General features: G+C 42.6%; 1 protein-coding gene across 1 annotated transcript; it reads left to right on the forward strand.

Annotated features, from left to right (window-relative positions):
* The first annotated feature begins 282 nt into the window (after positions 1 to 282).
* On the forward strand, positions 283 to 58,338 carry PPARG (peroxisome proliferator activated receptor gamma). The gene is made up of 7 exons (XM_071440060.1): positions 283 to 390; positions 34,640 to 34,867; positions 37,311 to 37,480; positions 40,765 to 40,903; positions 45,511 to 45,710; positions 49,756 to 50,206; positions 57,751 to 58,338. The coding sequence occupies exons 2-7, from the start codon at positions 34,648 to 34,650 to the stop codon at positions 57,996 to 57,998; spliced, it is 1,428 nt and encodes a 475-aa protein (XP_071296161.1). The 5' UTR covers positions 283 to 390; positions 34,640 to 34,647; the 3' UTR covers positions 57,999 to 58,338.
* The last annotated feature ends 13,327 nt before the right edge of the window (positions 58,339 to 71,665 follow it).

Below are 71,665 nucleotides of genomic sequence, written 5' to 3' on the forward strand. Positions count from 1 at the left end.
CCGGGCCGGGCCGGGCCGGGCTGCAGGACGGCCCGAGGGGACAGCGAGGAAGGGCAGCGCCTCCTCCTCCTCCTCATCCTCCTCGTCCTCCTCACTGCCCGCTGCTTCTCCCGTCCCGCTCTTCTTCGCCATCCCCGTGGCTGCCCCCGGTCCCCATCCCTATGCCCATCCCTGTCCGCGTTCCCGTCCCCAGCCCGGCCCGTCCCCGGCCCGGCCCCGCTCGCTGCCAGCCCCGCTCGCCGTGGGCTGGCGGAGGCGGCGCCGGGGGGAGGCGGGCCCTGCCCGGGAGGCCGGGCCGAGCGGGGGAGTTTATCCCGCTGGAAGGGAACGGCTTCTCCCGCTGAGAACTGACAGCGCCAGCTCCGTGCGGCTGCGGGGACCGGCCCCGAGGTGAGGGGCGGCGCGGGCAGCGCGGGGCTGAGGGCACCGCGGCTGTGAGGGCACCGCGGTCTATGAGGGCACCGCGGGCTGTGCGGGCAGGGCCGCCGGGGCTGCGGGGCTGCGGGGGCTCGGGGCGGGCAGGGCACGGAGCCCGGGGCCGCCGGGGATGCTCGGTGTGCCGGCCGGCCGGGCGGGCCGGGCCCCTTGGAGCGGGCAGAGCGGAGCGCTGGCGGAGCCCGGGCGGGATGCGGTGCCCGGAGCGCCCCGGCCGCGCTCCAGGCGCTCTCCCGGCGCTCCGGCCGGGGCAGCCCGGGCGCTGTGTCCATGGTGCTGCAGCGGATGGTCGGGGCCGCCCCGCTGAGGTGAGGCTGTGATGGGCAGGATGGATGGATGGATGCATGGATGGATGGATGGATGGAGTGATGGATGGATGGACCCGCTGCGCGCCCTCCATCCCTGCTGCCCGTGGGGGAAGCACCGCCAGGGCACTGCTGGGCTCACCTGGCTGCTCTCGTAATGAATGAACAGCTCGTTTCTCTTTTTTTTTTTTTTTTTCTTTCCTTCAATTTCCCAATCGCAGAAAGTCGGGGAGCCTCTCACAGCCTGCAACAACTGAGATGCTATGTTGAAATATATTGTGTCTTGATGGCATGCCTCAGGTTCGCAGGAGCGTTTTGTAATCTTCCTGGTGTCATTTCTCCCCAGGGTATTCTGCAGCTAGAGAGTGCAAGTTCCTGTGGTGTTGTAACTTTGTGGCCCTGTGTACGCACGACAATACTATGCTGACTTCACAGGGATGCCTTATTAATATCAGTGATGTAAGGCTGCTATTTACTGTGATCAAAAGCTGGGGGAATTATCAATTTCTGGATGTCCTGTGGAGTTTAGGTTCCTTTAAATCAGATGGATCAGTTTTAATTCTCCTTGAAATAACCAGGGGTTTGAGTTGGATTTGTGGCTTGCTGCCCCATCTGTGAACAAGCTTTTGCTGTAGAACACTGTTACAATGTTCCATTTTAAAATATCTATTTTCTGGTAGCAATTAGCCTATCATTTAATAAGTAATTTACCTTTTAAAAGGTTACTATGATTTGTTACTAGTTAACCAAAAATTCCCAGTGTACACCAAGCAATTGTGACATATGATACTGAGTGCTCTGCTTTGAAAAGAAGTTTCACATGGTGTGCTCCCGTTAATATCAGAATTTGGTGCTTCAAGTGATGTGTTTGACATCATTATTCACTTTGGCTGTCACAAAAAAAAAAAAAAAAATTGCTGCAAAAATTGCTCAGAGATTTAATTATGAGATTACAAGAAATCACTCCTAGCAGTGTGTTAAGGCATGTGGCACAATATAAGCATGGGCTTGTCAAGGGGAGAGAAAGCTGAAAAAAATAGTTGGCACTGACTTTGAATGATAACCAATCAGAAATATAATATAAAGGTATTTTTACACAGACAGCTTTTGAATTTGCATGTTTTTAGGCATCAGTTTTGTAAAATATCTCACTGACTTGTAGTGGTTCAGAGATTCTGTGCTTCTAAACAGCCTTCAGATGGTCTGTGTTTCTTAGAAATGCCAAATTCCTGGATAATACAATGTATTTAACATCAGCATTCAACGAAACATCCATTATAATACAGAATATACAACTAATATTTTTCCAGATATGAATTTGAGTTTCACGTAACGGATCTGAAGCGAAGGCGGTGAAATATTAGAATTTAATTGAAGGATATCGAAGCTATGCCTTTTAACCTTCCTTGTGGCACTGATAAATGCACCCCTTATCAACAGTGCTTCTGAATCTGACTCTTTTGTGGACTTTTTTAAATAACCAGAAGTCCATTTCTAAGTCAATAAAAGAAGTTTAGGCACTGTTTCAATCACTTTTAGTGTAATTTCCTCCTTATAGCAATGGCTAATAAAATGAATTTTGAAAACGATTTTATTGTAAGAACAAGAAAAGTTTAAAAGTGGAATGAAAACTCTGTCTTGTACAAAGCCGGACCAAATAATGCAAAGTGAAATTAATACTTTTTTTCAACTTGATTGGTGAGGCCCTCTTCAGGTATTTTTTAAATATAATCTGCTCAGAGTGGAGTTGAAGATCTTTCCTTGCCCTTTTTAGTAGCCTAATTGTGAATCACTGATTGTGTGTGTTTGATATTCAGAATCTGAGTTTCTTTTACAAGCTTCTTCACGAGGATTGTTCCCATGTCCTTCTCTGTCACGCAGTAAAAGTTTCCAGTGCAGTTACTCAAGAGGAATCATCCTACAATTACAAATTCTCCATGAGACTTTTAAGTCATGGCTCCAACACTTTCCATTAGTTATTGCTACTGGTTTCATTTTTTAATCACTAATAGGTTTGTTAAATCCAGCATGATATTAGGTGCTAAGTGCTAATTATTTCACTCTGTATTTCCATAATGGTGTCTAGTTTGTAACAGCATTTAACAGCAGGATCTGGTTTTCAGGTACTTTATGCCAGATGCTCTTTGTGTGTCAGGTCACTTTTTGTGAACTAAAAGAGGAAGAGTTAGAAACAATCCAAAGCAAGAGAGCATTGATGCACTCAGTCCTACTCCTCGCACCTCAGACAGAACTTGGGGGTTCCCAATAGCAGGACAAGTTAAAGGAGCTAATTTACAATTTAAAGGACTCCATTTACTCGGGGAAAAATCTCCTCCTTCCCCCTGTCTTTTTCCCTCTGGAGGCTTTTCCAAGGCAGAATGAAAAATGGAAAAGCTGTAAGATTTGTCTTTGGATTCTCAGGAATATGAAACATCAGTTGATTCCTACATTAAATAATAAACTTTTTCTATTTCTTTTGTCTCTTCCCCCTTCCACTTTTTATTTTCCACAAAGGGAAGAGCCCAGGGAGTTTTTTCCAGCTGTGCTTTGTTTTAAATGTAGGGTAGTCCACCTTTTTCCAGTGGTGCTGCTCTCAGGTACCAGGGACAATGTAGAAAATGCAGATGCTAAGCAAATTATCACCCTGGTACTCAACCCTGTGGTGAGTGGGCTTGGGATACTCCCAGGTCTTGCAGGTAAAAGGAAATAGGAAGGAGAAAATCAATGTGGCAGCCATAGGAAACATTAAGTTTCTACTTCAGCATCAGCTCCTCTGCTGCAGCCTGCGCTTCCCTCTTCCTCCTGCTACAAAGTTGTCAGCTCCTCTCACACCGCAGGGCAAATGATAATAAATCTGTCGTGGAGTTTTGCTCTTGAAATTTAGAGGGGGAAAAAAAAAAAATGAAGCAAGGCCTATTCTGCAGTCTTCCTATCCAGAAACTTTCGCAGAACTGAAGTCAATTTGATGATGTTCACATTTTTCTCCCACTCCACCCACACCTTCCATTATATTATTTGGCCTGTTTGCCCTCTCATAAACCACTCTATAGAACTGAACTAAACAATGACATCATTCCCCAATTAAAATTCGTGATACATGAACTATATAGATATTTTTAATTACCTGTGTTGCAGTAGTACCGAGCAGCCTAGTCAAGACTGGGGCCATCTTCTTACTCAAATGAAATAATTGAATAATTGCCCCTGTCCTCAATACTGTGTGATCTGGGACGTGAGAATGCAAAGAATTCCCCATTTGCAATGGAGAAACAATGCAGGAGTGAGACTGAGGCAAAAAATGAAATTTAAAATTTCAGTGTGTACATTTATACTCGCAAGAGTAAATGATGCTGACAATGGTAGGAGATTCTAATCAGCATTATGACAGAAAAAGTTAAGGGTTTGTGGAATAAATCTCCAAATTTGCAGCAAAAAAACCACCTCAACTTGTAAGCAGTATCCTCTTTTCTTTACTTGGCAGTTTTTAAGCTTTCCTTGGAGACAGGGGAATATCCCCCTTTGACAGGGAGGAGAAGGAAGCAGCTCCAGAGGCAGGCTGTGAATTTCTGGAATGGACTAGCAGGAGATGCTCTGTGGACTTGCATCAGCCACCCCCTTTCCTCATGACTAAGCAGATCTCCTCCATGCCATGCAGGCTGCACATTCAGGACAAAGTCTATGAATTCAAGTCTCTGAATCCCAAAGTCTACTCTGCTGGTTGATAATTAGCAATTTACAAAACACAAAACTGCCGCAGCTCTGGGGATGTACATCCAGCACTGCCTGGGGTGAACATCCCTGTGGGGTTCTGGACATGCTTAGAGGGGATGTGTGTGTGTAGGGAAGGGATTAACCCTGTGTTAGCAATGGCTTCCTGCTAATCTCAGCAGTGCTGAAAGGCTCTGTGTAATTTCTGATAACCCAGGATAATAAATATTAGGTAATATCCCAACAGAAAATACACAGAACACTCCACGCCAGCAAAGAAACTTCTTGGTTTCGTGGGAGATGCATAGAATCTAAAAAATGGATCAAAATCCCAGCTTCCTTGAGGCCAGTGGTGGATGTGCTGTCTCAGAAGGATCAGGTTTGCAGTGATAAAAGTTCAGTCCTCAGTTCAGTTTGCTCCCTTGCAATTACTGCTGGATTCCTGCGTGGCTGTGGGTTTAGCATGCTCAAAATTGAGGCTCCGGCTCTAAAGGAATTACTGCTTGCCCTGTGAGACTAAATGCCTGAAATTAAATAACCATGAGTATGTATTATAGCCTAAGTCCTACATATTTTTCTTTAAAACTTGTGAGAAATGCCAGTGGAACAGGAGGAGTAGATTCATCTGCCTTTTATGTGATCCATTTCTTAACATATTTCAGCTCCAAATGAAACACCAACATTTTGGTGCAGACTTTGCAGTTGGTGTTAGTTTATTCTAGGCTTCAAATTAGGCATGGATTCTCCTTTTGGTCTTCTCACAGCTATTATTATGCCATTGTAAAAGAGTCTGCTTCGTACTGCTTTACGGGCTGCTGGAATTTCATGGGCTCCATGGGGATTGATGTCTTTCCTCTTTATCACAGATCAGATTGGGACATATTTTAGATTCCCTTTTGCCAGAATCCCAGAATTTTTTATAGACCTCCAGTTCCAACTCCTCTAACTCACCTGTGTGTATAAAATCCAAAATACGTGATTTGCATCAGTCGTTATTTCAGCTGTATGGAGTATTTATAGGATAAGGCAGAGCAGTAGAAGTTTTCTTCTCGCATCTTGTGTTTCCCTCTGAGTTTCAGCATTTACAGATCAGATTGGGACATGTTTTAGATTCCCTTTTGCCAGAATCCCAGAATTTTTTAGACCTCCTGCTCCAACTCCTCTAACTCACCTGTGTGTATAAAATCTGAAATATGTGATTTGCATCAGTCATACTTTCAGCTGTATGGAGTATTTATAGGATAGGGCAGAGCAGTGGAAGTTTTCTTCTTGCATCTCGTGTTTCCCTCCGAGTTTCAGCATTTACAGATCAGATTGGGACATATTTTAGATTCCCTTTTGCCAGAATCCCAGAATTTTTTAGACCTCCTGCTCCAACTCCTCTAACTCACCTGTGTGTATAAAATCCAAAATATGTGATTTGCATCAGTCATACTTTCAGCTGTATGGAGTATTTATAGGATTAGGCAGAGCAGTGAAGTTTTCTTCTTGCATCTCGTGTTTCCCTCCGAGTTTCAGCATTTACAGATCAGATTGGGACATATTTTAGATTCCCTCCTACCAGAATCCCAGAATTTTTACAGACCTCCTGCTCCAATTCCTCTAACTCACCTGTGTGTATAAAATCTGAAATATGTGATTTGCATCAGTCATACTTTCAGCTGTATGGAATATTTAGAGGATAAAAGGCAGAGCAGTGGAAGTTTTCCTCTTGCATCTCGTGTTTCCCTCTGAGTTTCAGCATTTACTCTGCAGAGAATTTCATATTTGCACAGAGCAGTCCTGCCCAGAGTTATGATCTCGTCTTAAACTTTTTACACAATACGTGATTACAGCGCGTTGCATAAAATGGGATTTTTTTATGTTATAATATTGCATGAGAAGTCCATAGTACTTGTGTGTTTGTTTAGATTTATTGAACAGAGAGTTGTGTAACTGCTGTTAGTATTTGTGGCCGTGTAGCAGCAATTCTGAAGTTTGAGAGGCTTTGAACTCAGGTGCCATCTGTGTACAAACAGACTGAGGAACATTTTCACTCCCTGTGCTGGGGGAGTGTTTGAATATTGCTGTGAGCTCACCCATGGTGCTGTGAGAGAGATGTCAGCCTACCAAAAGACTCAGATTGTTCCACCAAAAAAAAGAACTATGGAAAGAAAAATGTTAATTACAGGCTTTAACACTCACACCAAGATCTTCTAGAAGGGGTGGTCAGAAAAACAGGTTTTACTACCTGGACCTGGTGCTTTGTGGTGCTATCTAATACGGGGGCTTGTGGAAAAATGCAGCCACTTCTATTTACTGCCTTTCATAATGTACATATTTCCTCCTGATAGGTTTAGGTCCTGACTTTTTATGTCTACAGTAAATAAAACTGAGAGTTTATCCTGCCATCTCGAATGTGTTTTCCTTGGAGTTGCTGTTCCCTACAGTGGTATTTCAGTATTTCAGCTACAGTATTTTATGCTGAATCTCAGTTTTTAAGCTTCATGGAAGCATGTTATTATGTGGGACATTGCTAGATTGATTTTGAATCCTACCTATGAATGTAAAAAAAACCAAGAAACCCAAATTTTATTTTCAGTTACACCCAGAGAAATCTATAGATAAGCAAGTACAGAAGTACATGAGGGCAAAAGGTTGCTTTATTAACTCAGAGTTTATCTGTATTCTCTCAACTTATTCAGGATCATATTCAGGGAGAAATTTTGAAGAGGATGCAGCAGAGGGTCTCATTCCCTTCAGGATTAGGAAAAAATATAATATTTATTTGCTTTCTAGCAGTCATTATGTCTAAAACAAAATTCTTACACTGAATTAACGATGAATGCTCCCCTGAAGTTAACCAGTGCTAGGGGATGGATTTATTTCATGGAGTCACTAAAGTTCTGCAAGGCTTTCACTGTTTTTCTTTCCTGTTGTCACTCCCAGATGCCAACATTTGCACTTAAACTGCATTTCTGAGATGCCTTGTTTGTACATCAGGGCATGATAGCGTGTTTGAGGTTTGAAATTATTGGGAATACGAAGAAAAACAGGCAAGTGTTTTATTTCTTTTAAATACCCCATGGTATTGGCAATATAAATGAAGTTTTACAAATGGGTGGATATTTGGGGGGTACTCATATGGAGGTGCAGACTTTTTGATTTTGTCCTAGAACAGGATTAGAGAATGTGGAAACAAAAGTTCTGCAAATGTGCTTTCACTTTCAGAATTTCCAGCTGTTGCTGAAGCTGGTTTGAGATGATAAACAAGATGAAACTTTAAGCCTTATTTCAAACAAAAGGATTTCACATTAAATCAGCTCTCTGAATGAAATAAGCACCGTTTAAAAGGTTTCTTTTCCTGCATTTGGTTTAGATGGTTTTGCATTTACATTACAGCTATTGCCAGAATTGCTGAATTGGCCTGGAGTGGATTCTTTAGTAAAGATCTCATCTAAATAGGAGTTGTTCATTTGACTACAGAAAACAATTCTCCAAATTGCTGCTACAAAAGTTTCAGGTCTTGAATTTACAATAGGCAAAAAGCAAATATTCAAGGATTCCATTGAAAGGCTCAGGGTTTTTTACCGATGGTTTCAATGTATTTTTCATTAGTAAGGCAAGGCAAAATAATTTTTTAAAATCTGATGGAAGCTCAATAAGTCGTTCCTACCTTGCTTCTTTGGGTTATTATTGTTGCTGCTGTTATTAGTATTATTGCTATATTTAATAAATGCTACTGGAAGCAAATGCCAGCCCTGCTTTGCCAGCTTTTGGAGCATAATTTGTGAGGTGAGCTTGCCAGTTGTCTCAAACTGGAATTGTTTTTGTCACACAGAACATTAGGCCATGATGAACAGGAAACTCAAGAGGGTTCCTTGCACAGCTTCCTTTGGGCACTGCCCAGATTTTGTTCCCTGACCCTCGTGTGGCCAACTTCAGCAGGATATTTGTGTCCCCAAAATCTGCTTCAGTGTCAGGCTTTTAGCAGGGATCCCAGCCCTTGGGTAAAACCCACACTTGAAATCCTTGCACTGCTCCAGCTTTTCAGACAGGGTAACACATCAGGTTATGCAAGCTGCATTCTGACACAGGTAATGACATTTGAGGAATTATTTTCTTAGATCAGGATTACTGATTTATTAAGAAATAGTGATTACAGCACAGCTGGCGTGGGCAGGAACTCTTGACAGTGCTTGAAGTACTGGGAAACCCTTCAGCACCAAGAACCCACTTTTCCTACAGCAGAGATATTTTCTCCTAGACATCTTCTCGAAAAAATTTTGGCAATGAAAATCATAATCCAAAAATAGAATATTCAAGATCCACATGCTTCATTTATATAAAAAACCCACTTAGCAGGGGAATGTCAGAGTGCACAGCAGCAGGTCCCATGATGAAATGAGCCTATCACTGTTTTCATTGGTATCTGTCAATTTTTTCATGAGTCACAGTTTTCTTGAGAAGGGCATTTTTTATGCAAGGCAAGAGTTGCACACAGCACAGCAGCTGTGCTGTACACTGTGAGCTGTACACAACCTGCTGTTTCATCCTTCATGATGTAACACTGAGGATGTGGAAGTCATGTGCACTTCTTGCCATTCTTCATTTTGGTGCCAATTTCGAGTGGGTGAGAGATCAGACAAAAGCCCAGAAAACTGCTCTGTATTTTCTCCATTCTGCTTCTAAAAGATGACAATATCACCAGTGCCCTCTTCTTTTCTAATATTCATAAAACAGAATTCATGCAGAATAGGTGGAGTAATGGGTGATGTTAAGATTGGCTCTGGCTTTTTTAATCTTGTGAAATAGCAAGATTATCTTTAATCTTAATGGAGGCTACTGGTGTGCAGTGTGATTAGATTAATTGCAGTGGTGGATTAGGGCAGGGATTGAAGGCCAGTGTGGGACTTTGGAGGCCCAGCAGAACAGGGAGTTGGGAAAATGGGAAGAAGCTGTCCACAGTGAATATCAGGAAAGGAAGTTAATTAATTAATTAATTAAAGGAAATTTCAAAGGAAGGCAGTGGGCAGATTAGCTATGCCTGCTGGATTTCTGTATTTATTTAGCCCTTTTTTATTTTTGCCAATGAAAAGTATTTAAAAATGGGGCAATTCTTTAAAAAAATACAGATGTTTGAATTTCTTTCTCAAAGCCTAAAGTTTATTGTTGGAACCTTCTTGATTTTGAATTCTTCTCTCTGGTCTCTTATGAGATTTTCAGCTTTTCTTGGTTTAAGATATGCTGACAATGCCATAACGTGGTCTTTCACTGTATTTTGGCATCCTTGCTCATTGTTCTTTTTCTGCCCAAGTTTGCTCTGTTTTTTAAATCTAGCCTCACTTACGACTCCTCTGAGAACAGGAACTGTCTGATCTGCTAACAACAAGTGACAGCTTTCCTGTCACTGGGGACAGCAGGGCAGGCAGGGAGCGGTGCTGCACTCGAGGTGAGTTCAGAATAACAATAACTCGTCCCTAGCCCCGATTTTCTGTGCTGAGCCTCTGCTGTGCCTCTGACGCAGGCTGGGCAGCAGATTCCTGTCTCCTCCCCAGCAACAGGAAGGCACAGCATACAAACCATGTGGCAATTTGGAGTTTCTGCTCCAGCTTGACCCTTAGACACGAGGGTGACTCTTGTGCTGGCGCTGGTGAAAGAGCTGGACTGGGCATCTCCACGGAACGGCAGAGTTTTCATCTGAATTTTTTTTAAAAAATTTAAACATTTTAAATTTTTGTTTTAATTTAAAAAAAAATCATTTGAATTTAAAAAAAAACACAAACCCACAACAAATTGCTAGGTGTGAAAACAGCAGGATTGTCTCTCTCTTTTCTCCCCAAAGTTTTGAAGGGAGGAATAAAGGGAGGAACAGGGCTGAGGTGAACAAAGGAAGAGAAAGTAGAGAGGGCCTTTAATTGTCCTGGAAGGCAAGCAGGAAAAAGCAAGGAGGAAGAAGGACTTGATGCAGGCATGGTTGCCACTTTCCTGACAATTACTCCAGGAAAGGCTGATGAATGTAGTAATTATACCTGGCAGTGACTCTGTGAAATGAAGGGATTCTCTGGAGTTCAAAACAGCCAGAGTGATAGAGCACTCATTTAGCTATGAATATGGAAATGAAATAAATGAAATAAAGACAATGTAGGCTAAGTGCTAAATAGCACTGCTGTCTACTTCCAGGGTGTCATTTAAACAGAGAAAAACATCCTCTGAGTAAGAATTCCTGAAATTAAATCAGAGAAAAAAAATGGGAAATATGCTGCAGAAGGGAGGGCGGCAGTGGGAAGAGATACTGACAGAACCCACAGGATTTTCCTCCCTTCATCTTCTAAAAGCCATTCTTCAGAACAGGTTCCCTTGTTGCCTTTGGTGCTGAGCAGCAAATCTGGTGAAAAGAGAGTTTTCCTCTACATCCATGGAGAATGTGGATTATCCTAAAAGCTGGGGGTGATTTTGAGGTGCCAGTATGTAATAATAATGTGATTATTAGGAATGATATGAATAATTATAAATATGAATACTTAAAACTGATTTCCAGTTTGCAGCAGTATTACCATTCTTGTGTTGTGGAGTCTTGAAGCAGCAAAATATCTCCTGTGCTTTTATGAGACACAAAGATGGATGGGTAAATGCCTCTGTTGGATGGCAGCTACAGGAATTTGATCATTATCAAGAATGGAACTTGTATTTTAGAGTTTTCCATCTGTACAGGGGTTTCTGCACAGATATTTCACTGAAATGAACTGCAGATTTTGGAAAAAGAGGTCAGTGCCTTTCTTAGCGCTCAGTGAAGTGGTGTACAAGAGAAAAGCACCTCAGGTGAGATTGAGGAGAGCCCTGTTCATGTTCAGCTGGGGCTGAGGCTCCAGAGTGCTGAGAACCCCCCAGGTACTCCCAGCAGAGCTGGGGGCACAGGTAGGAGCAAAGCTGCTCCACAGTTAAATCAATAACTGAGTGCATTTGAGGGGAACCAAACAAAACCCAAAGCAATGACGTTCCCCAGTCCCACTGGACACAGAGCCTTGGAAATCAGAGAGTGCTGGATTTGGGCACAGCTGCAGGAGTGAGGGTTCAAGGGATGCATTCTGGAACTGTCCCTGCTCCAGTTCTAGCCCAGCTAATTAAGAACCCCTCAATCACTGCCCTGACATCATTAGGAGCCAGCAGGGGCCGTGGACCATTTGCATGAGGCCATTTACAAATTACCAAGTTTGCTAAAGGGACAAGCATGGCCAGAGGGAGAGCCCTGGTGCCCTCCAGTTTATGGACAGGGAATCAGCTGAAACCTCCCAGAGCTGACAGCATTTCTTTTTAAGATTCTTCCTGCCCTCAGAGCAAGATGAGCTGGGCCTAAAATCTACTCCTAGATTTTTAGCTCTAAAAGAAGAGTGATTTTTATTGTGGAGATCTTCCTAAGAGAGCTTGTGGCACCCAAGACACAAATTTCATGTTTGGTAAACTAGAGGTCAGAGTTTCATTAAAAGAAAAATCTCTGCAGAGATTTTAGTCTGTGTTGCCCATTTATTTGGCTGCCATGTAAATAAATCAAAGAAATAAAGCCCAGAATCTTTTCAATTACTCCAATTTTTTTCTCACCCCTGGCGAAACAAATTACAGGAGTTTGTGGTGTGAATAAAGAGCAATAATTTGAGCTCGACTTGTAAAAAAATATAAATCAAAAAATCCAAATGAAGAATTAAAAAAAAATACACATAGGCAACTAAAAAATACACATAGGCTCAATAATTTGAGCTCGACTTGTAAAAAAATATAAATCAAAACATCCAAATGAAGAATTCAAAAAAATACACATAGGCAACTAAGGGAATTTACTTTACTGCTGAAAGAACTCTTTGGATATGGGCAGAGCCACACTTTTTAACAGCCACAATAATTCCCACATTATTCCTTTTATGTCTCCTTCTGTGTTACTCTTAGTCCTATTACAAACCATTGAAGTTGGAAAATTTTGATATTAACACCCCAGATATCCATTTTTATGTTTTATTTTCCATTTGAGCTTAAGTTAATACAAAAATTTCTTCTATTTATTCATCTGTCCTGAGCAGATCTTAGTGCAATACTTGTATATGACACAGTCACTGCTCTGAAAAAATAATTTGAGTTTTTTATTGTCCTCCTGTCTGTTCCAAGAGCCAGAGACAACATTGTAACTCACCTGTAAAGAATATATTACAAACTGTTTGCTCTGAAAATTCCTCCTGGCTCCAGTGAAAGCGCAGAGGGCAAACAAAGTTCTGAAATGTGTGCACAAGGTGTGAGACAAGGGGGTTAGGCCTGGCTTTAACTCCTGGTTCTGGTCCTCCAGGGCAGCCTAAGCTCTGCTCACCATCTCCTGCCCTCAGTGGGATTGCAAAGGACCACGTTGGCTGATTTGCCCCAAATAAACCATGGAACTTTAATTTTGTGGTAATTCAATAGACAGCATTTCACACAGAAGTGTAAAATCTAAAAGATTAATGTGTATTTTAACACCTGGAAATTTGAGAGCTAAAATATTTGACAGTGTTGGCACTGTTTTAAATGTCATTTTTGCCTTAAAAGTTTATAAATATTTTAAGTGTTAAATTCTTTCAGCTCTGTGATCATTGATTGAATTAAAGGAGGTGAAATTATCATGTTTTGTTGAGACTTAAAAAGAAATGTCAAGAACCTTGTATGGGTAATTAAACAGTGAAGCATTCAAGAAGAAATACAAAATAAGGTATAAGATTTTTCAAAAGAATGAGACATTTACTTCATAATAAAAATTGGGCAATTCAGAGACTCAAAGCACAATTTCAGAACAAAATTTTAATATTTTACCTTCAAATAATTGACTGGCAACCTCAGAAACAGCACAGAGAGGAGGAAGCTGTTTCCCTTTGTGAGGGCATTGTCTTGAATGGGGAAAGCATTTATTTCTATATAAAAAGCATTTATTTCTATAGGAAAAACACCCCAGCACTCCTCAAGCCCTTTAGTTATTCTTAACTAAAGAGGAATTTTGAAAGGAATTTTTTAGATACAAAACTTGTCATTTTTTACCTCACTAAACTGAAAGAGGGGGGATTCTGGTTGGGTGTTAGAGGGAAATTCAGAATTAGGAGAGTGGGGAGGCCCTGGCACAGGGAAGCTCCATCCCTGGCAGTGCCCAAGGCCAGGCTGGGCAGGAATTGGATCCTCCTGGGACAGAAGAAGGTCCCTGCCCATGGCTGGGGTGGGGCTGGGGATTTTTGAGGTCCCTGATGCCACCCCAAACCCCCCTGGGATGCTGTGAGGCCATCACCCCCTCCTTACTGTGCCGAGGCAGCAGCACAACCACGGCCACTCCCAACCACAGGAGCAATCCAGAAATGCGGAGTTCTGGCAGATATTTTCCTCTTTTCTCAACCTTTAAGGCACATATTTCAACTTCTCTCCATCCACCTTGGAAAACCTGAGCTGAAATGGGAATTAAACCATAGGAATGGATATCTGGTGTGTTAATATCAAATCAAAATGTTCACATTTACTTAAGCTAAAATGGGAAATAAACCATAAAAATGGATATCTGGTGTGTTAATAGCAAATCGAAATTTTCATATTTACTTAAGCTAAAATGGGAAATAAACCATTAAAATGGATAGCTGGTATGTTAATAGCAAATCAAAAGTTTCATATTTACTTAAGCTAAAATGGGAAATAAACCATAAAAATGGATATCTGGTGTGTTAATAGCAAATCAAAATTTTTGTATTTACCTGAGCTGAAGTGGAAATGAAACCAGAAAAATGGGTTTAATCAATAATATCTGGTGTGGTAATATCAAATCAAAATTTTCATATTTACTTAAACTAAAATGGGAAATGAAACCATAAAAATGGGTTTAATCAATAATATCTGGGGTGTTAATATCAAATCAAAATTTTCCAACTTCGATGGTTTGTAATAGGACTAAGAGCAACACAGAAAGAGAAATAAAGGGAATAATGTGGGAATTATTAAAAATTATGTTAAAAAGTGTGGCTCTGCCTATATCCAAAGAGTTCTTTCAGCAGTAGAACCAATTCCATTAGTTTCCTATGGTTATTTTTTTTTTTTTAATTCTTCATTTGGATTCTTGGAATTCTTCATTTTGGAATTCTTCATTTGGATTTTTGAAATTCTTCATTTTGGAATTCTTCATTTGGATTTTTATTTTTTTATTTCTTTTTTAACTGGTTGAGCTCAAATGGTTACTCTTCCAGTGGTGACACCAACAATGATTTCAGCCCTTTTTGTTCAAACTCCTCTACATTTTTAGTCAGTTCTGGCTGAAAAAAGCCAAGAGTTTCTAAAAGCCTCGGGATGAAGAGAAAGAGCCCAACAAAGACATGATAGAAGTGAATATTTTTAGCTTATTTTCTTTACAATGACATTGTCAACTGAAATGTTATTTTTTAATGGGCATTATATGAATCAATCTGTTAAACAAATATTGGTGTTTTAGGATGCATTCCAAAATTTGAAGTATTCTGCATACGTTTGGGATCTGCTGGCAGCTTCTGGAGCCACTGAAATCTGGGACTTCCTACAAGTTCCTCACTTCAGAATGTGGCTGGATCTGAGTATTCACTACAGGGAACTGGAAGCACCAGAAATCCCACAGGGAAACATTTCCCTTTTGGTAAATCAATCATGGCTCCCAGAGCAGAAGGCCCAGAAAGGCATCTAAACATTTCCACTTTAGTCTCAACTACTTTGTCCATCTTTTGAATTTCCTTCCTCTGTGTCTGAACCACGAGCTGTTATTGAAAAATTGTGTCAAATCATCAATTCATAGAGCCTGAAACTTTTCCAAGAGAATAAAAAAGCAGTTTGTGGCCTCTGGGAGAGTAAATTCCAGGGTTAATTTATAACTAAAGCAAATGTATCTATAAAAAGAAGAAAAGCTCCATAAGAAATATGTTAACAAATGACAAGAAAAAAGAGGCTTGATAAAAGATATCAGGACTTGTTTGGCACCAGTGATTTTATGACTGAGGAATTCAATTATAGGTGTGTTGGGAGTAGCAAATCACAATCCTTTAAATTACTAATGGGAGACAAAGCTCTTTATCATGGCCTGAATGTGCTCACATGAAATGTTCAGTCCTGCCCTCTGTAAATAAACTTTTAGTGCCTGCACTGTGCATCTGCACCAGCCCTGTGTCACCACCGTAAAACAGATACCCCAGTCTGTTGAGTCACTCCTCAAACACTGCTGGAGCAGGAATGATGTTATCCATGGCATTCCTTCCTGTAACATGGGCTGTTCAGCTGGCCCTTTTTCCTGCTGTATTATAGTTATTATAATTATTATTATTATTTTTCTGGAGTGCTGCTGGGTTTGTTGGCAGCAGAGCTCGGGCTGTGTGACCCCAGGGCTCCCAGCGATAGGCAGTGAATGCTATCGGCGGGGATTTGTTTGCTCTCTTGTTGGACACATGAGTGTCACAGAGCTCTTGGGCTGCTGATGCAGATAATGACTTTGGACTTGCCCAGGAGAGGCAGATTAGGCCGGGATCAATTGCAGATTAAGCCCTGCCTAGAGCCTGACACCATGGGAAGGCCGTCTGCTGCCTGCTGTGGGAGCAGTGAACCCGTATCAGCCCTGCAAGGAGGAAGGGCTGCTGCTGGAAATGCAAATTTCCCTGCTGGGGAGATCCCCCTGCTCCCAGCTGGGGCAGGGAGGTGCAGAGAGCTCCTCCTGAGCCTTCCAGGGCTGCAGACTCGGAAACTCGTAAAGGTGGCGGGGCTGGTTTGAGGCTCCTTTGAGTCTTTGTGGGGCTTTGTTGGTTTTGTCATTGCCATGACCTCCTAACCCTCCCTTTCTGCTGGGCCATCCTTGCACGAATGTTTTATGCTCACCCCAACCTATGAAGCCAGCCAGTTATACAAGAAGTAATAGTAACAAAAATAGGAAAAGTAACAAAAAGTAATTCACTTTATTTCATCATCGCTTTCTTTTCTTCTTTTGGCATCTCTATAGCTGACAAAAAAATGTTGTTTGCCTAGCAAAGGTTCAATGCATAAAGCTTCACCCTGAATATCCAAAAAGCAAAACATGTACTTCTTTTTGTGTTGACACTTCTTTTTGGTTGTCTCTTTATTGGCCAATGGATTTTAATTTTAGGGAGAAAATTATTCTCTCCTAAATAAGAACTTATTAACAGTTGTTGGTTTTTACCATCTTGAGCGTTTGAAAAATTTTAAAATATAAGCAACATCATTCAACTTCTAGTTATTTAACTAATTGTATTTGTTGGTTCCATTGACATAGAGGCAGAAAGACTAAGAAGTGTTGAAGTACCCCCATCTTAAACTATTAAAAATGTTTATTATACATAATATATAATAAGTTTGTAACCACTGTGATTGCTAGCTGGTAATCAGCCCATAGCACTAAGGATTAATTTTACAACCTCCTGCTTTTAGATCAGGTTCATGAAATCCCATGGAAGTGTGTGGATTTCTGACACAGAATCTCTGTTGTGAAGAGGAAAAAGCAGTTCTGTAGAGGTAGATATTCCACACAGGAACAGCAATGTGTTCCACAAAGCCAGTGCTGCCCTGGTGCTCTGCATGCAAGCTCACAGACCTTAAAACTCCTCACAGTTTACTCTCAGATGACACTTAAAAAAAGAAAAAAAGAAAAAAAAATTAAAAAAGGTGAAAGATTCAGGGAAATACCTTTGTTAAAATGCTGGGGGTTTTTTGGTTAACTCCCTCTCAGCCTCTAGGAATGCACTGGATGTCTGTCAAGCCCACAGGGTTGTCCTTGCTGCAGAAGTGTACGAATTTGTCTCCATGCAGAGCTGCCATTGCTCTTTTCCTTATCTGTGAAGGAAACACAGCAACTCCCACTGGGGAAATTTCATCTTAACTTGATCTTAAAATAAAAAAAATCAAGGGAAAGGTCATATCCTAATAAGCTGTGCAAATCTAAATTCCCAGGGAGCTTCAAAATGACATTGTGTGACTAGGGCATTAACAATTTTCCAGCATGTATTTTTGAACTGCTTACAATAGTGGTTTTAACATCCCAGAACAAATAGTAAAAGCAAGACACAACTGGCAGGATCCAAGATGTGATTCACAGCACGTGGCCCATTGATAATCCAGGGGAGCTGACAAACACAGTGGGATTGGCAACTTTCTCAGCTTCCATTGAGATGGAGATCTTGGGAGGAAGCTTTTTATTGCTCACTCCATGTGTTGTTGTGATGGCAGGATCAATAGTTTGCACTTTTCCCCCAGTCTCAGATTTTGGAGCAGTGATTCCCTCAGGTTGGCTGAGGAAGGAGGAGCTCGGTGGTACCTGCATGCTCTGGATGGAGATTTTGGGTTGTTCTGGTCAGGTATTGAGCAGGAGGCCCAGCACTCCTGTTCAAAACAGAGGCTGCCATTGCTGCCCTGCAAAAGGTAAATTAAGTGCACTGGTGGAAATTTTACAGCCAGGTTCAAAGGAGCCAGTGTTTGTCTGCAAACTATCTCGTCTGACTCAGTGGCCATATACAGAGAAAGCTGTAAAAAATAATCCATAGTTCTGAAGTGAACCAAGCCCAGTAGCAGATTACACCAGAATCACTTCAGAAATCAGAATGAGACCAATTTCTGGTTGTGTTAGTCCTGCACACCACACCACAGAGGTTTCAGCAGCCCAGCCCCTGTTTTGGGAAGGTGTGCCATGAGCCCTACACTGCTCGGAGCCAGTGAACACCTGTCTGCTTCACAAAAACTCTGCTGTTCAGCCTAATTTGTGATGCTGGATTGACAGCAGAAAGGGAAGGTGAGAGATCAACCAGGCTCTACACCCACCCTGGCAGTTTGGGTGGTGGAGTGGAATTAGATGATGGTTGTGCTTATTTCCATGCTGGTCATGTCCCTCTACAGCAGGCACGTCCCTGCTGGTGAAGAGTCCCAGAGCTGCTGCAGAATCCCTGCTCAGCTGGTACAGAGTGCAGGGTAAGGTTAAAGCTGGTGTTCTCACTCTGTTAGCAAGGGCAGGAAGGGTGTGGGGAGCACTGCAGACCCCTTCTGATCTCATGGACTGATCCCAAAGTTCCAGGGGCAGTTCTGCATCTTACCCTGACATCCAGTGCTCTGTTACACTCCCCCTCACTGGCTGGGATCCAGGTGTCCCTTCACAAATTGCTTCTTGCTGATATCCTAAACAGTATTTGAACAGAATTCTTTTTAAACACAGCTGGATCATTAAGGAGACAACCATTGGGATAGAGAAATTTGTAACTACTGAGCTTGGTTTGGCAACTAAAGAAAACTGAGAGCAGTAAATGGAGCTCACCCTCAGTCCACATCAGAGCCACATGTTTGGCTGTTCACACGCCTGCTCCAGGGTTACAGAAAGTCACAGAAATCACTTTTAGTTCCTCACACCAAACTTGCTTGCCTAGAAAAGGAATCTTCTAAAAAGGAAAATGGGGTTATGACAGTAATCATTTATTGCAAAGTTAACTGTTGGTATTCTGGCCCAATTGAAGATAAATTACTGATTTGAAAATAAACCAATCCAGTTATCAAATATCCAAGAGTCTGTGGGCAAAATTGCACTGTGTGATTTGTGGTTTGTGTGTGAGAATGGCACATGTATTTAGATTAAAGCGATATACCTACACATAATTATTCAAAACAGCACTTCTCAGGAAGTTAATTAATATTTTTCCAGTAGAAATTAGCCATCAATGTTATCAATCATAGTAAATTGTAACTCTAGTTTTTAGTTTTCTAGTTTCTAGAAACTCTACATTTTTGGCTTGCATTGTGGTATATCCTTATATTTAACACAATATGAAACTGAAGGATTTGCTGTTGGTTGCCCTCTTAGGTTCCTTGCAGAAGAAATTCCTACAGCAATTTAAATATAGCAAAAACCAAGACGATGACAAGAACACATGACAGAGAAGGGAACTGAAATTTTCTCAATCTCTTTCTTCCCCTCTTTTTAATGCTGTTAAATTTTAACACAGCTGCTTTGCTGGTACCACTATTGTTAATGTTGCATAAGCCTATAATTATTAATCTTTTTGAAACACTGTTCAAACTTGATTATACACTTTTCTCCTCAAGTGAAAGCAGCAAATGCTGTCAAAGACAGGATGGCAGCTGAGGTTTTTAATGACAGCAGGTGAGTTTCCATGGGCTGGGATCTCTGGGAGTTGTCATCTCAAATTCAGAGGTTCAGAGGATTCGAAATCCATGGGAGCAGAGGTGCCTGGGGCACCCTGAGATTGCCACTCTCCCCGCAAGACCTGTGTGTAAAACACAAACTGCAGGGCCTTTACTGCTCCTCTCAAGCACTGGTAGATTCTTTCCAGCTGCAAACACATCTCCAAAAATGACTAGTTAGGAGCAGCTGGTAAAAATAGCAGAATTGTGAAATTGGCCAGAAATAGCTTTCTCCTGAGCTGCTCCCAGCTGCGGATCCTCCGCTTTCCGTCGGTGTCCTCGAGTGATGTCACTTGAGCTCTTGGACATCTCAAAAATAGCAAGGCCAGTTCCCATCTCCTTGAACAGGGACTGGGACAGTGGCAGGGACCCTGGGGGTGGCACTTGCCACCTGCTGACTCTGTGGGTCAAAGATCAGCACTATGAAGAAGAATCACGTCACACACGGTTTTTAAAATGTTTGGTTTAGTGCAGAGACAAAGAACAGTAGCAAAAGCCGTGGAACTCTGTTAGAATTCCACAGATATTTAACTTGTTTCTTTATTATAGACAAAGAACAGTAGCAAAAGCTGTGGAACTCTGTTTATTGGCAGACACAGATAGTTAACTTGTTTCTTTATTATAGATATTATTTTATATTTATTTCTTTTAAAAAGAAAGAAATTTATTCCTAGATATTTATTTTATTTCTTTAAACACTTATTTAACATATATTTAAACAAATATGAATACAAACAGCCCCTGCTTTGGGGATGAGGGACACTCACAGGAGTGACAAGCAGCTCACGAGTGTGGAATCATCTTCCACACCTTGGCAGGTGAAAATGTTTCTCCTTCCTTCCTTCCTTCCTTCCTTCCTTCCTTCCTTCCTTCCTTCCTTCCTTCCTTCCTTCCTTCCTTCCTTCCTTCCTTCCTTCCTTCCCTTTCTTCCAATTCCAACAGGGATATTGGAAAAATTTTACTTCCAAATAGGTTGACAAAAGTAGGAACAAATCACATCAGACATATTCTTGGGATATTAATAACACAGAGGAAGAATAACCCAACAGAAAATAAGATCAAAGAAATGCCTTCCTTTTAGTTTTCAGACACATTATAAAATCTAAACCATGCCAGATACTTTATTAGAAAATACAGCAGGTTTTTGAAACTGTAACCAAGTCAGGGCTTTGTAGAATTTCCCATTAATGTATCATTATGCAGGTTATATTTAAGTTCTTTTTGAAGTGCATTAACGATTTTGAAATTAAATATAAGATGAAATCGTGTTCTTTCCCCACAAATATTTTGTCTTTTTTATTGTTATAAAAGGGCTGCAGGGGGAATATTCATCTCTTAGTTCAGGTTCAGACAGCACTTCCCCACTGTGTTTTCAGTAAGTTCCTCCTGTGTTCTGAAGGGAATGGTGTCTTGAGGATTTTTCCCTTAAAAAGTACATTTTGAAAAAAATTCAGTATTTCCATCAATTCTGGGCTGTGTTGCAGGGGAGCTTTTATCAGAAAACTGTGAGGGGGGTGGCAGGAGAATTCAGGTCCCCTTCTTCAATTATCACCTAAAGTGAGCTGATAATCCCCTGTCTGAGCCATGGATTGTGGTATTTTGATTTTGAGTGCTAAAGGGGGCTGAGTTTATTAATTTCAAATGGGAGGAAGGAAAATTACATCACTGAGAATAATTTGATTTGCCCAATGTATAAAGTGACATCCAGAACTACTTGGAGTTTGGTAGGGAAGCTGTTGGCTATAAACTTACAATATTAACCAATATTATAAATTATAAAATTACAGTATTAATATTATAATATTAATGATAATTATTTAGTTTAGAGCTCCAGATGAAGCAGTTCTGTTCTGGGGCTTTCTGGTATCATTATTTCAGAGTAACTCAGATCCTGGGTGCTGGATCTAAGGGTATTTGGGATTTTTTTCCCTCTGCTCAGCAGTTGCTGTAGTTTCAGCTACCAGTTTGCACAAAGCTTTTCTGAAGTATGTAAAACAGAAAAATCCTAATGAAATTCCTCTCTTTTTTGCTGAAAGTTAGAAATACAAAAGGAGGTTGTTTTGTGCTAACTTAATTCCCAGGTTTTATAGTAGATGCTTTAGCATTCTTTCTCTCAGTTTGCTATTATTTAGTCAAACACAGGCTTTAAAATTAATATTTCTTATACCAATTCTCAATGCTTAATTTCCTTCAGAAATTCCCCAGCTATTTTTTTTTCTGGAATAAAAACTGAGCACAACATTACTTAATATTGTATTTTATACTGACCACCCCCCAAAAAAAAGAACGGAGAAGATTCTCTTGAAGCTTGTAGTCCAGCAGAAGAGTCACAAGTGAAAACTGTTCAAGGTAACCTAAATCTGGAGCAGAAGTGCAGATTAATTTCCTGCTGCTCATGAAATGCTCCTGAGAGTGTTGCAATTGCAGTTACAGCAGCTCAGCCTCCCCGTGCCCCAAGCCCACACTCCCAGCCTGAAGCCACCTTGACTTCGGGAGAGCCTGAAAGCTGCCCGGAAAAATTACAATTCAGAAAGAGGGAGCACATGGGAGGCCAAGAACATTGATCCCAACCTGTGATAAGCATCCAGCACTATTGAGAGCAATCACTCTTGAATCACATGTGAAAACATGTCAACATGCTTCAGCTGGGAAATTTTTGGAGGGTCAAAAGTACAGGAGTCAGGTGACAAGGGATTGCTCTGCTGCTGGAAAGTGGCTGAGCAGGTTGGATGCTTTGCAGTCTGTACAGTTGAGAAGGTTAATTTTATTTTTATTTTTTTTCTCATTTAAAAGATGAAAGGGATCCATTTGTGCAACAGATGATAGGCGTGCAAAAGTTCACGTGTGTTTATTATGACATTATTTAATTGTAATGAATTATTACATTATTTATCATGTGTATTTATTAATACATTATTTAACCCTACTCAGGGTAGGGTAGAGAGCCTGCTGTTGGATATAGTCAATTTTGGGGGTCCTTTTTAGTTTATCTTGTCAGAATAATCTTGGGATGTCACCTCTGCTTCCCTTCCAAGCTTAGGAAAATGTGCTTGAAGCATTTGAGCCCCTAATGAAAATACCCTTCAATAACTCTGTGTAAAAAACAAAATCTGATTATCCCAAATAAATTAAAAACAAACCAATCCAGTTATCAAATCTCCCAGAGTCTGTGGACAAAATTGTAGTGTATGATTTGTGATTTGTGTGTGAGATGGGGAATTTGGGGACAGCTAAAAGAGGAGAGTGGTGACTGCTCAGCCCTCTTTGCTGCTATTTATCTGCTTTCTCAGGGTTTGGTGGGTTGGAATTATCCTGCCATGCCAGTGGCTGCAGAGGCACACAGAGCAATATTATTTTACACTGGATGTACAGAAATTCTACAGAATTCTAGAGAGGAAAGTGTGTTTGCTGTTTCTCTGAGCTCCCTGTGTTTAATGCAGAAATGCTCAGCATGTTTACGTTCATGAATGAGTTTTGCAACATGGTGCTTTTTCACTTTTACAACTTGGTGATTGTCCAACAGATTAAATATTTTGCCAAAACTCAGTCAAATCACGTGGGCCCTCCCTCCAGTCTTGCTGTATTCAAATAATTTTTGCATTTTTAGTGCTGGGAAGATGAGAATGTGATGGAAATGACTCATCCCAATGAGAGAAATGCTTTTTTATGGATTATTTGCAGTGTGTTTAACTTCCAGGAAAAACTTTAAAAGTGGGATTTAATTCAAGGAATGAGTTTAAATTCATGTGGCATTTTTTTCCTCCTCCTCCTCCTCCTCCTCTTCCTGTGGGAGTATTCAGTATTCTGCCATGGCAGGGAACTGCATTTAGGATATTAATGAGTGTATTTCACCCCAGTCCAGTTGTGTGCCTTATTAGCTCATCTCTTGGAAACAATACTGAAGTTTACTGTCTTGTGAACATTAAAAAGCACTGACATGACAGAGTCTGAGGAGAGAAAATAATCCCAGGCTTCTTCCCAACAGAATTCTGCATCCCTAAATTCCCTATTACTACAACATGGACTGAGAAAACTTGATGTGGTTAGTTCAGTATTAAAATTACAAAAATTCTTCAGGGTGAGTATCAAATTCATCACATCTACAGTGTTTTAAAAGGAGAAGATGAACTGGATATGGTGCACGTAACATTTACTATGAAAGTTATTAACATTTCAAAAACAAGTGCAAACTTTGTGTTCTGAATTCCAGAAGGGACTACAACCATTGAAGATTCCATCCTCAATTGATACCTCAGCTGTTAATTATTGGCCAAGCACCATTTCCAGAGAATGGAGTCTATTATTAATAAATAAACTGCATTAAGACACATGTTGATAATGCCCTGATGAGAGCAGATAAGCTCTGGAGCAGCAGATTGTCCTGTCAATAACTGTGGTGCCCACACAGGTTTGTGCTCTGCCACACCACCTGAAATCCTGGAAAATCACATTTTCATACAGCACACCATGTGTGAGCACAGCATAAATTCAATGAATGTTTTTGTGCTGCTTTTGAAGCTTCAGACAGAGCTGTTCCCTGTTGAACCATCAGCAGGCTGCTGGCTGACAGCGCCACTGGGACTTGGTGGTGCTGGGAGTTTGTGTTATTAACTCTGGGCACAGCCTTGCCACTGCAGCAGTCGTTTCACACAGGAAATAGAGCATTTTATGAGCCCCTCATTTCTGATGGATGTGTGTTACGACACACATGGATTTATCTGTGTGTAGGAGATGGAATTTAATCATGTATCTTGGCCAAAGGAGTCCTTTCTTAGCCAAAAACTGTGGTTTTAAAAGAGTTGAACTCTAGGCAGGTGTTTGGATGCCATTAGCACCAATGCAAGATTCAAAATGAGCGTTTTGCTCCATTTTGAGCCAAACACTGAATTTCTGTCAAAACTGGGAAACTTTCTGTTGAGTTCAAAGCACATTTGACTCCTGAAAGCACAGTCACAACTCATACAGATGAACCTTCTGGATGGGTCACTTGCTCTAAAATACTTTTAACATCAAATATGATCTTTTGGAATTCTATTAATTCCTTGTAGTTGGTCAAACTTTTCTTAGAGCCAGCAATACGAAGCCTGCCCAGTCGAAAGAAATGCCAAATTATTAAAATATGTTGAGCCTTGGAGCCAAGCACAGGCCTGAGAATGTTAACACTCTTATCAATTGAATGGTGTGCTGCTGTTCCAGCTGACAAAGCCCTGCTATCTTGTGTCCCACACGGCGTTTTTGGGGATATTTTAGAATCAATGACTTCCTTCAGCCCGGCGAGGCACCTCCAGGCCTGGAGCAGACCTTCCCTCAGCTGCTTGCCAAAGGGGGCAAAGGGCTCTCCCAAGAAGTCAGCCCTTGCTGATTACAAAATCCAAAGTGATTCATTGCCTGTCTATCAGGATCCTATTTTAAATCACAATGATTCATAGAGAGCAACGCCCACATTTTATATAATGAGGCACTTTTACAATACTGCCAGCGCAAGGCAGGGACGTGCTGCTTGTTCCTGCTCTCCTCCAATCCCTCAAAACCAACAGGAGCCACATTTCACTTCTGCTCAGGCACGTTGTAAATGCCAATTTATGGTCTTGCCCCTCGGAGTCCTACAGAGGTTTATTCTGATTTTATATTACCAACCAGATGATACCTTATTTTTCACATTTTTATGCTCCTGGAGGTGTTATTTCCCTCCCCCCCCCCAAAAAAAAAAATAAATAATCATCTCTATTTTGAAGAGTGGGAGAGGTTTTGAAGACATTTTCAAACAGCAGGCATTGGAAGAGAAGTCTTTCTTCAGAATCACTCACAAAGCATGACTGGAACTAGGAAAGTGAAATTTCTCTGCTCAGGGATTTCTAAGAACAGTTTGAGGACATTTCCCACAAACTTTGAATCTGATTTAACAGAAATCATCTCCTCATCTCCCTGTTCTGCCAGTGCTGTGACTGCAGTAGAACATTTTATTTCTCTTGTAGTCAGATTTTACCATCAGGAGCCCAACTCTGTCACTTCCAGGAATTTGTAGTTAAGTTCTCCATGACTTTGAAGTGTTTTTCCTGTTAAATCTGACCTGCCTGCCCGTTTTTCAGATTCATAAATCAGTATTTCTTATACAGAAATTTCCAATATTCTCAATTTCTATTGAAGCTCCTTGAGCACAGCCTTGCAATCAGTTTCTTTCATACCCTGGAATAACCTGAAGTTTCGTGGCTCTCTATCCAGTATCAGAATGCAACAAAGCCTACATTAACAAATTAAAATAGGATGGGAGAATTTGTAGCATATCTGAGTAGCCTGTGGCATTGTTGAACTTGTTTCTCATTTGCAATTATATTTACAAGGGTTTATGTTGCTGCAAGGGTATAAAATGCTGCTATTCCAAGTAACCCAGGCTGTTTTGTGTGAATTCCATGGAATAGAAAATTTATTTAACACTAAACAGCTCTATTATTCCCTGAATGGGCTTTTCTTCCTTGTTTCTATTAACAACTGCCTCTTAAACGTTGTGGTAAATTTTATGGACTGTGCTTTTAGTGAGCACAGCTTGTAGTTATAATTCAGCTATAGGAATAAAATACATTTCCCACTGATTTATGAGTTGCTTTCTTTTGGCCTTTCCAAGTGTTTGGATTTATACAGTTTCTCCTGGTGTTTTACTGTGCAGCCTTGCTGAGAGGATGAATGGATTACCTCCCCTTTTAGTTGGCTTTTTGAAGGATGTGGCTGCACGGGGCTCTGCAGCCCTTGAGCCACTGGGATTTCTGAGGCACCCAGCACTGGTCAGATGGGAGATGGGGCAGAACTGAGCATCCCCAGCAGTGTTTGATTTCTGAGGCACCCAGCACTGGTCAGACTGGGAGATGGGGCAGAATTGAACATCCCCAGCAGTGTTTGATTTCTGAGGCACCCAGCACTGATCAGACTGGGAGATGGGGCAGAACTGAGCATCCCCAGCAGTGTTTGATTTCTGGACCATCCAGCACTGGTCAGACTGGGAGATGGGGCAGAACTGAGCACCCCCAGCAATGTTTGATTTCTGAGGCACCCAGCACTGGTCAGAGAGGAGATGGGGCAGAATTGAACATCCCCAGCAGTGTTTGATTTCTGAGGCACCCAGCACTGATCAGACTGGGAGATGGGGCAGAACTGAACATCCCCAGCAGTGTTTTTGTTTTCTGAGGCACCCAGCACTGGTCAGAGAGGAGATGGGGCAGAACTGAGCATCCCCAGCAATGTTTGATTTCTGGACCATCCAACACTGGTCAGACTGGGAGATGGGGCAGAACTGAGCATCCCCAGCAGTGTTTGATTTCTGGACCATCTAGCACTGGTCAAACTGAGAGGAGATGGGGCAGAATTGAACATCCCCAGCAGTGTTTTTGTTTTCTGAGGCACCCAGCACTGATCAGACAGGGAAATGGGGCACAATGAGCATTCCCAGCAGTGTTTGTTTGTTTGTTTGTTTATTTTCTGGACACAGTCTCAAGCTGTGCCAAGGGAGATACAGGCTAGAATTAAGGAGGAAGTTTTTCACAGAAAGAGTGGTCAAATACTGGAATCATGGAATCATCTACCCAGGGAGGTGGTGGAGTCACCATCACTTGATGTGTTTAAAAAAAGACTGGATGTGGCACTTGGTGCCATGATCTAGTTGAGGTGTTAGAACATGGGTTGGACTAGATGATCTTGAAGGTCTCTTCCAACCTAGAAATTCTGTGATTCTGTGATTCTGTGACCATCCAGCACTGGGAGATGGGGCAGCAATGAGCATCCCCAGCAATGTTTGATTTCTGGACCATCCAGCACTGGTCAAACTGGGAGATGGGGCAGAATTGAACATCCTCAGCAGTGTTTGATTTCTGAGGCACCCAGCACTGATCAGACAGGGAAATGGGGCACAATGAGCATTCCCAGCAGAGTTTGTTTGTTTGTTTTCTGGACCATCCAGCACTGATCAGACTGGGAGATGGGACCCAATGAGCATCCCCAGCAGTGTTTGATTTGTTTGTTCTCTGAGCCTCCCAGCACTGGTCAGATGGGAGATGGGGCAGAACTGAGCATCCCCAGCAATGTTTGATTTCTGGACCATCCAGCACTGGTCAGATGGGAGATGGGGCAGCAATGAGCATCCCCAGCAGTGTTTTTTGTTTTCTGAGGCACCCAGCACTGGTCAAACTGGGAGATGGGGCAGAACTGAGCATCCCCAGCAGTGTTTGATTTCTGGACCATCCAGCACTGATCAGACTGGGAGATGGGGCAGCAATGAGCATCCCCAGCAGTGTTTGCAGGTGTTTCTGGGTTTGCTGGCACACCTTGAACATTCCTCTCAGCCCTGGTTGCTGCTTTTCCTTTTGCTCCCAGAGTCTGGGCCCTGTGCTGGTTCTGCAGGTTGGACAGTGGGTGGGAGAGGAGCCTTTCTTTCCTCAGCTCTGCCCCTCCTACTCAGTGATTAACCCTTGAGGTGTGGCCTGGGCTGACAAAGCCATTTGCTCCAGAACCCTCCTCTGCTTTTATTGATTACAGAGTGTTTATTCCCTCCTTTCCTAAGTGTATTCTCTGTGTGGTTTCTTTTGGGGATTTTCTGGTGGATGTGTTCAATTTTTTAGGGCCATTTTTAGATGGCTTCAGAGCTGGATCTGAGGAAAGAAGAGGAAAATGTCATCTCTTGTGCTTGGAGTCAGCAGTGCTTTTAAAGTCATCTATGTCAAAAAAATGCCATTGTTGGTCATTTGTGAACTCATTTTTTCACTAAGTTACTTTTTATTATGGAGCTGTTTTGACACCCAACATTTGCTAGAGACACTGGGTATTTTCTTTGTTTTCACAGCTAAAATTAAGGTGCAGGGAACTTTCATTTGCAGTTCTTTATTTGAAACAAACCCAAAAAAAATTTGCTTCTTCTGTCCCATAGTGAGGTCAGTTTTCATTCCTGTGAGTGTTTTTGACAAATCCATGCTTGAAAAGGAAATTCCCAGGTCTGGTGAGGCAGTGCTGCCCCAGGAGTGTGCCTGGCTCCAGGCTGGGTGCAGGGGAGCAAAACTGTGGCTTCAAAAACCTTTGAATTTCCAATCAAAAATTTAACTGCACTTATCCTCTCAGTAGCCTGGACCCTTTTCCCACATCCATAGTGGTTTCTAATGTGTGATTTCTTAGGGAAATTACTGCTTTGAATAACTATTTCAATCCTATCAATATTGCTGTTCAGTGTGTTTGTTCATCATCACATCATTGAAACATTTTTTGTTTTATTCTAACAGTATTTTGAGTGTGCGTGTGGATAAAAACAAACAAACAAAAAAAAAAAACCTTTCTATCTCTCCTTTTAAATAGTAAAATATTCTGTAATGGGTTTTTTTAAAGCAAGGCTTTATAGGTTTTTGGTTGTTGTTCCTTTGCTTTTCCTGCTGCAGTTGGCAAAGCGCTGATTTTGTCAAACTCAGAATTGGGGGCATCAGCCACCGAGGCTCTTTCTCCACCCTCTTTGTGCTTGTTTGTTTGTTTAGGAGCATCACTGGCTGTGCCAGCGGAGTTCTTGGAAAGAGGTTTTTTTTTTTAGTTACGTTGTGCTCCCTCTGCTGACTCTGCAGCAACAGGACACGGAGAGGTTCGGGTCCTGTGCCGGGAAATGGGGGAAAATCGGGAATCTGCCGGCCGGGAATGGGGGAAATAGCAATGGACAACAGCTTTGAGTCATTGTTTGGGACACAAAAAAAAAAAAAATACACAGAGTTTGGTAAATCCAAACCACAATTATCTCTGCTTGATACGAATATTGTCTATTAGATAAAGTCCATTTTAGTGGCAGTTGCTATTAGTGAAAAATATACAATTTTCATCATTGAGGAAGATATCTCCTAAAGATTGAAAGCTTAGAGCTCCACTATACTCTGGCATAAACAGGAATATTCAAAATCTGTGGAGTAACCCACACCTGCTGAGAAGAGAGGTGTTCTGTGGACAGCCCAGGGAATGGAGGGGAGGGAGGGAAGGTAATGTTCTCTCACTGGAAAAACACAGAACTGAGGCAAAAATCTGAGGGGGTTTGGCCAGCAAAAATCAAATGCAGTAAGATGGTGTTTTCTCTCAATAACCTGAAGTTCACAGCCCCTCACTGGGAGCTGAGGGCAGCACTGATAAAAGGCAGAATTGAGCTGCTCCAGCATTGCCACACAGAATTTCTGTGTCAGAGGCAACAAGAGACTCAGTTATTGGGAGGGGAATGCAGAGGGGTATCACAAGACTGTCTGCTCCCTTTCCAGAGCCCTTCTCCTCTGAGACATCAGGGCAGGTCTTCAGCTCAGTGCATGTGGTGCCATTACTTAGGGCAGATGTGGTTTTGCAAGGCACACATAAAATGTGATGTTATTCTTCCAAATGGATCAATAAATTGGATCTATGAGGTACCAAGCTGCCCCTTCACCATCTCGAAATCTTTCCTAAAAGCTGAGGATGATTGTGGGATCTTAACCAACTTTTGTAGGTATTATTTCACAGAGAGTCTGAGCTGCCTTAATGAAATTAATTGGGAAAAGTCCCATTAGGTTCTGCTGGACTTGTGTATGAGTTTACTTGACAAACTCTGACAAATTTATACATGAGAGGAAATCCAATCTGTTCCACGAAATTTGTCTTCATTAAGAAAAACCCACGGATTTTGAAAACCCATGATTTTGAAGTGTTTTTCCTTTTAAATCTGACCTACCAGCCCGTGAGTATTTCATATCCATAAATCAGTATTTCTTATCTAGAAATAGCATTATTTAGTTCAGATATCAATTTCTCCATATTTATTCCTGCCCATATTATTCCATTATACCTTCCTTGATTTTAATAATGCTTCAAAGCTGACAGACTTTACCTATTTATTTTTGGCTTCTTCTTTTCTGTAACTCCCGTCAGTTGGGATGTTCTGGTTGCTTCATTAAATACCTGTAGGGTGATATTTTGGTAGTTTTGTCTGGAAAGAGCGTGTCTAGAATGCAGCACAACAGGCCCTTCAGGTTACCTGAGCACAGGTAGTGTTTATGGTAAGGAGCAGCTCGTGATCCAGGATGTTTTTCATACCATGGCCATCTCCTCTGTTAGATTTTATGTTCTCCTAGCAGGGAATAACTGTCTGAGGAGCTGGAGAGCAGATCAGGCAGGAGATGAGGTGATGATGGGATGAGATTTGTGCCTATCAGCAGCACAGTGACCAGGGCTGGCTGTGCCAGGTGAGCTCAGGGGTTCCCTGCACATGGCCCTGAGCAGCTCCACAGGAATTCAACAGGGTGAAGGCCCTCAGCAAGCTCCATATCTCAGAATTAAATGTTATCTCAGCAGCATTATCTCTTTCACTCCTGCTCTTTTGGAGGATTTCATGTCCAAGCTCCTCAATCTGACTTCCCAAATAACGTCTCTGCTGCTGTTCTGCACAGCCTCTTGCTGGCTGAGAAGGGTTTTTGCACTTGAGAGTCTTCTAAATCAGAGAAATATTTACAGATCTATTACCTGGATGTCACCCAGGCAGCTGTGAGTTATAAAAGAATTCTCCAGTCTGTTCATTGGACTTGTCCATTGGATTTTTTAATCTTGGTTTTTGGGTGTTTTAAAACCATGAGCAGACTACAATTAGCTGATTTTCTCTTTTTCAGAGGGAAATGTTGTCATTCCTCTTTCCTGGGGAGGAAAAAAGACAAAGTACACAGCAAAAATCAAGTAAAGCTACATGCAAAATAGAAGTATTTGTAAAATAACCATTAAACATAGGAACAGTCTTCACATTTGGGTTTTCAATAATGCAAGAATAAAAATAGCACAGAAGATGTTTCCTTCATTTGAGTATCTCTAACACAAATTCATCTGAAAATAAAAATTCATTGTTTCTCTTGTCATAGACAATTTTGTTAAATTGAACAAGATACCCATAATTTGTTTAAATCATATGTGAAGATTGGATCTTTAAAACTGCAACAAGATGCTTTGTGTTTTATACCCAAAACCTGAGCAAACCTGGAAGTTCTCACCATTCAGAACTGCTTGTGAACAAAATTACTGTGGGATCTTGAGAGTCCTGGGATGTTAACCTCTGCAAGGGGTGGAGTTTATGGGCTTTTGACTGAAGATTTGTAAATGGCTGCTGGCTCCAGATTTTATTACCTTGCAGCAGAAAGAGGAGTAGGATAAAGCAGAATTACTCAGTGACCTGCAGTGGCTGATAGGTGCAGCCACAATTCCCTGGTTCTCTCTTCAGGGTGATCTTGGCATTTGTGTTTCCTCTGCTCTCAGCATACAGAGCATGTGTGTGATTTGGACAGACACAGAGATAAAAACAACTGGCAGGGGAAGAACATGAACCCAAATCCCTTCTATGCAGTGATGCTTAAACAACAGGTTACTTTAATTATTTAATTTTATTTTGTCCCTTCTAAAACATCACAAAAATCTAACCCATCACACTTCTAGGCTGGAGATACTTTTACCACAAAACCACTCTGGCATTTTTTGGTCGACTTTGCTGAAATGATTTGGCTGTGCTGACTGGGAAATGAGATTTCTGATAAGGAATTACTACAAGCTCTTAGATTTTGCAGCTTGTGAGTGCCAAGCCAGCCCTCTGGACTCACCTGCTTATCTGAGTTTGTCTAAGCTGTGAGATATCTGTAGCCAGGGAAATCCCTGCACTCTCTGGGTGGGAATGATGCAGGAGTGTCACAGAATTACTCATGTTACACATCATGGCCTTCTCCAGAGCATCCCAGCCACGGGCTGAGTGAAGTGAAACCCAGCTCAGCTCTAAACTGTGTTCAGCCCACAGGGGTTTGAAACTGGAGCTTTTTCACTTGAAAACACAAAGTGCTGAGGTCTCCAGGTTGTCAGGATGTTTTTCAGAGCTTTGATGGAGAGTGCAGTCAAACTGTTCACTTTGCAGTGGCATCAGGGGCAGGTGATGGAGGCCACTTCTCCTCATGGAGTGGCCCCAGCTTGTCCTTGCCTTTCAGCAGGTGCTGAAGCTCTCCAGGAGCTGCCTCAGAGCAGGGAGGTGGCTGTGCAGGGGCAGCTGTGCCTGTGGGTCCTCCTGCCTCGTGAGGATTTGGTTTCCTGCAGTTATTCCTTGGCCACACAGCAACCTGGGAGTTCCTGGGATGAACCTGGGCTGTGCCTGTAGCATCCTCCACCCACGAGGCAGAGCAATAACCCTTGATGTCTCTTGTCTAAAGGAATACAAACCAATTTAAAATGTCTCTTGGTTTCTGTATTTTTTAAAGATGAGTCTGGCCATTTCAAGAAATGGGCTCTTAAGAAGGAGTCTGTCCTGGTTTATTGTTTTGTTGGGAAATGTGTTTTAGGAAGACATTTCCCAGTGCTCATGGCCGGGGATTTCACTTTGTGCTGACAGAAAATGTCATCAAATCAGAGAATCTCCTGAGCTGAAGGGACCCCCAAGGATCATCCAGTGCAGCTCCTGGTCCTGCCCAGCCACCCCAACACTCTGGGCAGCCTTGGGAGCTCCTGGAGCTCGGGCAGCCCTGGGAATGTCACCATTCCCTGGGCAGAGCTCATGGTTTGAGCCCTGCACTTGAAACTTGACATTTGGGAGCTAACACACAACACCAAGGTACCCTGCCAAGCTGCCATGGATCTTCCCCAGGGATTTGTGGCAATTTGACATCCTGTTGTTTCCCTCCTTTCATTAAGGAGAACATCCCTGACATCCCATCCAGTGGGACTGGGCATGGCTGGGGTGCAGCAGCACCTCTGTGTTCCCACTGCAGTGAGAATCTCCCTTCTCACATTTAAGAATTTAGAAGCTCCCTTGTCAAGGTCAAGGCAGAACAACTGCAGGGCTGTGCTGGGAGCCCTGAAAGTGGGAGGAGTGCTGGTGCCATTCCTGAGGGAAGGCAAAGTGCCACCATTTCTGGGCACTGGCATTCAGCAGAGCTGGTGGGGAGGGCAGGCACGGCTCCATCACCTGTCAAGAACAGGAGAGCTCCAAACTCTGGAGCACCCCTGCTCCAATATCTTCATTTTGCAACAGCACTTCTGGCTGTGGGACAGAGTAGTTTTGATTCAAAGCAGATCAAATCAGAGTTTCTGTTATCTAGAGGTTAAAGGCCACTCACTTGATTGGGTTTAAAGTCCAAATTAAACAGCCAAAGTGACCAAGCTATTTTAGTTCTGAAACATCTCTTCTATTTTTAGGGTAGAATGTTCTTTTTATAAATAGTGGAAAATTAAACACAGACACTGGTTATAAAATAGCCTTTGCACTTGCTGTAACTCACAGACTTCTTCATGGTTGAAATCTGTCTAAATCAAGGATTTTGGTTCACTTGCTGGAACTTACAAACTTTTTTATAGTTGAAATATATCTAAATCAAGGATTTCAGTTCACTTGCTGTAACTTCCAAACTTTTTTATAGTTGAAATATATCTAAATCAAGGATTTCAGTTCACTTGCTGGAACTTACAAACTTTTTCATAGTTGAAGTATATCTAAATAAAGGATTTTGGTTCAGCTATTTGTCAAAAGAGGACTTGGAAAAATATTTCATATCTCAATCTAAATTCACTCAACTTGCAGGAGATTTTTGGAAATAGAAGTTTCTTATTTGTTTTCTGCTTTCAAGGTTTGCATAAATATATATGGAATTTGAAAAGCCATAACTTACATTTCCTCGATCCTTGGGTTCAAGACTGGGATTAAACTTTTTGGCAAACTCAAATGAGCACAGTTTTCAAATATTTCTCATGATTTGGAGGAAAACCACCACTATTTTATGCCAGCTACTTTGGGGTTTTTTTCTTAATATAAAAACCCTTGAGATTTTCAGGCACTTGGGAAGAATGGTGCTGAGAATTTGCAAAAATGAGAATTATTTGTGGAAGACTTCTAATTTTGTTGACATGAATGCTATGGAGAGATGTAGTTAAAGTTTTAATTTTGAGCCTGTGAACGTGGGACACTTGGAGATCAGCTTGGGGCTGAACAGAATGGAGATAAACATCCTAAAATGTCCTTTTCTTGTTGGTGTTTGCAGGGATTACAATGGTTGACACAGAAATGCCGTTTTGGCCCCTGAATTTTGGAATCAGCCCCATGGATCTGTCAGCCATGGATGATCACACACATTCCTTTGACATCAAGCCCTTCACCACCGTCGACTTCTCCAGCATTTCCTCCCCTCACTATGAAGATCTCCCCCTTGCCAGAGCTGACCAGTCAGGCCTGGATTATAAATATGATATCAAGCTCCAGGATTGCCAAAGTAAGCTCTGCCTTGTTTTGAAGTGTTCCCCTCGTGTCAGTGTTTCCTTCATTCCCTGGAACGTGTGCTAGCAGCAGAGGGATTTAGAACTCAGATCTCCTGTGTCAGCAGAGATGCTCTTGAGGGCAGATGGAAAAGGGAAAATGCTCCAGCAGACCTTCAAGAAAAGGGAAAATGCTCCAGCAGACCTTCACCCTGCCAGAGCAGCAGCTGGGGCTTAGGGGAGGTACCAAAAAGTGTCCAAAATGACATTTTAGTAGACACATGAACCCCTCTGTTGTCTCCTACTCCTGCACCTCGTGTGAGCTTTTCCTTTGAACTCAGTGCACACAGTGCAGAACAAACTCCCTGAATGTTGAAGAATGCCCAGCATGAAGAGCATAATCTGAATTATTAATATGTGCAGCTTTTCAATTCCAAACAGCCTCAGAAAGGGATGGAGTAGAAATTTTGGCTAGATCTGAGGCACAGCATTGTTCCAGCTCCATCACAGCTCCTGGATTATTTACCTGCTGTGAAACATGCTGGTCTTCCACAATATCCACTGAAAAATTACACCTAACTTCCTTTTAAGAAAGGAAGTGACCTATTCCTAAATAAATTGTCACTGCATTCCTGCTCAGAGTAGGATTGTGCTGTGCCTGGAACTCTTTTGAGGATGCACTTCTGCTTAGATGTGACCTCATTTTTTTTTGTAGTCATCTGTACAAGAACTCTTTCAGGGGAAATTGTGGTGTTTAATTTATGTGGTACAGTGAAGCAGGACCTGTGTGTCTGCACTACTGCTGTAATAAATGAATGGACATTTTTCCACCAGTCATTTATTTTTCTTTTGTTTAACTAGAAATATTCTTTACACTTTAATGCCAAGTACTTTTAAGAAGTGCAGGAGAGTTTAGATGGCATAAATTCTCCTCATCTTTACTTAGATAATTTCTTCCCAGTTTATATAGGAATAAATCTTTCTAGTTTGTATAGTATAGCCAATCAGGAAAAATAAAAATATTTGCCTTCTTTAATACTCTGTTACATCACCCCTGATGTAATGTAACTTTCAGATGTCACAGCTCTCTTCTATTACCAGTGATGATTGATTTAAAGACATCATACTTACTTGTTTGAGACCATTCAATATTAAAATTGCTCTCTTTATTAGAAACTTTCAGAAGAGAAAATTTATCTCTAAACTGCACCCAAAGTTGAACAATTTTCCCCAGGAGAGAGCTAAATTTCTGGAAATATCTGATATTATTTTATTTTATTACATATATATATATATATATATATATATATATATATATATATATGAATGATATATTATTGGATATTTATTGAATAATATAATAATATACTATATAGTATATATACTAGATAGTATATTATTATTATTATTATAGTATTATATAATACACAGTATTATCTTATAATACAAGATTATATATTATATAATAATATATAGTATATGTTATATAATAATATTATATAATATGCATTATATTATTATATATAGTATATATTATTATATATACTGTATATTATATATTATTATATGATATTATTATATACAATAATATATTATTATTGAATAATGTATTGTTGAATATACAGCTCTATTAGACACTTGAATATGTTTTAAACTAGATTAGACACTCCAGCCCATCTCCCTGTAGGAGTTTCCAACACCTTGAAGGAATAAACCAGGTGGAGACTGAGTAAAGCCTGAGTTCTCCATACATTAATTTTTAGCATCCATCTTGAACCCTTGCACAGTCCAGAGCTGAGAGCTGGATCTGTAACACCTTTGTCCAGCAGCACCTGCCCCTTCCAGCTTCTGCAGCCACTGCAATGCAGCTGCAGCTCCTTCTGCAGCCCTGGTCTGCTGTGGCTTTGCTGTGGGGCAGACCTGGCCATCCCAGCCCAGCATCCCTGGCATGCCTTGTGCTTATTCCTCACTGCTTCTGCTGCCTCAGGTTTTGGCTTTTGTATTTTCACATTCTGTTCTGCTTTAGTGTGTGGGTCTGGGCTTCATATGAGGGGATGGTGAGCTCTGTGCACAGAGCAGGGAGACAAAACAATTCCTGCTCCAGCTGGGCACCAAGGACAAAGGATCCAAATCTCAGCCACAAAAGCATAAAAAATGTGGGCTGGAGAGAGAAAAACAAGGATGGGACCACAGGGGCTAAAGCTGGAATTGGGCAATTAACTGCAAGATGCAAATGGAGCAGAACTGATCCAAGTGAGAGACCCCATGCCTGGTTGTGCATTTTGGGGCCATTTTGGTTCATCTTGGGTGCAAAGGTGGATCCATGGAGGAGATGCTTTGAATAAATCCCTGCTTTATTCTGTAACTCTGCCCAGCCTCTGTTGTAGATCAGCCTTCCCAAGACATCCCCTCCCCATGAATTCAGCTGGAGTTTACCACTCACCTCTCCCCTGTGCACAGGTGCCATCAAGCTGGAGCCTCCTTCCCCCCCCTATTTCTCAGAGAAGGTGCAGCTGTACAGCAAAGCTCACGAGGAGGCGTCCAACTCGCTGATGGCCATCGAGTGCCGCGTGTGCGGCGACAAAGCCTCGGGCTTCCACTACGGCGTGCACGCCTGCGAGGGCTGCAAGGTGAGCTCCAAAATCACTTGGATTAACATCTGCTACTGTGTTCATCTCAAGAATCACTTGGGACAATCACACCTTTGTGCTTTTTAAAAAAAAAAAAAGTTTTAGGTCTTTGCGTCAATTTTTCTGCATATAATTTATGGGTTAATAAGCAGATGTTTCTTTAAACCTTGCTTTTTTTTTAAAACCTTGCTTTTTCCAAAACCTTGTTTTTTAAAACCTTGCTTGTTTTTTAAAAGCTTAGGGTTTTTTCTTGTTGATTGTATTGATCTATTCAAATTTTTCGTGTGTTTTTTCCCCTTCTTTCAATCATGCAAGTGTATTTCATTCCCTTCTTTGGGTGTCATGTGCACAAAGTCTGAATTCTTAGAATGCACCAAATTCATGCCCAACTCCAAAACTTTGAGCAATTAAAATTCAGGCTCTGTTATTCTGATTAATTCGAGGTTTTTACCCATTTTACACATTTTAGGTGACTACAGAGAAGTCTGATGGTATTGAGGAATGTGCTTGCTGCTTTAAAACCCCACTGATTTTTTATGTCAGTGATATTTAGTGTTTATAATATGTAAAGGACAAATGAATGGTGTAAAAATTGCAGTCCTCAAGAATGAGGGAAGAAATGCCAGAGAATTAAATTATTAATATTTCATTGAATTCAAAGAAAAACATTAGAGTTTAATGTGAAATTCCTATCTTCTCCATTTTCAGTATCTTGAGGAAAATAACTAAAAGGAAAGAACCAATCCAGAGCTTAAATAAAATTCTTAGCAGTGAATTAGGAGCACATATAAAGCAATAAGTACAAAGTACATTACTTAAATTACAGTTAATTATATACATAAAAGTTGGCATCATGCTTGTACTGTTATTATTCCCTGTGAGGAAAAAATAATTTTTACAAGGAAAAAAGGGAGATAACTCTGGATAAACTGTATTAATTAATTATGACTGATCCAAAAAAACATATTTAAACTGTAGAAAGAGAAATAAGAAGCATTTTAATTTACCAGAAATTGACCTGCTGTTGGCAGAATTTTTGGTTTGTCATTGTTTTCAACGAATTTTTTACACTGGTAGTGAACTTTATATTTTGAAAATGTCCCATTTGGTTTGTAATCATTTCCCACAAGCAGTGGGACAAACAGAGCTTTGCTTCCTTTGGAGTTGTGCCCTTAAATGCCATCCCTAATGTCCTTTAAACCCCACTGATTCCCTAAAGCTTCTCCAGCTTTTGGGGAATTTTATCCTTCCATTGCATGGGGTTGGAAACACTAGATCAGAGGATGAACAGGAGCAGAGAGGATGGTGACAGGAGCTGTGCTTCCTTTGCAAATCCATCTCTCACGTGTCCTGGGTGGGTGGAGCAGGGCCAGGATGCCCTGGCAGCTCCCTGCTTCCATCCCTTTCCCTGGTTCCATCCTTTTCCCTGTTTTCCTGGTTCCATCCTTTTCCCTGTTTTCCTCGTTCCATCCTTTTCCCTGTTTTCCTGGTTCCATCCCTTTCCCTGGTTCCATCCTTTTCCCTGTTTTCCTGGTTCCATCCCTTTCCCTGGTTCCATCCCTTTCCCTATTTCCCTGGTTCCATCCTTTTCCCTGTTTTCCTGGTTCCATCCTTTTCCCTGTTTTCCTCGTTCCATCCTTTTCCCTGTTTTCCTGGTTCCATCCCTTTCCCTGGTTCCATCCCTTTCCCTATTTCCCTGGTTCCATCCTTTTCCCTGTTTTCCTCGTTCCATCCTTTTCCCTGTTTCCTGGTCCCATCCTTTTCCCTGTTTCCTGGTCCCATTCTTTTCCCTGTTTCCTGGTTCCATCCCTTTCCCTGGTTCCAGCCCTTTCCCTGGTCCCATCCTTTTCCTTGTTTCCCTGGTCCCATCCTTTTCCCCGTTTCCCTGGTCCCATCCTTTTCCCTGTTTCCTGATTCCATCCTTTTCTCTGTTCCCTGTCCCATCCTTTTCCCTGTTCCTGTCCCTGCAGGGTTTTTCCCTGTTCCCTGTCCCATCCTTTTCCCTTTCCCTGTCCCTGCAGGGTTTTTCCCTGTTCCCAGTCCCATCCTTTTCCCTTTTCCTTTCCCTGCAGGGTTTTTCCCTGTTTCCTGTCCCTGCAGGGTTTTTCCCTGTTCCCTGTCCCATCCTTTCCTTGTTCCCTGTCCCTGCAGGGTTTTTCCCTGTTCCCTGTCCCATCCCTTTCCCTGTTCCCTGTCCCTGCAGGGTTTTTCCCTGTTCCCTGTCCCTGCAGGGTTTTTTCCCTGTTTCCCTGTCCCTGCAGGGTTTTTCCCTGTTCCCTGTTCCATCCTTTCTTTGTTTCCCTGTCCCTGCAGGGTTTTTCCCTGTTCCCTGTTCCATCCTTTCTTTGTTTCCCTGTCCCTGCAGGGTTTTTCCCTGTTCCCTGTCCCATCCTTTTCCCTGTTCCTCTCCCTGCAGGGTTTTTCCCTGTTCCCTGTCCCATCCTTTCCCCTGTTTTCCTGGTCCCATCCTTTCCTTGTTTCCCTGTCCCTGCAGGGTTTTTCCCTGTTCCCTGTCCCATCCTTTTCCCTGTTCCCTGTCCCTGCAGGGTTTTTCCCTGTTCCCTGTCCCATCCCTTTCCTTGTTTCCCTGTCCCTGCAGGGTTTTTTCCCTGTTTCCCTGTCCCTGCAGGGTTTTTCCCTGTTCCTTGTCCCATCCTTTCCTTGTTTCCCTGTCCCTGCAGGGTTTTTCCCTGTTCCCTGTCCCATCCTTTTCCCTGTTCCTCTCCCTGCAGGGTTTTTCCCTGTTCCCTGTCCCATCCTTTTCCCTGTTCCCTGTCCCTGCAGGGTTTTTCCCTGTTCCCTGTCCCATCCTTTTCCCTGTTCCCTGTCCCTGCAGGGTTTTTTCCCTGTTCCCTGTCCCATCCTTTTCCCTGTTTCCTGTCCCTGCAGGGTTTTTTCCCCTGTTCCCTGTCCCATCCTTTTCCCTGTTTCCTGTCCCTGCAGGGTTTTTTCCCTGTTCCCCATCCCGTCCTTTTCCCTGTTTCCTGGTCCCATCCTTTCCTTGTTTCCCTGTCCCTGCAGGGTTTTTCCCTGTTCCCTGTCCCATCCTTTCCTTGTTTCCCTGTCCCTGCAGGGTTTTTTCCCGGGTCCCTGTCCCATCCCTTTCCCTGTTCCCTGTCCCTGCAGGGTTTTTCCCTGTTCCCTGTTCCATCCCTTTCCTTGTTTCCCTGTCCCTGCAGGGTTTTTCCCTGTTCCCTGTTCCATCCCTTTCCTTGTTTCCCTGTCCCTGCAGGGTTTTTCCCTGTTCCCTGTCCCATCCTTTCCTTGTTTCCCTGTCCCTGCAGGGTTTTTTCCGGAGGACCATCCGGTTGAAGCTGATTTACGACCGCTGTGACCTGAACTGCCGCATCCACAAGAAGAGCAGGAACAAATGCCAGTACTGCAGGTTCCAGAAGTGCCTGGCCGTTGGGATGTCACACAATGGTGAGTGCTGGGGACTCTGAGCCAGCAGTGCTTCATCTGGTAAAGAGCATGGGGCATCAGCACAGCTCCTGAGAGTGCTGCTGGAATGCCCACATCTTCAGTTTAGAGAGATTGCCCTGGTTTGGGAGCCTCTCCATGTTTTAAAATTGCTTTCACATCAAAATCAGACAGGTGGAGATTTGCTTTTCTTGCTTTAATACATAGTATAACATGAGTTGGTTTTACTCTCCATCATTCCTGCTCATTAGGAGTTCCTCCTGAATATATCCTTTGTGTAATTGCTATTTTTCACTTCACTGTTTCATTTTCTGACCAGACCCTTTTTCCTCCTGGGGTTCAAGATGCCTTTCCTGGAAGCCAAAGACTTTATTAGGAAATATGGATTAGAGAATCTGAAGTTTTGTGAATAACAGCAACTTGAATTTGCTGTACAGGTCACTTACCAAGGGCTGTTGGCATCACTGAATTAGCACTAAAACACAACAAATTGAAATGAAAATATTCATTTTCATGAACTGTACAGTTTTAAAAATCCCCATCCTCCTCCTTTCTAGGGCACCCCTATCTGTGGTTGCCTCCTTTACCTTAAGTAATGGCAGGAAGAATATCACAATCCTGCTCAAGGAGAAAATCCCTCTGAACTTTAAAATTACCAGAGCAATTCATGTGGAAATACTTATGAATGTTTGGGCAGAAGGACATAATGAAGATTCTTTGTTGCCTTGCTTTGGCAAAGCTGAGTAAAAACAGGAATTAAATGTCATAACATAGAGACTTATGTAATTCTAAGGGTAAAGAATTGCAAACATGACTGGGAAAATAATTTCACTGTGGTTTTTTTAGGACTTTCATTATTTTCAATATAAAAAATGAGTGTGCTGTCCCCAAGAGGAAAGCTGGATTGTGGTTTGCAAAGTTAATACATGCACTGAATGTAAATTGGTCTGGGAAATGTTTTGTTAATAGAAAATATGGTTTTCAAATTCCTGGGATGCAACAGTAACACTTAAAAATAAATCTAATTTTGAAATGCTACTGTGGGTATTTTTATAGTAATTTTATAGTAATTTAGGAGGGTTTTATTATTATTATTTTCAGGGTGCATGCCAAATTCTCCCCTGGCCTGGCAGCACATCTCCCAGTGGTGTCCGTGGGATCCATGGGCAGCTCCATCAGCAAGGGATGGCCCAGACCATTCTCTGCCTTACAGCATCTAGAACAGCTTTAAAATTCACATTTCAGCTGCATTTTTCCCTCTTTAGCCACTGCCCAGGCAGAAGCTGTGGCAACCAAAGCTTCTAGGATTTGGGGAGGCAGGAAAAGGGCAAAGCCATTTGCCCCAGGGCTCCAAGGAAGGTTTTCCTTTGCTCCAACCAGGAGTTCTCCCTACAAGGACTCAGTGTTATTTATTCAAACATTGCTTTCTACACTTGCCTTTTTCATTTTGCCCGCTCTGGGTGCGTTGCCTTGCACAAAACGCCCTCGTTCCTTCCTAATTTATAAACTAATTTATCAAAAAAAGCTGAATTTCACCTTTGAGGACCGAGAAGCATAAAGAAATGCAACACTGGATGTGTTCCTACCCAGGTTCCTACCCTCAGCCAACAGAACTTTAATATCTTAAATATTCTTTACATTTCATGTAGACTGGAGTTGGAACCAGGAGATTTCACCAATGACACTGAGACACATTTTAATGCTGCATCTCCAGATTGGGTAGGGAAATTACCAGAATTTTAAATGCTTTGAGGCAGAATGTGGGTTATTTGTGCCTGAGGGTTCCAGTCTTGTGTGGATGTATTATTGCAAAATGATCAGGACAAAAGGGGGACTGCAAGGAGACACTCAGCAGCTACAGCCACATTTTTTCACGTAGAAATGCTCCATACCACTTGGCTAAAGGTTAAAGAAGACAGTGGTGTTCTCATGCTTGGAATATTGTTTTCCTTTCCTTCTCTAGCCACAGTGCAGCTCTGGGCTTAACCCTGAGTGGTGCAGGCTGGGTTCTCAAGTGCCACTGAGCAGCTGCTTGGTTCTTTTTGTGTTGAAATGTCATTTATTTTGTTCTCTTCTGCTAAAAGTGCTGCTGGTAGTAGCTCAGCTACTGGAATGGGGAAAAAACACGTGGCAATGTCTTTGTCATCAGTTCTGGGAGCAGGGGATTGCTCAATCTGGGCACATCTCCACCACCAAAATCAGACAGGTACCCAGCCTGGCTTTACCTTGTGTTTCTAATGGAACAAACTGCATTTATGGGCTAGTTGGGGTCTCCTTTATGCCCAGAAATAATCCAGACAATCAGAAGAGCAGTGCCCTATAGAAGAGTCTATAAACAACCTTCTTTTTTTACATTTAACTTCTCCAAGAGGTAAAATCTGGGCTGAGGATGAATATTGCAGTTCTTCCACAGAAAGGACAGAATGCAGCACAAGGGACTGACTGTGTTCACTCTTGGCTTTCTGCTCCTGACATTTGGGCAATGCTGGAATTCAAGAAAAGGAGGAACTGCCCAAGGAAAGAGAGAAATCCACGCTCCAGCTGCAGGCTCCTGCCCAGACCTGCAGAGTCTGGGATTGCTGGGAGAGAAGCTGGGAGAGAACCCCCCCAGCCAGATTTCCAGAGCTCTCCCAGGCTTTTCCCAGCCCTGCTGATCCCTCCCCAGGCTCTCCTTTCCCAGCCTGACCTTTGGCAGTGGCATCAGCATCAGCTCCTCCTTCTCCTCCCATCTAAAATCCTCCTTTCTCAATTCCTCCCATCAACCTCTCGCTGCCTGAGCTCTCCCTGGTTTTGTCTCAGCCCCCTGAAAATGACAGTGACAAGGATTTTTACAAAAGGAAACTGCTAGGCTGCTCCCACAAAATTGATTTTGCCCCAGATTTTGCCTGCTATGCTAACATTGAACAGAATCTGCTGCATCTGATATCTCACCAATAAAATATATACCAAAGACATTTAGAATAAATTATTCCATGGAAAAATAAATCCTATGTCTATGAAATTGTAAGATAGGAGCTCTTGATTCACAACCCTCCTTGTTGCTAACATATTTAAAATATACTTTATAATGAAATGTTGTATTTAAAATGCATTTGAGTCCTGATCACCTTTTTTTTTGATGGAATGGCCAGTGGGATTCCAGATTATGAATCTGCTTTTGCAAACCTCAGCTCTCAGGAGCAGGCCCACAACAGAATCGTTTCCTGCTGGGTGTTCAGTATAATTTAATATCAAGGACACCCAAGTAATTCTGAAATATCCAGCACATCTCACTCCCAGACTGAGGTTGCTGAAAGAGGAATTCAGTCATAAAAAGAATCATTTTTTCTACAGACATGAAATAAGACAGCTGATCAATAAATATAATATTGGAAAAATGGAGAGGAGAGATGTGTTCTGGCATAATTATTTATTCTTGGAGAAAAATGTCCTGTTTGCCCATCAACACATTGCAGCAAACTCACAGAAAAGTGGCTGCTTGTTTCCAAAATAAACATCCCCAGTAAAATCATCTCTATATGATCTTAGCAGCACTTTTCCTTTATCCAAGGAACACACTAATCACTGCAAAAATATTCATAATATTTCTATTTCCCCCTAGGGCCAAAATGCAAACTTTGATTTCTTCCTTCCGTTTCTTGTTTGGATGCTCTTTTGTTCTGTTTTGTTTTCATAAAACAAAATAAATTCTGTTTACTGAAATATCATGTGATAAATCAGTCTTGATTTTGATGGCTCATTTGAAACAGTCAGTCCCCACATGGATAAATAGTCTTGCTTAGGAAGTACAGGATGGAAAAGTAGGAGGTGCAGAGGAGATCTGAGCAATTTTGAGCTCATCTGATGAGGTAGAACCATTTCCTGGGTTTTCAATACTGCAGATACACAGAGGTGCCACGAACAACTCAGCCTTTTCCAGCTTTTTATTCCCTGCCCAACCTCCTTCCCCATTCCTTCATTCTGCTGTTGACAATTTATAGCACTTGCTACGTTAAATTCTGCTGAACTGTTTAGGAATTCCTTCCTGCAAGGCATGTGAGGGTTTTGTTTCTAAACAAATGAAGAACCTCAGATCCATGTGGTGATTTGCCCAGAACAATACAAGGCTCAATGGTGGTTCCCATCCCGAGCCAACAGAACTTTACTATCTTAAATATTCTTGGCATTTTATGTAGATTGGAGGTAGAACCAGGGGGTTTGCATTTCTAAGCAAGGTATGATAATGGGCCCAGAGATGATTTGTTTGTTTACATTTCTTTAAAGCTCTCCAGCTGTTTTGACTAAATGCAGAAAATTCTCTTTCCTTGCTTGCCTAACCCCGTCTAGAACAAACTTCAGCCCCGAAAGGCAACAAGAACTCAAATGTGCTTCTTGAGGTGCAAGTGCAGGTGCAGGAAGGTGGCAGGGAAGCCCTGAAGTGTGAGTTTTTGTAACTCTTGTGGTGCAGGAAGGTGGCAGGGAAGCCCTGAAGTGTGGGTTTTTGTAACTCTTGTGGTGCAGGAAGGTGGCAGGGAAGCCCTGAAGTGTGGGTTTTTGTAACTCTTGTGGTGCAGGAAGGTGGCAGGGAAGCCCTGAAGTGTGGGTTTTTGTAACTCTTGTGGTGCTCTCAGCCATCAGGTTCGGGCGGATGCCCCAGGCGGAGAAGGAGAAGCTGCTGGCCGAGATCTCCAGCGACATCGAGCAGCTGAACCCCGAGTCGGCCGACCTGCGCGCGCTGGCCAAGCACCTCTACGACTCCTACATCAAGTCCTTCCCTCTGACCAAAGCCAAGGCGAGGGCCATCCTGACAGGAAAGACGACAGACAAATCAGTCAGTTCCCTCTTCTTTCTGTTGCTTCCTTTTTTTCCGAGTAAATGATTCGCCGAGCTGACAACGCAGCTCTTAAAAAAAGCCAAAATACAAAACACCGAGCCTAAAAAAAAAAAACCACCAAAAAACCCCACTTTGCTGTTGGCAGTTACACATTTCAAGCTGTCTCTGAAACACAGGAAATGTTTTTAGATAGGATAAGTAAACATTATTTGAAAAAACTCCAAGTTCACCTAATAAAATACTTGAAACCAGGACAAGAATTTGAAGGTCACCTTAACCTTTTTGTATTCCCTGATCCTCTCTTCCCGTTTTCCCTCTCCTTGCCCAGAGGTTATCTCCCACACTATCTGTTGAAGGTGGCTCTCCAGCTGTCAGGAATTGCTGCTCCCTGAGGAATATCCCTTTTCCTAAGTGGCAAATGATTCCAGCCCCAGCACATTCTTATGTGATGCTCGTTCTTATGAAGCTCTGATGAATTCCTGCTTTTCTCTGGGTTATCTCAGGTCACATCAATGCCCTGTGTTGGTGCAGTTGGAATTTTAGGAGAATGGACAGGAAAATCTTGGAAAAGCAAGGAATAGTGAGAAGTGGGTTTGTGGGTTGCCTTGGAAACTTCATTTGCCATCCATAATAATCTTTGGTATCAGTGAGAGGAGCATAAATAATATCTGATCATGTTGGTAACAGTATTTTAATACCTAAAGAACAAAATAGTTTTCCACAACTTATAACTCTTAGCTGGATGTGTTTTCTAGAATCATTGGCAGAAATTTTATTGTCAGGAGTACAATAGAGAGTGTATTTTATTTTCCCTAATAATTTCAAAGACGGCAAAGAACTCAGAGGTACTTCAGGCTCCAAAAAGGTATTTCTTCCTTTCCTTAAAGGCAGTTAAAATAATAATTTTAATGTTGTCCAGAAATTGGTTGACCCCTCACATAAAAGATGTGGTGGGCACTAACAATGTGAGTAACTTTTCAGCATCAAGTTTGAATTAGCTAAGTTTATTTATTCTGCAGAAAGTGCTGTGCAACCTGCTCGTGCCTGAAAGTTCCACCACTGCACTCCTCACCCAGTAAATGTATAATTGCATCAATTAATTCTCCTTTTTTCCTTGGGAGTTTCTAAACTTTGGCACATTAGAAACAGCAATAAGGCAGTAGACAGATTCCAGCTTCTCAGTGCTGCCAACTTTCAAGTCTTTCTTGAAGATACCACTGAAAGACACTCAGGATTTAATGGTTCAACTTTCATGCTTTTATCAATGGATTTGATGCTCTGGAACATCAAACTGTTCACTATGGGCATAGTTTAAATTCATGTTATTTTTTAGGTGCTGTATGATCTGAATTAATTTTTGATGTCTGGATATGCAAGTGAGTGTATCAAGACCAGAATGAGTTATTCATCATCTCCTGGGGTATACAGAGCTCATTTGACATAAGAGTCTACTCTCAAGTTCATCTGAATCCTTCTATTTAAAAAAATCTTTGGCTATTTTGAACTCCTTGATTTTCATCTATCACGGATGAGTGGTGTAATATCAGCTTTCTAAAGCACGTGGGCATGGACTAATAATGACTTTTTCTTGTCCTTGGTGCTCCCACTAGAAAGAACAGGAAGAAATTGCCCACTAGAACCAAAATATGCATTTTGAAAGCGTCTGCTGCAGTCCTGTTACTCCACTATTCCATGTGTGTGCATATCCATATGCACAGATATGTATTTAATGGCTTTGCTGCTGCCAAAAAATGTCATTACCTGAAACATTCCTGCTCTCCTGGCTTTTCTCAGTGCAGTGTGTTTGTTGTTTCAGTTTCACACTGCAAATCCTCAATGCAAGTGGGAAAATAATTTAATCCCTCCTGGAATGTCATGGGCTGGAGCTGTAAACATAAAACCATGAGAATCAGCATCCCTATTAGAATCTGCAATCAGAAATGACCTTCCATTTTGAAAAATTATTTCTTTAGTCTGATTGTTGGAGTACAATCCCTTGTAATTGAATTAATTAATCAATTTTGTTAACAAATCTATTCCTATCAGGGAGATTTGTTCAGTGCAGCAATGAACTATTAGTCATTAATCTTCTTGAGGAAAAGATTCTTCAAATGAATTTGAGAAATCCTCACATAACCACTTCTTTAAACCCAGGAACTTCTTTTGCATATTCTAGAAGAGATTGTTTCCAGATCCAAATGCAAGTATTCTGGCACCACTTTTGCTAAGCTGCTTTCAAAATTGATTTGTTCCAGTTGAGTTTATTTCACAGTCAGCCTCATTTTTGTGTTCTGAATTGTGGTTTGTAGCATGGTATTTGTTTTTGCTTTCCCAAAGACAAGTTGAGTGGGTTTAAACATATCCTAATGTTGTTATTTTTACAGGAGTTGACAGCAAAAGGTCTCATTTATCAGTTAATCAATACCATAAAGTTGATATTCCTTGCAGTGTTTCCTAGGATAGAACGTGAAAGGAACATGAAAGTAAATAAAGGAATCAAAATGAGAATATTCTCTGTCTTTCTGCCAAAAAAAAAAAAAGAAGGTTCCTTTCCACTCATTAGATTGTCTTTTATAGAAGCTGTTATAATTCAGGTAAAAGTAGTATCATTTAAACCTTTTGTTCAACATTCCAAACTTTGAATTCTGGAATTCCAGAAAATTCTATAAAACAAAAAGCAAACAAACAAAGGAAAAGGCAAAACTCTGAGTACTTTAAAATAGTGCTCCTTCCCCCCTTTACTTGGCCTTTCTGTAAATCATTTGAACATTGTGAGGATATTTGTTTTTATAGGTTTAGGACAATTTAACTCTTTGGGGAGCCCTTGACAGATTCCTCAGGACAATTTAACTCTTTGGGGAACCCTTGATAGGTTCCTCAGGATGATTAGACTATTTGAGGAACCCTTGATGGGTTCCTCAGGACAATTTAACTCTTTAGGAACCCTTGTTATGTTTCTCAGGACAATTTAACTATTTAGAAACCCTTGATGGGTTCCTCAGACAATTTAACTATTTGGAAACTCTTGACAGGTTTTTCAGGACAATTTAACTATTTGGAGAGCCCTTGACAGGTTTTTCAGGACAATTTAACTATTTGGAAACTCTTGACAGGTTTTTCAGGACAAATTAACTCTTTGGGGAACCCTTGATAGGTTCCTCAGGACAATTTAACTATTTGGGCAAACCTTTAGGTTCCTCCATACAATTGAACTCTTTGGGGAACCCTTGATGGGCTCCTCAGGACAATTTGGGGAGCCCTTGATAGGTTTTTCAGGGCAATTTAACTATTTGGGAAACCCCTGATGGGTTCCTCAAGACAATTTAATTGTTTAGGGAACCCTTTAGGTTTCTCAGGACAATTTAACTATTTGGGGAGCCCTTTGGGTTCCTCAGGACAATTTAAAACTTTGGGGAACCCTCTAGGTTTCTCAGGACAATTTAACTCTTTGGGAAACCCTTGACAGGTTCCTCAAGACAATTTAACTCTTTGGGGAACCCTTGATGGGCTCCTCAGGACAATTTACCTATTTGGGGAACCTTTTAGGTTCCTCAGGACAATTTGGAGAACCCTTTAGGTTTCTCAGGACAGTTTAAATCTTTGGGAAACCCTTGATGGGTTCCTCAGGACAATTTAACTATTTTGGGAGCCCTTTAGGTTCCTCAGGACAATTTAGCTATTTGGGGAGCCTTTGACAGGTTCCTCAGGACAATTTAACTCTTTGGGCAAACCTTTAGGTTCCTCCATACAATTGAACTCTTTGGGGAACCCTTGATGGGCTCCTCAGGACAATTTGGGGAACTCTTTAGGTTTCTCAGGACAATTTAACTCTTTGGGGAACCCTTGATGGGTTCCTCAGGACAATTTACCTATTTGGGGAGCCCCTGACAGGTTCCTCAGGATAATTAAACTGTTTGGGAACCCTTGATGTGTTCCTCAGAGATGGCTGAGGGGTTGCTGCTGAGTTCTCTGGGGGTTCCTCAGGAGTCCGGCGCTCTCGGCGAGGACATTTGGGAGTAACAGGAATTTCCCTTTGTTTCAGCCCTTCGTTATTTATGACATGAACTCTTTGATGATGGGGGAAGACCAGATCAAGTGCAAGCACGTGTCCCCCCTGCAGGAGGAGAACAAGGAGGTGGCCATCCGCATCTTCCAGCGCTGCCAGTTCCGCTCCGTGGAGGCCGTGCAGGAGATCACCGAGTTCGCCAAGAACATCCCGGGCTTTGTCAACCTCGACCTCAACGACCAAGTGACTCTGCTCAAATATGGGGTCCACGAGATCATCTACACCCTGCTGGCCTCCCTGATGAATAAAGATGGGGTTCTCATATCCGATGGACAAGGGTTCATGACGCGGGAGTTCCTGAAGAGCCTGAGGAAACCTTTTTGTGACTTTATGGAGCCCAAGTTTGAGTTTGCTGTGAAGTTCAATGCACTGGAATTAGATGACAGTGACCTGGCAATATTTATAGCTGTCATTATCTTAAGTGGAGGTAAGTGCTCTCTTATTTATGTGGGATTTTAGAGGTTTTATATGGGATTTTATGGGATTGACACCTTTAACTCCTGCCCAAACAGCAAAGTGCTCAGCACTTCAGGCTGGGAGTGAGTGCATTTACACAGAGCTTTTTTTGTTGTTCACCTTTCATTCAGTTCCAGACAGAAACTGAAAATGGAAATGCCCTGATATTAGTGATGGACCTGGAAATGCCTGCTGAGTCATCAGTTCATTTAGGCACAAAACAAAATCAGGGCTATCTTTTGGAAAACAGGAAGGGTGGAATTTCACTGCCAGGAGCTAAAATTCTGCAGGAGATTTTTTGGTTTTTAAACTCTTAATTAGATTGTGTGGCTTGTTAATTGACCACAAACAGCTTTGACTCCAGAACAATTCCAAAGCATAGGTGGTATTGGGCTTACAGGGTTATGGTGCTTTTCATTGTTCTTCCATTTGTGCAAGGTTTTGTTTGCCTTTAAAAGGAGGGAGAAATGCATTTTTCAGGAGAATTATGGTCACCTAAAAAAAAAACCAACCCAGGCATTGTGTGCTTGTTCAGCTTTCCTCAGCTGTATCTTCATACATCACACTTTGAGCAAAGCATGAACCTGAAATCCCAGGTATCAAAGTGCCCACATTCAACTGAAAAATCACTGAATTTCAGCTTTTCTGCAGCCATCCAGTGTGTCCTGTGCTCCTGAGGTGATGTCACTGCTCTGGTTTGGGAATTAGTGCTGCCTACCAGGATTTATTTCCCTTAGACACCTTCAGATTTATTCCAGACACATCAGCTCTGTTCCTTTGGCCAACACTCCCAAGGCAGTGATGTTGCACAAATAAAATCTTGCCCTACTGATTTGTGTGTATTTTGGCCCAAGGTGGAGCTGCACACATCCATGGCAGGAATGTGCTGAACGCTCTGGATTCGGCTCCTCCGCAGAGCAGCCGAGGATTTCGTTATTAAATTACATTTCAGCAATCAGACACAACCTCGTGCTATTGTTCTAAAAGCAGCCCTGCTGCTGGGAGGGCACTCTGAGGTACATCTGCATTTAAACTCACCTCCAGTTCCTCCTGGCACTGGGGTTCATTCAGGAAAAAGAAGGGGTCACAGCAGAATTTGTCCCGCTGATTCCGCTCCCAACAAGAATTCCTCCCAGAAATTTCCTTGTGCAAACCTTGGGCACTGTGATCCCCCAGGGCTCTGCATTCATTCAGGAAGGAAAACACCTTGCTGGGGTGGTTTTGGTTGGTTTTGATGGGAGAGGAGAAATGATGCAAGGCCTCTCAGGGCACTGCTCAGAACGTGCCAACATTTTGTGGGTTTGGTATAATGAAATGTGACAGATGAGCAAAGGCCTCTCAAAATTCACTCCTCACTGCAAAAAGGGAACTTGTGTTCAGCAGAGCCCTGTCCTCAGCAGGGTTTGGTTTCCACCAGAGGAAATAGGAATGATGTAACCAGTCTCAGGTTTTAGATTGCAGGAGGACAGTGATTCACATACAAGAATGAACTGGGTTGAACCAGATTTATCAGCATGTCTCTTTTTTTTTCCAGGATAATTTGTAAACAGAGACTTGTAAAGAACTCATGAATTTGAATCAAGTAACTGTAGCAAAACTCTGAAACAAATGTGTAGAGACATCAATCCATTTAAATATAAATCAGTCCTTTCTAGGAAGATCCTTTAATTCCAACAAAGACCTCCCTATCTTTTTGCAGAACATTTTTTTTTCCAAAAAACGTGACAACTGCTTGGAAAAAAAAAAGTTTATGTTTTGAAGACAATTAAGCTTTGTATGATATCTATTGAACTGGGTGTTAAAATGTCTTGTATGATATAAAACTGGGTCCTGTTTCTCAGCTGTCTCAGATGTTTCTGTAAGAGCTACACCCTTGCAAAATTGTATTTGTGTAAGAACTATTTGAATACAGCAGGGTGATTTCACTGAGAACAGAATTTCAAAAGCAGAGCACCTCGAGGAGCCCTGCAATGCTTAAATCCCCTCACGAAATCCTGTGTACAAACATCTCTAACACAAAACCACTTTGTGAAACCCAGAAAGATCCCAGCCAGGGGCTCTGAATGTCAGTGAGTCTGTGATTACCTGGTGAAACTGTGCTAATTCTGCTGGCTCCAGGGGGACTGGCTCTTGTGCAGCTCTAACAGAAGGGGAGAAAGGAAAGGGAAAGATAATTCCAGCTGGAACATCACACATGGAAAGCTTTTCCTTGGGAAGTGTTTGGAGTTTGCCACAAATCCTATAAAACTCTTTAGCCTTTTGATAACCAAACAGCTGCTTGTGCATGTTATCTCAAAAGGCAAAAAGCCCAAATCACAGCAATAAGGAGCTGACAAATTAACTGTAATAGCAACAGATGGGAAATACTCCCACAGTGGATTTGACTGTTCCTGAGCCGCTCAGTGCAGCCTCTGTGTGTCTCAACTACTCCAAATGTTTCTCTGAACTCATTTCTGCAGAGCTGCTCTTGCTGTTGGTGCTGTAAAACAAAGTCAATGCAAGCAAAGTCCTGTATTCTGAATTAACAAAGTCCTATACTCCAAATTTAACAAAGTCTTGTATTCTGAATTTAACAAAGTCCTGTATTCTGAATTAACAAAGTCCTGTATTCCGAATTTAACAAAGTCCTGTATTCTGAATTTAACAAAGTCTTGTATTCTGAATTTAACAAAGTCCTGTACTCCGAATTTAACAAAGTCTTGTATTCTGAATTTAATGCTGGTCAGACAGAGAGACTGTGTGAGCATGGGATTTCACCTGGTCTGTACAACAGAAATGCTTTTGGCCATCAGCAGCAGCACCAAACCCTCCTTACAGCATCCTTCCAGCTGTAGTGACTTTAAAAGACACACTTTGGTTAAATGAGATTTGGAAAGATTCTTTTGGAAGATTTTCTTCTTCTCACCCTCAGTCAGTAGTGAGTGCTCTGCTATACATGGAAAAGAACTGAAGCATCTTTAAAAAATCACATCTTTAAAAAATCACAAATCCATCCAAGCAGAAAATGAACTCTGCCACAAGAAGGTTTAGGGAGAACGAGCTGGATGGCTCAGTTTGGGCAGGAAAGATAATACTGCAAACCTTATTGGAATAATTCACATTTGTGAGCTGGGCAAACTCACTCAAGCAGGCTGTTGTCAAACAAAGAAAAAGCTCAAAAGGGAATTTTGCAGCGTGGATGGACTCGAATTTTTGTGTATTATCTTCTGCAGTGTTTGGATAGAGGAGGAATGTTTGGATATAGGAATTTTGGGATGTAGGAATGTTTGGATACAGGAATGTTTGGATACAGGAATTTTAGGATACAGGAATGCTTGGATATAGCAGTGTTTGGATACAGGAATGTTGGGATGCAGGAATGTTTGGATACAGCAGTGTTTGGATACAGGAATTTTAGGATACAGGAATGCTTGGATATAGCAGTGTTTGGATACAGGAATTTTGGGATGTAGGAATGTTTGGATACAGGAATGTTTGGATATAGCAGTGTTTGGGTACAGGAATGTTGGGATGTAGGAATGTTTGGATACAGGAATTTTAGGATACAGGAATGCTTGGATATAGCAGTGTTTGGATACAGGAATTTTGGGATGTAGGAATGTTTGGATACAGGAATTTTAGGATACAGGAATGCTTGGATATAGCAGTGTTTGGGTACAGGAATGTTGGGATGCAGGAATATTTGGATCCAGCAGTGTTTGGAGCAGAGTATCCCTGTAAACACCCACACCCTGCCAGTCCATGTGCAGTCAAACTGCTTTTTAAACCCAGAGATGTTTCTAAAGTCACTTTTACTGTTTTCTGTGTGGTTTTTACCTTAAATTTTAAGCCACAAGTCCATGCTCCTGGTGCACTGTATTCAATGATTTTGCTGCATTCTCAGCTCAGCAAAATTTGAAGTTTTTTCCCTGGCTATTACCAAGAAGTAGTTCCTATTTCAGTGCCACACAAGTCCTGCACTCTGGTTCAATGCCTGCAGGGATGATCTGCAGTTCTTGCTCTGATTACAAAGCATTTCTTTGTTCTGACAAACTCCTGGTGACTCCAGCACATGTGACAGTCTCAGAAGACAAACCTCAAAGTGCTGAGTCACATCTGCCTCAGCAAAAGAAAAGAGGAGCACATGTGTTCACCCAGCCAGATCTTTGCCTGTTTGTTCACTGAGATTTTAAAATGGGCATTTAAAAGCAAAATGCATTTATTCAAAGATAATAAAATGTAAAGACATGCAGGTGGCCATGTCATATGTGAGGACCACGTAGAAAAGATTGTAATTATTGCTAGGGACATGAATGAAGCATCCAAATATGTAAGTAAACAAACAAACATTTTCCCCTGAGACAGTGTAGAATATCAATTTACACAAAGTGGTACTGCTTGCTCTCAGAACTTTGGGGGTATTGGCCTTTCCCAGTCACTGTGAACATTTTTTAAAACAGTTTTCAAACCAATTGAAGCAGCTGTATGACAATGAATGAAAACATAAAGAAAATGTGAGTAAAGAAACATAGTAAATAGCAGGGAACTGTGGTGCTCTTTTTCCTGCAGGCACATCCCTCTGCAGCTCCTCACTACACAAAATTCACCTTTTGGTACAAAACCAAATTGCTCTGGAGCTGATCTATATTTAAGAGCATTTTAACAGCTTGAAATATACCATAATAGCTGGATGTTTAAGCTTTGGCCTCCTATTTCCTATTTTTCCTGATTTAGATAAGTTTCTTGGAACAGAAGCAGCATTTCCCCCTGTAAGAAGTTTTTACTGAGAAAGTAAAGCAAACTGTCAACACCCAAAAAACACTGCCCATATCCTGAAGTTCTCATTCATGAAAAATCTCTCTTGCCTTCAATGGGAATTTTCCTTCCTCTTGAATTGGCTTATACAAAAATAACATCTGATGATCTCCTAGGCTTTTGTCAGAGTCATCTTTTCTGCCTCTGGTCCCACTGGGTCATTAAAAAATCATCAGATTGGGGTTTTTCATGGGGTTTTTCAGGATTTTAGCCACTGCAGTCCCAGGCACCCAAACTCAGGGGGCTCGTGCTAAATCCCAGACCCAGTGGAGTTTCCTCCTGGACTCTGAAGCCCAACATTTGAATGGGGATTGGCTCCTGAAAAGCTCACACCCCAAAGCTTCCCACCCCAAAGGAGCAGGGGGCAGAGGGAGCTGGGTCTCGGGGGAAGCCGAGGCCGCGTCTCTGTGCTCTCTGATTTCTTGTGTCCCTGCACACTGAGTCAGGCCCAGCTGGCTCAGAGTTCAGCTGCAGCACACAAGGGGAATTTAAAGCTATCACAGCCCCAAATTGTTACCAGCTTTGAAAGGCTGAAATTCAGCAATTTTCAGAAAGATGGCAACTCGATTCTGCAGCCCATGCAATGCATTCAGGTAATCGAAAAATAAATATCTAATAATTATCAAAAATTCTTTAGGTATCCTTAAAAAACCGCTCAAAAATTCTTAAAAGGAACCTTTTTTATATTTACTCCAGACTTTCTGAACCAGATTTTATGGGGTTATCAGTTGGATGGGATAAATAAATGATGTCTGCAAGACGAGCACATTGACAAACAAATATCCAGGTTCACACTCAAAATTATTTTTATTCCTATCTTTGAAAAACTCTGCCTAAACCTCAACTCCTGGAGAGCTGAGTATCCTTTCCTGATCAGTGACCTTGGTTTTCATGGCTCCCTCATTGGTTTTCCTGCCAGCTTTGCCTTTTAGTTTACACTGCAGTTTTCCCCATGAGGTAAAGCCGTGTATTTATAAAGAGCTTTGTTTTCTCCCAGCCTTTCTGCCAGCACGACTCGAGCTGAGCTAGGAGAACTCTCTGCTCAGAAAGGTTACCAAGATCACAGGAAATAACAGCTTCTTTTTTATGGTTTTAATGGAGTTCAGCCTCTCCTCCTTGCTGAAATGGAATTATTGCCTCAGGGAAGTGATTTAAGGCTTGCAGTAGGCACTACTTTTTATTGATCAAACTGTGAAAATCATTTCAAGCTACACAGCAAATTTTATTTAAATTATTGACTCTTTTCATGATTTATTATGATATTTGGGATGTGTTACCCAGTATTAAGTACTTTAGCAGTAACAAGTTCATTGTCATATGTGAGAATTTAACAAAGTTAAGCATCTTGCATTGCTTAGACGTTCAACATTTCATTAACTTTCAGTGCTGGAGAATCAAATAATCTGCAGAAGTTGAGTTTATGCCTTTTTTTTCTTCTTTTTTTTTTCTTTTTTTCCTCTTTTTTTGTTTTTTTGGTTTTTTGTTTTTAAATTTTGATGGGTTCACATCCACTTTAGCAGGAAACATTTTTAGTGACAGCAGCTACATGCAAACCCATCAGTACATATTAATTTTCCAGAAGTGAATTACCTGATACAGATTGTTTATCCCCCAACAATCTCACTCTTTTTTTCCCACACACACTCCCAGTTTATTGTGGAAAATCCACTCATTGAATCCACTGCAGTAGATTAAACCTAGAGAAGTGTCAGTGGATAAACCTAGTTCTAGAGTATAAAACTAATTCTAAAACCCCTCTGAGCAAATCCCAGTGAAATCTTACAAACTACCCAATGGTCAGATAGCTCTCAGGAAATGCCATCTGTAAAGGCTTCATTTGCTAAGAAATGTGTAAGAAATTAATGCATGGCACTGATGCTGTGATGCTGATAAACTCCCAACCCTTTTTTTCCCCAGACCACCTTGGGGAAATGTTTCCAATTCTAAAATTGGAATCTAAATCGAAATCCTAAAACTCCTTTGAGCAGATCCCAGGGAAAGTACCCTTTGTAAGCAGATCCTTTACAAAGTACCTTTGTAAGCTAAGAATCACATAAGAAATTAATGCAGAAAATCAATGTTTGGTGCTGATAAACTCCCAACCCTTTTTTCCCCCAGACCACCTAGGGGGAATATTTCCAATTCTAAAATTGGAATCTAAATCTAAATCCTAAAGCAGATCCCAGGGAAAGTACCCTTTGTAAGCAGATCCTTTACAAAGTACCTTTGTAAGCTAAGAATCACATAAGAAATTAATGCGGAAAATCAATGGTTTGGTGCTGATAAACTCCCAACCCTTTTTTTCCCCACACCACCTAGGGGGAATATTTCCAATTCTAAATTAGAATCTAAATCGAAATCAAAATCCTAAAACTCCTTTGAGCAGATTCCAGTGAAACCTTACAAAGTGCCTGATGGCCAGACAGCTCCCAGGCAATGCCATCTGAATTTGCTAAGAATCACATAAGAAATTAATGCAGAAAATCGATGTTATGGTGCTGATAAACTCCCAACCCTTTTTTCCCCAGACCACCTAGGGAAAATGCTTCCAAGACTAATCCTAAAACTCCTTTGAGCAGATCCCAGGGAAACCTTACAAAGGACCTGATGCCAGACAGCTCCCAGGCAATGCCATCTGAATTTGCTGATGAACACATAAGAAATGAATGCAGAAAATCGATGTTATGGTGCTGATAAACTCCCAATCATTTTTTCCCCCAGACCGCCCAGGGTTGCTAAACGTGAAGCCCATTGAAGACATTCAGGACAACCTTTTGCAAGCCCTGGAGCTGCAGCTGAAGCTGAACCACCCCGAGTCCTCTCAGCTGTTTGCAAAGCTGCTGCAGAAAATGACGGACCTGAGGCAGATCGTCACGGAGCACGTGCAGCTCCTGCAGGTCATCAAGAAAACCGAGACGGACATGAGCCTCCATCCTCTGCTCCAGGAGATCTACAAGGACCTGTATTAATGAGCAGAGCAGCTGTTAATCCCCTGACATGATGTATGTTCTTCAGATTGCACTATTTCTATGAGGGAAAAACTTGGCGTGCCTAAGAGATTACTGTGAAACAGCATTTAAAAAGAGAGAGCTTAGTATAGTAGATCTATTTTATGCATATTGTTTATAAAGACACATTTACAATTTACTTTTAATATTAAAAGTATCTATATCATGAAATTGTTGGCAGTATTTTCAGAATTAATTTTTTTAACTACGTTATTTCTTACAATCGCTTGTCCGAGTATGATTGGTGCTTCACTCAAGCATGCACTTAAATTTTCAACTCAATAAAAACCTTTCTCCTCGAGCATTCCCAGGGAAATGTTTGAAGCATTAACGTTCTGGTTTGTGCTCCTGAGGCAGCAGCACAGTAAAATTCAGTCCCAGGTTGGTGCAACCTCCCAGGAGAGCCTGCAATGCCAAAGGGAGAAGTGTCAGGTGTGAAAACGTTCGTGCCTTCCATAACAAGGCTGGACCCTGGCAGAGCTCTGCAAAGGGCTGTAAGGAGAGATCCCCCCACTCCTTTGGGGGCAAACTGAGGAATCAGCTGCCATTCCAAGAGCTCATTAAGGGAGGAATATGCACTGCTCAGCACTCCTAGGAAACACAGACCTTTTGATTCCTCTGCTTGGGCAAGTGTGAGGCAGGTGGAGCAGCAGCTACTCCAATTCCCACCCCACAGCAGCCGGGGCTGAGCTGGAATGGGTTGGTACAAACCTCTTGGCCCAAGACCTTCCCCAGTTATTTGATAAACTGCCATTGAACAGCAGTCAAAATATCATGGAAAATTGCAATGCTGTGACAAATTAACTCCTAAGCAAAAGCAAGGTTTAGATTAATTCTTGTGTAAAGATAGATCTGTGATGGAGACTCTGCACCCTGAGTTCAATCGAGCTCTAGGTGCTCATCCAGGGGGGCTGGGAGATGTTCCTGCTGTTGAGGTTGTTGGTTTTCTTGCATGTGTTCCTCTATAATGTCACCTCAGGGTTCCACAGGGAGCAGAGCACAGCAGAGTGAACAAATTTAACAGAAGGTAAATTTCCTAACAATGTCATTTGGGGGCATTCTTGGTGCTGAGGTGAGAGATTCACATTTCACCTGCCCACCTTTGATAGTTTGTGAATGTGACCCCTGATTACATCAAGCAGGGGGCACCCACAGTGGTGGACCAGGAGAGGGAATACTGGGGGGAAAAGCCACTTTTTGTAATTTATATATCAAAATAAGGAGAGGTCCCCAATACCCTTGGTTTCCTCCCCGTGTCTATATTTTATTTATGTAGCAAAAAATGTGCCTTAAACTGAGTCAAGGGGAGTGGTGATTCCCAAGTGGACAAAGAGGTGATGTAGGTGTGAGCAGGATCTCCAGGGAGCAGAAATTGGCTTTGCTCCTAATGCAGAACTTGAAACTCTTAAGCCAATGCAAATTATGCAATAAAGGAGCTGAAGAGGTAAATATTAAAATTAATCCTTCAGCCCATGCCTGCTGCACCTGGAAAGGTTTCCTGCTGCAGATTTCAGGGAACCTCTGGGCCTGAGGTCAGCACTGAGCACTGTTCCCACCAGGAAATGTGGGGAATTGGCTCATTCAGCTCCAGGTGTGGAGCCCAGGGGTGGAATTGTACTGAGATGAAGTCACTGCCAGGCTGCAGGGAGCAGCTCTGATCCTGCCAGGCTTGCAGTGAGGTCACCTCAGGTGCCTCAGGAAGGATGGCCCTGGAGCACGCAGAGCACTGCAGCTCATTGCAGTTCATGCAGTTCATGCAGCTCATGCAGTTCATTGCAGCTCATGCAGCTCATGCAGTTCATTGCAGCTCATGCAGCTCATGCAGTCCATGCAGCTCATGCAGTTCATTGCAGCTCATGCAGCTCATGCAGTTCATGCAGCTCATGCAGTTCATTGCAGCTCATGCAGCTCATGCAGTTCATTGCAGCTCATGCAGCTCATGCAGCTCATGCAGCTCATTGCAGTTCATGCAGCTCATGCAGCTCATTGCTGTTCATGCAGTTCATTGCAGCTCATGCAGCTCATGCAGCTCATGCAGCTCATGCAGCTCATTGCAGTTCATGCAGCTCATGCAGCTCATGCCGTTCATGCAGCTCATTGCAGTTCATTGCAGTTCATTACAGCTCATGCAGTTCATTGCAGCTCATGCAGTTCATTGCAGCTCATGCAGTTCATTGCAGTTCATTGCAGTTCATTGCAGCTCATTGCAGTTCATTGCAGCTCATGCAGCTCATGCATTTCATTGCAGTTCATTGCAGCTCATTGCAGTTCATTGCAGTTCATTGCAGCTCATTGCAGTTCATTGCAGCTCATGCAGCTCATGCAGCTCATGCAGCTCATGCAGCTCATGCAGCTCATTGCAGTTCATGCAGTCATTGCAGCTCATGCAGCTCATTGCAGCTCATGCAGCTCATGCTCAGCCCTGCAGCCTTGCTGCACATCTCAGGTGGTTCCAGCTGAGCGTGGCCCTGCAGGAATTGCATCCACGCTTCCATGGCGGTTGCAGTGCACAGGGAATGTTCTCTTTCTGGAATGTTCTCCCTCTGGAATGTTCTCTCTCTGGAATGTTCTCTCTCTGGAATGTTCTCCCTCTGGAATGTTCTCCCTCTGGCTGAAGTCGTTTGTTCCCCGCTGTTCATTTGAAGTGTGGCCTTCCCTCCCTCGGTGGGAGAATTCCCAGAGCTGCCCCTCAGAGAGGGGCTGGCACTGGGATGGAGCCCAGCTCCAGCTCTGAATTGCTGTCACAGCAGCACCCAGCAAGAGCCATGACTCTGAGCCTGCATGTCTTAAACAACCCCATTTCCCACTGGCTTCCCTTGAAATGGAAGTCCAGAAGTAGCTTCAAACAAAAAGGAATTTTAGGGCATGTCCTTACAGAAGTAATATTCAAAATGATTGGAAAATCAGTGGCAGACATGCTCTGACAGGGAAATTGAGTTCAGTACTTTGTTAAAGCACTGAAAAAAATCTGTGTAACCCAGCAGCACATTAACCAAAGAGCTTCATCCCACTCCTGCAGGGGGTGATATTTCTGAAACTGCCCATTCAGCAGTGACAGTGCCTAAGCCACTCAGTCCAAAAATCCCCACATTCTGAGAGTGGTGATGGAGTCAGAATCAGAAGAGTTTTGCAGGAATGGGTGTTATCCTTTATGAGGATGAAGGCACTGAGTGCCCAAAAGCCTCAACTTTTCTTTCAACTGTATCAGCTGCTCTAATAAAATCTGTTGTTCTCCCCACACCCTGTCTGCTCTCACATATTGATATTATTCCCCATGTTTTCCTCAAGCCATGCAAAGTGTTAATATTTTCTGTGAGTTACTAATCACTGACATGTTCTGATTCTGAGTGGTTACATCATGGTTAAGAAGTTTTTGCCTGAAATACTTTTCTACAAGAATAGGTCTTAAGGGAAAAATGTTCATTTAATGGACAATTGCTATGTACTAATTTAGAACAAATGACTGTTATGAGGATATGAAAACATCTTCTCAAAAAATAGCATTTTCTCTTGTGAATTATATTCAGAATTTTGATCTAATTGTAAATACTTTCTGTTTCTATGGGACTTTATTTATTAAAAACACAAACTTGCTAATGGGAGTTCAGCAGTAGGTTGTAATACTTTCAGACTCTCTGGAGTTTTGGGTAGAATGGGCTACACCATAAATGAACAATTTGGTTTTTGATCTTCAGTGCTACTAAAAACATTTAACAACTCAAAAATAGAAGCAGTCAGCTGGTACAGGCTGCCTTTGAAGAGCTTCATTTTGCTGGTGTTGTGCTGTCCCCCAGTCCTCTGTGCTCAGGGATGGTGTGGGACCATTCCCACAGGCTGGGAGACTGCTGGGCTGTCATTCTGCCTTGTAGTTCACCCTGATCTGCTTTTTCTGTGGAAAACCTGCAGGCAAATGGAGCCCAGGGAAAGTCCTTGGGTGTCCCTGTCACATCCAGCCCCTTCCCCTGGCCCTGTCAGGCAGCAGAACATTCCCTGCACGAGCTCAAAGGTCCCTGTTCAACAGGCAAAGTTTCCTTCTTCAGGCAACATTGGTGACCATTTCTCCAGCAAATGTTGCTGTGAGGGCCTGGAATGGAAATTGAGGGGACAAAAAATCATTTCCAGCATCCCCATTGCTGCAGCCCAGACCACTTCAGTCACAGTTTCCATAAAAGCATAGAAAACCCTTCTGTGCCCCTGGTGCAGCTGTCTCCCCTCCCTTTGGTCCTCCCTGACAGAACCTTCTCCCAGCACTCCAAAACATGGGAAAATAGGAAATGGGAAATGGAAAAATGGGAAATGGGCTTGCCCAGAGCTGCTGAGCCCCTTCCCTCAGCTAACACAGCTCAGGTCCAGCCACTGTGGGCACAGACAAGCCCTGAGGGATCAGCATTTAGTGTTTGATTTGTAGCTGCAAACTCTGTCTTGATGTTGAATGCATTTCAATGGGACTTTTTTCCTTTTAAATAAGAGGTGATATCCCTTAAATGAATATAACACCAACTTTGCAAACACAAGCAATACAAAGCCACAGCTAGAAATTTCTAGAAGGGAAATCTGAGGGGGAACAAGCCCAGCAAACCCCCCCTGGCTCAGCAGCTCAGTCCCACCCCTGTCAGACAGCTCAGGTTCTCATTCAAGCACTGGATAAATCATGGGTCTCGTCATAAACCCCATTCCAAGTGGCTGGTCTGAAAACCAGGGGTTAAAAATCAGCTGCACAGGGCTGTATCCAACCCCATGGACACCAGGAATGTGGCTCCACTCTTCTCTGCCCTGGAAATGGTGGCCGCAGGAAAAACAATTCCTGAACTTCTGGATTTTCCTTTGGACACACAGGGGATGCAGAGGAAATTAGGCAGCACATCTTCAGTGGCCTGAGGTAAACACTCAGCAGGCAAAGACTGACCCAGCAAAGGAAGAAAGGAGGAAATGATTCCACAGCTTTGGATGCAATGGAGCGGGGTGAGATGTGTGTGTGTGCAGGATTTTGCCTTTATTTTTTCCTAGGAGCCAAATGCCCCATGGACTTGGTGTCTGCAAGAAGTTTCAGTGCACCAAAGGCAGTAAACAGCACCTCTAAATTCACATGCTCCCAAAACAGGAAAGCTTTGTTCAATGCAGGCTCTTTCTCTGCATCTCTTTATTGCTTAATGTGGTGAATATTGAAGTATTGCAAGTCTGCAGCTTGGCTGGATCCTGTAGCAGGAATTCTCTGGGCAAGTCTTGCTCTGGGCAAGCATTAGTCAAGGCAGCAACTCTCAGATTTTTGGGGTTAAATGCTTCAGGACTCCTTTGAAATGTGCAATTAATTTGCTTTGAGAGCTCTTTGCGAGTGGCTGAGATCAGCTCCCAGCTCTCAAGCAGGACAAGTTTCCAGTTGGGATTTTGCAAACTGAACGTGGCTCTCAGCCCTGCTTCAGAAAAGGGTAAAGCCAAAAAAAGAGCTTTAGCTGCCAGTGCAAATAGCCCTTCTATTGGGACACAAACTGGTTAAGGGCTTTCTTTTTAATTATTAAACTCCCTCGTTGTGCTGGAAATGGGGAGCACTTTCAGCAGAGCGTTGGCCAGGAGGAATATCCATTGCTCATCCTGTTGTGTGCTGTTACCCAAGGAGGCTTTTTCAGCTCAGTGGAGCCAGGAGGGAGAGCTGGAGTCCCCAGAGGCAGGGAGGGAAGGAGGAGCACGCAGCACCATTGGTTCTCACACTGGGAAGAGCTGGCAGTGCAGGAGAGGATCCTGTCCTGCTGCTGCAGTGGTGATTAAAGCATTCTGTTGTGTCAGCATATCCTCAGCCTGTTAGTGCTAACTCTCAGCTGGCCATATCCTGCCAGATTTGCAAGCAAAGCCTGCCAAGCCATCTCAACAAAAATGTAGCTTTAAATATTATAAATGATGCTGCATTTTGCTGTGGAAATGTTTCCTGAAAAGGCTGTTCCAAAACATCCTTTATTGTTGGGGGAGGGGAGTAAAAGGGGCCTGGGAGAGGGAGGAGGGAGGAAAAAGAGCTACTTTTAATAGACTTTTTTTTTTTCCTTTTGAGGCCACAGATTCATTTCACATCATTCTGTAAGACCAAATGGATTTTTTTTTTCCCAGTGACTATAAAACATTACAGTAATAATTTTGTATGTAAGTTTTGGCAACTAAGCTGGAGTGGGAGGAAGGACAGAGGGCATCTGATTTTCTAAAGGATTGCAGTGAGGGATTTTGCAATTGATCCATTAGCAAAACCTTCTTGGTGAACATCTGCTTGCTGGCAAGGGAGATCTGTCTTCTGCTGCAAGAAATGAAAAATCTCAGCAGAGGGGAGGAGGTGGCTCCTGTAACAAGGGCAAGCTTTGGGCTCTAGACCCTAAAAAATGGATTTGGGTCTCCATTGGTAAGAGGGTAATATCAGGGACAGATCAATGAGATCCCCTTGAATCAGCTGCTCCTGGTGGATTTTGGCTGCTGGGTTTCCCTCCATGGCACAGAACCCAACCCTGAGCACGGAGCCACCAGCAGAACCCCAAAGGTTTGTGCAGGGACACAAATCCAAAGCTGTTCATGGTCACAGCTCCAGCTGGCTCCTTGTGCTCAGCGAGGTCTTTTTGGGAACAATGCAGACTCCCAGAATTCCCTCCCAGCTCAGCCTCAAAGCAGAGTAAACGACAGGAGAGGAATGATCAGAGTCCTGCAGTCAGAAGTAAATTAAGATGTACAATCCAAAGGAATGGCTTTGTTGCTGTGTGCTGGAATCCAGATTATGTTAAACTTGCTGTCTCTTTGCTGAACTTTAATCAAAAGGTCCAGGAGCTCTTTAGCTGAATATTTCCCCAGCTGGATATTTCTTCTTTTATACTCCTTTTCTCTTCAGTTTTCACATTTTAATGTGGATTAATGTGATTCATTCTAGACTGGTAGGAAAGGCCCAGGGATGTGCAGGTTCCTCTGCATCTGGACTCTGCCTGAACAGCTTGAGTAAAATATTTGATATTTTCAGTCTATGGATGTTTACAGTAAAATACAAACAGGGGTAATGAAGCCAGATTCAAAGATGGGACTTCCACAGTGCTTTGACTTTGCAAGATCAATTTATGGAATAAAATTCCGTGAGTTCTCCTATTAAGCTTGGACTTGCAGTTCTGTGGGAAAAGACAATGAAAAATGACTACCAGAGACAGGTTTGTTCTAAATATTAAAAATAAAAATGATTAAATTCTTAGAAAATTAATGGCCAGGTTTTACTTTGTAGTTGCTACTGACAAAAAATAAAAATAAATGAAGGTGGTGGAAATTTAACTGGGAGTTCTTCACCTTCTTTTCTGGGAGGACTCTGCACTAAGGACTCTGCATTTCCCATGCAATTCCAAGGTGCAGAGTCTGCTGCAAGTGTCATTCCAGTGACAATGGCATCACACCCAGGTGAGGTGACAGGGATGAAGTTGTGCTAAGAAATGGATTTTGCAAACATGACAGGGTTGCAAAGGTGTTTTGTAGGAGTTACCTGGGGAGCTGGGTGCTGAGGAGGGCACTGGCAGCACACAACAGTGAAAGTTCTGTGTCACAAAGAGGGGAATTTCTGATGGCAGCTATTGCTGGTTCCCAAAGGCCTCACTCTTCATTTGCTCCTTGGATTGTGAGGGGCTCGTGAGAGGTACCACAAGAAATTGTCAGGAGTGGAAATGATGCAACTTTACCCAGATATTGTCACAGGAAGGGTTGGGTTGGGTGGGAAGAGACCTTTGGGAACATCTAACTGCCATGGGCAGGGATGCATTGTGAGGGAGGAACCAGTGAGCTGTAAAGCACCCAGCTATGAATTTTATATCTAATGTCTCCTCCCTGTTTGCTCTGCACTTCCTTTGGTACACAATGAAGCTGTGCTGAACCTGCACCAAGGCTGGCACGCACTTCACCCAGAGTTTCACTGGAAACTGCCCAGTGCAGGGGCAGAGCCTCAAACCTGGCATCCATCAAGAATATTGATTGACAAAAAATAAATATATTGAGGGGAGCTGCTCTCATTTGGAGAAAAATCCCATTTGTGCTCCAAGTGGCACCACTCAGGGGTTTGTGGTCTGTCCACTCTCAGTCCAGGAGAGAAGGTTTCCAGGAGAAGTCCTTGAGCCAGGATTTGTAGGATTGGCCCCCATGGGTTGATGAACAAGGAGGGGTTTGGGTGCTAAAGGCAGCAGGATTTGATCCTGAATGGAACACTGGGCATACCTACCCCAAAACCACAGAAGGGATGTGTGAAGAACAGTAAAGGCAAAGTGATTTGAAGAATAAATCAGGCATTAAAACAGTGAAAAGGGATTGCCATGAGCACAGTGTGAATCCTGCACTGATCCTGGGCTGGGCTCGAGCCTCACTCAGTTCCAGTGGCTGAGAAATTTCATTCTGTAGAGGCAGAACTCTCAGAGCTCCCCTTGCAGGAGCGCTGTCCTCAGCTGTGGGCACTGCTAAACAAGAGGGGACAGGAGCTGCTGTGGCCCCAGGGCGTGTCTGCCTGCTTGGTGGCTCAGGTCACTGCCCAAGGAGCAGGGCCAGGCCCCTCTGCACCCCAGACTGTCCCCAGCTCCTGTCCCTGCGTCCTGCTGTCCCTTGCTGGCTGTCACTGCCTGTGCTGCTGGCAGCTCTGTGTGCAGCCAGGGGCTGAGGGCACAAATGAGAGCAGATTTCCTTCCCAGCCCATGGTGCCAGGCCAGGAGCTGCTCCTGCCCTCCCCAGGCACCCTGGGCAGCTCCAGCAGGGCAGAACCTTCTCCAGAGCTCTGGGTGGGTGGGAGGGAAGGAGCTGAGAGGCCCCAGGCTCCTTCCCTGCCAAGGGTGGAACAGCAGAACCCTCCTGCACAGGGGATCCCAACACAGCACAGGGAGGCTTCAGGCTGCACTGGGGCACAAAGGAGGCTCCAAACTCCCAAGGCTGCTCCTGGTGGAGCTCAGGCAGGCTCTGATTTTGAGCCCCAGCACTGGAGCTATTTCCTCTTCTATCCAAGAACCTCAAGAACACCCCCAACACAATTCCAAACACAAAACCTCCTTCCTAATCAGCCTAATCCCAATAGCAATCTCCATCCACTCTGGAACACAAAGCCTCACCTCCCTCTGAGAATGAAAATTCATGATAAACTTCCAAATCCCCATCAGCCTAAAACCAGACTCCTACTCCCTCACCTCCTTCCCCATTGCACTGCTCATGTCATGATCTATCCAACAATTTCCAGCATGAGATATGGCCTCAGACCCCTGCACTACAGCACTGCTCACCCTGTTGTGCTCATTGCAGGCAATTCCTGCCCCTGTCTCTCCTGAGGGAGCTCTGGCACAGAGGAGCAGCCACAGGAGGTGCCAGGGCAGGGATGGAGCCCTGTGCCCATCCCTGTCCCCATCCCTGGCCCTGTCCCTGTCCCCATCCCTGGCCCTGTCCCCATCCCTGTCCCCATCCCTGTCCCCGTCCCTGGCCCTGTCCCTTCACTCCCTGCCTCTCTGGCTGTGCCATGCCCCAGCTCTGGCTCCAGAAGGGCTCCCAAAGAGCAGCAGGGCTGGGCTGTGCAGCCTGAAATGCACATTTCAGGCCCTGCCACGGTGGGAATGCTGTTGAACCCCTTGTGCAGTGGTCACAGCAGGCAGTGCAGGGACAGCAGTGTCCAGGAGACACAACAAACATTCTCCTGCACACCCAGAGCAGCCTTCCAAGAGCAGGGCATGGAGCTCTTACCCAATCTGTCATGCTGTTTGTTGCTTGGGTTTGGTTTTTTTTTTTTTAATTTTTTTTTTAAAGACATTCCAAAGTGCCCTCCAGAATTTTGGAGAAACTTCTTGTGCACTTTTTTTTTTTTTCCCTTTTCATTAAAAAATGCCAACAACCAAACAAACGAGTCCCATGCTGCAGATCAGACAATGTTTCTTAACAGGGTTTGAAAGCTGTTTGTTACACAAACACAATTCCTGCTGCCAGCAGTGAGCTGACACATCCTTGGCGTGCCTGGGGAGCCTTAAATCAGTGGGTACATCCTGCCTGACAGCAGAGGAGAAATATCTCCTTGCATGGGTGCAGGGGAAGAGCTTTTTGTGGAAAATCTCCTTGGATGGGTGCAGGGGAAGAGGTTGTTTTAAATCTCCTTTGGATAGGTGCAAGGGAAGAGATTTTTGTTGAAAATCTCCTTGGATAGGTGCAGGGCAAGAGTTTTTTGTTGAAAAAGATTTTTTTGTGGAAAATCTCCCCTGGATAAGTGCAGGGAAGAGCTTTCTGGGGAAAATCTCCCTTAGAAAGGTGCAGGGGAAGAGGGTTTTTTAAATCTCCTTTGGATAGGTGCAGGGGAAGAGATTTTTTTGTTGAAAATCTCCTTGGATGGGTGCAGGGAAGAGCTTTTTATGAAAAATTTCCCTTGGATAGGTGCAGGGGAAGATCTTTATTGAAAATCTCCCTTAGAAAGGTGCAGGGGAAGAGATTTTGTTGAAAAAAGATTTTTTTGTGGAAAATCTCCCCTGGATAAGTGCAGGGAAGAGCTTTTTGTGGAAAATCTCCCTAGATAGGTGCAGGGGAAGAGTTTGTTTTAAATCTCCTTTGGATAGGTGCAAGGGAAGAGCTTTTTGTTGAAAATCTCCTTGGATAGGTGCAGGGAAGAGCTTTTTGTGGAAAATCTCCCTTGGAAAGGTGCAGGGGAAGAGTTTGTGTGGAAATTTTCCCTTGGACAGGTGCAGGACAAGAGTTTTTTGTTAAATTCTCCCTTGGATAAGTGCAGGGAAGAGTTTTTTGTGGAAAATCTCCCTTAGAAAGGTGCAGGGGAAGAGTTTGTGTGGAAATTTTCCCTTGGACAGGTGCAGGGCAAGAGTTTTTTGGTGAATTCTCCCTTGGATAAGTGCAGGGGAAGAGGTTGTTTTAAATCTCCTTTGGATAGGTGCAAGGGAAGAGATTTTTGTTGAAAATCTCCCTAGATAGGTGCAGGGGAAGAGTTTTTTGTGGAAAATCTCCCTTAGAAAGGTGCAGGAGAAGATCTTTATTGAAAATCTCCCTTGCAAAGGTGCAGGGGAAGAGTTTGTGTGGAAATTTTCCCTTGGACAGGTGCAGGGCAAGAGTTTTTTGGTGAATTCTCCCTTGGATAGGTGCAGGGAAGAGCTTTTTGTGGAAAATCTCCCTTAGAAAGGTGCAGGGGAAGAGGTTTTGTTTTTTTAAATCTCCATTGGATAGGGACAGGGGAAGAGCTTTTTGTGGAAAAAGGGTTTTTGCTGAAAATCTCCTTGGACAGGTGCAAGGGAAGAGCTTTTTGTTGAAAAAAGATTTTTTTGTTGAAAATCTCCTTGGATAGGTGCAGGGAAGAGTTCTTTGTGGAAAATCTCTCTTAGAAAGGTGCAGGAGAAGAGTTTTGTTTTTTTTTTTAATCTCCCTTGGATAAGGACAGGGAAGAGCTTTTTATGAAAAATTTCCCTTGGATAGGTGCAGGAGAAGATCTTTGTTGAAAATCTCCCTTGGAAAGGTGCAGGGGAAGAGTTTGTGTGGAAATTTTCCCTTGGACAGGTGCAGGGCAAGAGTTTTTTGGTGAATTCTCCCTTGGATAGGTGCAGGGAAGAGCTTTTTGTGGAAAAGGATTTTTTGTTGAAAATCTCCTTTGGATAAGGGCAGGGAAGAGCTTTCTGTGGAAAATCTCCCTTAGAAAGGTGCAGGGGAAGAGGTTGTTTTAAATCTCCTTTGGATAGGTGCAAGAGAAGAGATTTTTGTTGAATTCTCCATTGGATACGTACAGGGAAGAGCTTTTTATGAAAAATTTCCCTTGGATAGGTGCAGGGGAAGATCTTTATTGAAAATCTCCCTTGGAAAGGTGCAGGGGAAGATTTTTTTTTTTTAAATCTCCATTGGATGGGTGCAGGGGAAGAACTTTTTGTGAAAAAGGATTTTTTTGTTGAAAATCTCCTTTGGATAGGTGCAGGGAAGAGCTTTTTGTGGAAAATCTCCCTTAGAAAGGTGCAGGGGAAGAGTTTTTTAAATCTCCTTTGGATAGGGACAGGGAAGAGCTTTTTATGAAAAATCTCCCTTGCAAAGGCGCAGGGGAAGAGTTTGTGTGGAAATTTTCCCTTGGACAGGTGCAGGGCAAGAGTTTTTTGTTGAATTCTCCCTTGGATAGGTGCAGGGAAGAGCTTTTTGTGGAAAATCTCCCTTAGATAGGTGCAGGGGAAGAGGTTTTGTTTTTTTAAATCTCCTTGGATAGGTGCAGGGGAAGAGATTTTTGTTGAAAAAAGATTTTTTTTTTTGTGGAAAATCTCCCCTGGATAAGTGCAGGGGAAGAGCTTTTTGTGGAAAAGGATTTTTTTGTTGAAAATCTCCTTTGGAGATAAGTGCAGGGAAGAGCTTTTTGTGGAAAATTTCCCTAGATAGGTGCAGGGGAAGAGGTTGTTTTAAATCTCCTTGGATAGGTGCAAGGGAAGAGCTTTCTGTGGAAAATCTCCCTTAGAAAGGTGCAGGGGAAGAGTTTTTTTTTTCAAATCTCCATTGGATAGGGACAGGGAAGAGCTTTTTATGAAAAATTTCCCTTTAAGGGATCACCTCAGGTCATCCAAAGATTGCAAACCAAACCCCATCCTCAGTTCCCTTACAGGATCTTCTCCAGGACACCAGAAAATTCCCCTTTTTCTCCAAGGAAAAATCCATTATAAAGCACCACTAGAAATAATTTTATTTACAAACAAGACAGCAAAACTGGGATTTTTCCTTTAAAATTTTATTTCCCCAGCTGCGTGTTCACTTGGAGGTGAGCAACTCTTTGGGGTTCAAGGTTTTGGGGTTTTTTCCTCTTTTTTTTTCCCTCCTGGTGGTTTTGAGTGACACTTTCTCAGGTCCTGAGTGTTATCCAGAGTGCCTAAATCAGGTACCCTAAGTCACCTCAGGTCCTTGGAGCTGTTAATAATTAAAATTAATCTCTCTGTAAATTAAACTTAAGTAAATTTAAATTAATCTCTCTGGTGATGTGCCCTGTAAGCAATGCCATGCCCCTGTTTCTGGGCTGGGGAGCATCACTGCAGTTTTGTGGGGCAGCTTTTCCCACCCTGGCTCTCAAATCGAACATTTCCCTTCTGCTTGTGCAAGCCCAGGGTGGGAAATGTCCAGGGGTGTTCCAACATTAAAGCAGAAAATGACAGCTTGGAGGAGGCCTTAAAGGAGAGGAGAGAAGATTCTGTGCTTTGAGACAAAGAAAAAGATAAAAATCCCAGCACTGCCAAGGGAAGACCAGGAAATAACAGAAGAATAAAGATTAATTGTTCAACAGTTTCTTTGCTTAAGCCCCCACAGCAGGAGGTTAACTCCCACCAGATGCTGAGAATAATTCAAATCAGCAATGAGTGCAGGGAGAGGAAGGGAAGAGGTTAAATGTGTTCAGCTGGCTTGGATTCACTCAAGTGAGGGAAATTCACCCCGGAGTCCTGGAGGAAATGCTGAACCAGTCTGAGCCATTCCATGGTTATCTCAGCATCACGGAGAAGGGAGCCCTCAGAGGACCCAGGAAGGAAAAATTTCTTCCATTTTTGTCGTTCTTAAGAAAGGACCAAGAGAGTTACAGGTTATTCCAGCTTCAAAGAGCTGATTAATCACTGATTTAACTGTGCATCTTAGGGGGTCCAGCCAATAGCAACAGAACAAGTATTTCTTGT

Source organism: Agelaius tricolor, unplaced genomic scaffold (assembly GCF_023055355.1).
Source record: "Agelaius tricolor isolate 1412-34295 unplaced genomic scaffold, bAgeTri1.0.p SCAF_14, whole genome shotgun sequence".
NCBI classification, from domain to species: Eukaryota; Metazoa; Chordata; class Aves; order Passeriformes; family Icteridae; genus Agelaius; species Agelaius tricolor.

Excerpts from the sequence above, each read along its gene's own strand:
- PPARG (XM_071440060.1), top strand. The coding sequence starts at position 34,648 with ATGGTTGACACAGAAATGCCGTTTTGGCCCCTGAATTTTGGAATCAGC. Across the intron at positions 40,904-45,510 it reads CGTTGGGATGTCACACAATG|CCATCAGGTTCGGGCGGATG; the intron begins GTGAGTGCTGGG and ends TGGTGCTCTCAG. Across the intron at positions 45,711-49,755 it reads GAAAGACGACAGACAAATCA|CCCTTCGTTATTTATGACAT; the intron begins GTCAGTTCCCTC and ends CCTTTGTTTCAG.